The sequence below is a fragment of the Vulpes vulpes genome, chromosome 2 (genome assembly GCF_048418805.1).
Source record: "Vulpes vulpes isolate BD-2025 chromosome 2, VulVul3, whole genome shotgun sequence".
Lineage (NCBI taxonomy): Eukaryota > Metazoa > Chordata > Mammalia > Carnivora > Canidae > Vulpes > Vulpes vulpes.
The window spans coordinates 96449365-96521453 of record NC_132781.1 but is presented as its reverse complement, the minus strand read 5'-3'; the positions used below and the strand labels follow the sequence as shown (position 1 = coordinate 96521453).

At 34.9% G+C, this 72089-nt stretch overlaps 1 protein-coding gene across 1 annotated transcript; it reads right to left on the bottom strand.

The window, feature by feature from the left end:
- Positions 1-25015: 25015 nt before the first annotated feature.
- Positions 25016-59080, bottom strand: LOC140597908 (MAM and LDL-receptor class A domain-containing protein 1-like). The gene is made up of 4 exons (XM_072749334.1): positions 59001-59080; positions 58510-58693; positions 27111-27239; positions 25016-25156 (listed from the first exon to the last, which is right to left on the bottom strand). The coding sequence occupies exons 1-4, from the start codon at positions 59001-59003 to the stop codon at positions 25092-25094; spliced, it is 381 nt and encodes a 126-aa protein (XP_072605435.1). The 5' UTR covers positions 59004-59080; the 3' UTR covers positions 25016-25091.
- Positions 59081-72089: the final 13009 nt, after the last annotated feature.

Genomic DNA, 72089 nt, shown 5'->3' with positions numbered 1-72089 from the left:
CAGCTTCTTTTTCTTTCTTCTTTCTTTCTTTCTTTCTTTCTTTCTTTCTTTCTTTCTTTCTTTCTTTCTTTCTTTTTCTTTCCTTCTTTCTTCTTTCTTTTTTTTTTTCAGGTTAGGTTCTAGTAAAATAGTTTCTCTTGAGGGTGGGCTTTGTTATAAAAAACAGAAAGCTCTGGGAAATTTTCAGAATGGCTATTTTTCCCCTCTACCTCCTGAAAGCAGAAAGTTTTCTTTGGTCTTCACTGTCAGAAACTAATAGGGCTTCAAGTTAAAACTTACAAAAGTGCGTGGGCTTCCTATTGCTGATTCCCCCGGACTATCTCTCCAACTTGTTCACATTGAGCTTAGAGCAATTCATCAGTAATAGTATTGGATTTCCTCCCCTGTACTGACTTCTGCAGAAACTTCTGCTTGTGGGTATCTGCTCCAGTAAGTTGTGATTCTCAGTTTCCACCTGCTTGTCTCCAGTCTGGGAGCAGTGGTTTGCCTTGGAACCTCAATTCTCTTAATAAATCTAAAAAGAGTTGTTGATTTTTAGTTTGCTCAGCTTTTTATTTTTTCCTATTATGAGGAAAGAAATAATGACTTCCAAGTTCCTTACATGCTAGACCAGATACTGAAAGTGACTTGCATCTATTTTTTTTTTTTTAAGATTATTTGAGAGAGAGAGAGTGCATGTGCAAGTGTGCATGCAAGTGAGTGGAGGGAAGGGCAGAGGGAAAGAATCTTCAAGCAGGCTTCCCACCGAGCACAGAGTCCAATGTAGGGCTAGATCTCACAACTCTGAGATCACAACCTGAGCAGAAAACAAGAGTCCCACGCTTAACTAACTGAGCCACCCAAGCGCTCCTATATTTTTTAAAATTCCTTACTGAAAATATTTATCTTCATGTAGAACACTTTATAAAGTCTGGCAAATTAAAAAAGAAATCTTAATCAAGAAAAATAACCAGGGAACATGCCATATGAGTGACTGGTGCAAGATTTTCCTCAGTATAAAATAGTGGAAACTACTTGAAAAATTTCCTGGCTTTCTCGAGTGGACTGTCTTCTATCCTCACCGTTTTATAAATACATGACTAGCAAATATTGGATTAGGAAAATTATACCAAATATTTTAATTCAGCCACAGAAAAGTTTTCTTTCATATTTCTTTGCAAGGATGTCATATATTTGTTTTCTTATTTGGAAAATGAAGACATACATGTCGCATGTGCAGCCAAGATACACCTAGACTCCCTCAGTCAAATCTACTAAAAACTGTGGCTTATTCATTAAGAATACACATTCTTTAAATCTATGCTATCTTTGATTATAGAAGAACATCTAAGTGTATCCTCATTTTGTTGCCTTTCACACCCGTAAGGATTCCTAGTGCACTTAGAGTACAATATCAGACAAACTTTACAGTGTTACCCTGAATAAAAGAAATGTAGCATAATCCAAATGAACTACAATAATAACTTACATAGTTAAGATGAAAACATGGACTCTAGTCAGATTAGAGTGGATATGAAGAAATAGCCCTGACCTAGTTCCAAATAAGGTAAATTAATGCTAAGTATGTTTGTATAAAACTACTCTATATTTCATGGTTCAGCTCTTAAATAGTATGACATATATAATGGGAACTAATATACCTCTATCTCAAAAACAAATCATGTTTAACCCAGACTTTAAATATATATCTAACCATGTTTTCCTGCTTACCTGATATTGAAAGTCAAACATTTAGAGAAGAAGAAATAGAAGTAATTGTGTCTACTGGCACAAATTAATCCATTTTAAAAATTAGGAATTCTGATTTAAAACCTTGTATTTTGGTGAATTTATTCTTCTAACTACATAAATACATTAACCTTTTACTAATTCAGAAGTTTGTTTTGAATAATTTTAATCATGTGATACATATTTTTAAAAGTTAGGTTTTAAGTTTGCACAGCAATCTGAGTGCAGGCTAACCAAATTCTCCATCCTTAGTCATTGCCAAATTGGCTCTTCGTGGAACTCCACTCACAGCATTCTCAGTATCTTAATAATTTTTCTCAACGCACCCCAGGTGGGAAGCAACATTTTGGTTTTGTTAATTAAGTCCTTAACAACTTAATGCTTATTAATATTCTAACAACAACATAGGTATTCAAAAAAGTAATACACACAAATTGAAAAATATCATTCTAAATAACCACAATTACTTTCCACTGAAGAGTGTACTCATTAGGCACTTCTTGAACTCTCTAACATTGAAATTACATTGACTATCACCATCATCATTTCCTATTTCACTTTTTTTTCCCCCAGTATTTACTTTTATCATAGCAACTACCATAAACCAGCTTAGCAAAGAGATGACAATCTTTGAAAGGAATGTAGAACAATATAATATTTGCATTTTAGGGCTATATTATGAAACTTAATGTAAAAAAATATGTAATTCACTGGGGATGATAATAATCCAACATGTTTCACTGCAGCATATTTATTTCAGTATAAGACAATGTTATGTAAAATTCAGCATCAAAGACAACATTTCCAATCATTAGTTAGGGGACTCTGAGTGAGTTTTCAAAGTGTACCCCACCTAGCCTCTCCTAATTTGCATATTCAATTTGGTCTTACAACATCCTGCAGTGAAACACAAAAGTCAGAAAGTCAGTTTCTGGCTGATGTATTAATGCATGCAAATGTGAACTTTTATCCATTTTAAGATTTAAGAATACAAGACTATGCCTGGAAATTTAGAAGCAACATTGCAAATTTGGTCTCTGGGGATTTTAAATTCTAGAACACTAGTGTATCCAAGCCTGACTTTGTAAGGGGACTAGACTTGTTGCAATGCCAAATTTTTTCCCGAGACTCACAAAGGTGAAAAGTTGCTTAGCCTCTTGAAATTATTAATAGAAATATATGAATTATCTGGGAACTATGCACTGTATCACAAAGTTATAAAACCTTACATTGAATTATATTTTCAGAAATAGACTCATTCTTTATCTAGAAAGCTCAGACTAGACCTAGTTTCAAACGTTTGTAAACTTTCAGTTGCTTCATTGAGAACTACCTATTTATATCTAGCAAAACCTTGGGGAAGGTCAATCTAGCTTCCCACACAAAGTTCAGAATTTGTCAAAGCAGATAATAAAGCTTAAAAGTCTCAACTGCCACAACATATTTAGAATTTAATGGTAAATCATTGAACCAGTTGACTTTGTTTATATGTGGCTCTGGAATGATCAACCACCTTCATTTCCAATTCTACATTTATTTTCCTCGACACTTCCTTTTCCCAACGTTCATGGGACAGACTTTTACAGAAGCAGAATTTTTTGATTGTTGGTTTGATTTTAGACTGCTTTATAGCAGAAAACTGTTGGCCATTTTAAAAGTTACTTAATTCTCATATATTACGTCAGAATGTACACAGTTAGGTTTGTAAAACTTTAACATGGCCAGATGTAGTACTGTGGAATGTGAGCATTTACTAAATATGTCTGAATGTTACTTCTCCCTCCACCTGATATTTTCTGTACATTTCAATGTAATACTTCAATTTTACTTGTACAGGTTTTAGGATTACAAGTTCTTAAGCTTCCTAAAGTACAAATTTTATATGTCATATCTTAATTAGCTAAAATCAGGCACTGGATAGAAGTTTCTCATCAATATTCAATTTTTACCTTAAAAGCTCTTTAAGAATTACACACATTTTCAAAAACTGGGGCCACTTAGTGTCAAATAGTGTACATTCAGCATCCCTTTGTTCAGATCACCATTGTTATTTGACAGGAGAGAGCCAAAAGATATCAGCCACATTCAGAATCCATCAGTGTGCTTAGTGGACATTCTTTTTCACTTTGGCATTGGCATGCAGTAAAGACTCTAATTTGTCTTTTGGATGTTATTAGCTACAATCTTGAGTTTTTGAAAATGTTTGAGTCATTATGCCATAAGGTAATAAATTTGACATTTCTTTTATAAAAAGACTGTTAATACTTTCAAAAGAAAGCTGTATTTTTTTCAGCTCCAGTGCCCTCAGAAGAATCATACTCACTTATACGATGGTCAAATCATAAAAGACAATTTCCCACTTCAAATGATCTGAATTCACTTCCTTTTTAAATTGTAGGCAGTTTTAGTCTTTTTTTTTATTGTTCATAAAATAAAGCTGCCTAATGTTTTTTTAAAATGTGATACGGTATGCCTCTCTTCTAAAATAACAAATTCTCCCTGTTCAGCGTTAGACTTACTTAGCTTGGTTCCACATCCTCTGTAATTTCTGCCTGTCCCTCACCCTACAATAGAAGGGGGTACAATGATTATCAGCTGAAATGCCTCAATCTCTTTTTGTCTGCAAGTTTTAAAGGCCATGAAATGTAAACATGCTCAGAGGGAGAACGAAGGTTTTCCTTAAAGTTGTCAAAATGGCAACCACAGATACAGTGCCTCTGAAGTCATATGAAATGTTTTCATGGCATTTGATGAAAATGTCTGTCATTACATCACTTCTATTTGCTTGTTGAAAGGCTGTCCAATGAATTGATCTGGCATTTCTTTATTTCTATCTACCTTTTCCAAAAGTTTATTCTTCAGGCATTACTCTTCATTGATAATAATTATTACCTATTAAAAAAAAAAACAACTTCTCAACAGCATGTCTCAACTTAGCTCTATGTACTATTACCAAATTTTGGTGCTATAAACTGTTTCCCTCAGTAATCATTCATCTGGTATAAAAATGAAGCTTATAGTTGAGACATGCCAAAACAGGGTATGTTCATCTTATTTTGAAAGCTTTAAATTTGCTCATTAGAAAGTATACCTCAATCACATGAAGGTACCATATGAATGGAATTGGTTGGCACTTCCTATAAGTGTAGCTAGAGACAAGGATTCTGAATCTCTTAATCTTCATAATGGAAGAATCCTGAAGAACCTCTTTACGTGTTATTATTGATGCCTTGAGAAACATGCATTTGCTTAATAGCACTTGTGTAACTTGATTTTATTTGTCAAACTGAGATACAAAAAAAAAAAAAAACTAGTTGGGGATCCCTGGGTGGCTCAGTGGTTTAGTGCCTGCCTTTGGCCCAGGGTGTGATCTTGGAGTCTCAGGATCAAGTCCCACATCAGGCTCTCTACATGGAGTCTGCTTCTCCCTTTGCCTATGTCTCTGCCTCTTTCTCTCTCTGTGTCTCTCATGAATAAATAAATAAAATCTAAAAAAAAAATTAAATAAGTAAAAAGAAAAAGAAAACTAGTCATGTAGGAAGAGAGAACTAATAAAGTATATACCTTAGGTAATTGATAAATGGTATGAACTTTAACTTTGTTTAGATTTCCGAGCCATTTTACCTGAAAGAGTGCGGAAAGCATATAAGAACAGAGAATATATATTTTCATTGAAACAGAAACTAGTATTATTAGGTTATTTTAATGAATATGTAATGAGCAGAAACCTTCAGCATGGTGGACCAATGGTGAAGCCTGCAGGCACTTTAGCTGTAGGCTTCCATTCAAATCCTGACTTTACTACTTATTAGGTATGTGACCTTCAGCAACTTATGTAAATTCTTGAGGATTTAGAAGCAAGAAGAGATAATTATTGTAGGTACTTTACCTCATGGGGTTGTGGTAAAGATGAAAGGATACACTACCTATTAAGTGCTTAGAACAAAGTTGCAAATTAGTGCTACTCTCCTGGGAAATTTAGAAAATAGATATAAAGATAATTCTAGAAGTAGAAAAAGACAATCAATCACAAGTTACTGATTGGATAAGTACCACAGAAAAGGCACCATGTCTTGCATTTGGATATTAAGGCAATGGACAAGTTAGCTAGGAAAATATGAAACATGCCCCAAAGAAGCTAACAGTAAGTCTAGCTAATAAAAGCCAGCAGCATATACTATTTGGAAGACACATTCTGGGTCAGACTATCTGGGTTCAAATCCAAACCCAGGTACTTGCAAGCTTTGTGACTTTGGGAAGATCACTGAATCCCCACTGTGTCTCATATCCATCATCTATCAGATGGTGATAATAATAACAACATACAGCTCTTGAAGGTTATTGTGAGCCTGTAACACCAAATATTGACGTAGGTTGTAAATATCATATAGTTCAACTGATAAAAGACGGCTTAAATTGGGTGACTAAGAAAAGACCTTATAAAAGATATGTCATTATATTAAGATGTTAAAGAATATAATGGAGATGGTAATAGGCAAAGAAAGTCATGTAGAGTGGCAAAAATTCATTCTTAAAAAAATCAGTAAGAGAATCCTCTAGGTTTCCAGTTTAGCATGAAAGAAGCTTAGAGGCACAGTCTCATCTTTACAACAACAAAAAAGCCAGACAAACTAATAGTTAAAATTCTTCCTGTATCTATCAGAGAATTAGAGTAGGCATCACAGGGAAGGAAAACCAGGGGAGATAGGAAGGCAGGTAGAGAGAATCACAATTGATTGGAGCAAAACCACAGAAGCTGGAACCACTGAAGGAGCCAGCACTGGGTGAGGAAAACATTAATTGGAATTAACAAATTGCTGGAGGCGCAGCGTGGAAAAGCTTGAGAGAAATGAACTCTAGAGATACAAGTGTTAAGGGTATCACCAAAGTCTTCTCTCCAGAAGCCTTACCCAGTTCCCAAAGTGAAGACTGGAAGACAATCCCCTCTGTTTCTTTCCAGGACGTATGAAAAGTAGCCATTTTGAAGTACACTTATTTTTCTTAGGAAGGTCTAGACTTCCTATCTTATCTAAGGGGAGGGAGAACTGAGAAGCACTTGTCAAGGTCACAGTAAAAGACCACAAGCTCCCTGAAAGACTATGATACAACACAGAATAGTGGAAGGGCCCCATTCCTCTGACTTTACCACTCAATACCTTTACACCTTAACTCCACCTTGACACCACATCAGTAGGCTACTGTATACTAGCAGAGGGCTGCAACTGAAAGGACTCCATCTCTCAGACCTTATTTAAGAAGTCCTAAGGAAACCAAAATACAAGACAGAAGCCAGAGGAATTAGGATGCCAGAGGAAGTTACACCTTCAGACTCCTATAGCTACAGCCTATAGTAAATAGTAAACATGGCCTTACTTCCTGCCAGATCAACTTCACACACAAGGCCTGTTTACCTTGGTTCCTTTTACCTGGTACATCATATCCACTATCAACAAAAAAATTACAAGTCATCCTATAACAATGATACAACCAAAAGTTGATATTTATAATGCCCAGAGCATATTTGAGGAACAAGAACACAGAGTTTATAAGAGAATTAAAATCAGAAATGCAATTTGGGGAAGAACACAGAAAGTCCTTAATGCTACCCTAATAGTCAATGAAGAGCGTCTGATGATTTGCAGGATTAGGAGTCACCATTTAGGAATATTAATGCTGCATCAGTGAGAAGAGTAGCCTAGTTTAGGAGAATATTTGCATTGGAGATGAATTTCCTTGACATTTGCAATAGCCCAAGAGTGACTTAAGATGACAGAAGTGAAAATGCAAAGAAGTGAAAACACGTAAGTTGAGAATGAAAAGCTGAATGAATTGGAAATTGAGAAAGAATTGTGTTAAACAATAATAATGTCAATGACAGAAATATTAGGAGCAGCAGGAGATTCTTTCTGAAAGAAAGGTAAGTCCGAGTGTCAATATGTGACTTGAAGACATTGAAAATTATGCAGCTGACAACTGACAATGTGAAAGTACAACATGGAAATAAAGACTAAAACATTAAGAAATTAGTAAATTTTGAACATTGAAAGAATGAAAACTGAGCAAGCAAAAAATATAGGAAGAGATATAAAAAAGTGAAAGTCAGAATACTGGGTAAGACTTACATTGAGGTTTTAGAAGGAAGAAGAAAAAGATCAAAGATAAGTTATAACATTAGGAGATATATACCACTGTCTACTGCAGATGAAAACTCTAAGAAAGTGAGCATTGATCAGTAGCAGTGTCGAGTGAAACATAAGAAGAAACAGAATAACACAAGAATTATGAAATCATAAAGTCTTCAAAAGAGCTAGTACATAAACTCCATGAGAGCTGGGACTATGTTTGGTAAATGTGTTTAGATCAGTAACCAAGAGTTGGTGGCCAAAAATTATTTGCTGAGGAAATGATATTTTTGCAGAACACAAATTGTAGGGAACCAAAGAAGTGCTTGTTGTTTGGTAGAGAATACACATACTTTTTGTATTCTCTATATCTTTGAGATAAAAGAAAAAGACAACAGTACTTAGAGGTGAAGTTGGGGTTAGATATTTTTGGTGGGAGTGAGAAAACTGTAATGCTTGAAGGCAAAAAGTATGATACACTAATAGGCAGTTTAAGGACACTTAGAAAAAGAGTAAATACAAAAAGAAAAGTTTTTGAGAAGATACAGGAATAAGTTTAATGGTTCATTATTTTACTGAAAAATAAATATATAATAAATGTGAACTTGGTAAATTCTTTTTAGAGAAACTATAATACCTGAATACTTATAAAATGATGAAATAATTAACCTGAAAATTATGGAACAAAGTATTACCATATTTCAGCAACAATGCCAAAAGCATTATTTATGGACATGAAAATTGCTGAGATCATAAGAAGACTGTGTATTACTATTTAATGTATGTACTTTGTTAATATGCATAATGAAATATTCTGAAGATAATATATTGGATTAAATTATTATGATTGCAACACTTTGTAAGTACCTTCCACTTAAAATAGATTGGAAGCTGCACAGATTGTCTTTGGAGGTTCTAGCTGGAAGTGTGTAAATTCATAACTAAGAGACTGCCTATCGTCAAAGACACCCAGAGATGAACACTTTCCAGCATTTCTTTAGTTGATTCCAGTGTTTTATTTACTTTGTAGTCAAGAAAGCCTTCACTATGTGTGCAGTATAATATAGAACAGGGCTCTCCCATGGAAACATACTATGAGCCACATATATAGTCTTAGAATTTTTAGTAGCCACAATTAAAAGAGTGAAAAGAAATAAATGAATTTTTAGTAATACATTTTATTTAATCCAATATATCCAAAGTGTTATTTCAATATATAATCAATATACAGATAAATGTTAATATATTTTTTATATTGTGGTTGGCTTTTTTTTGTACTACATCTTTGAAGTCCAATGTGTTTTACTCTTATAGCACATCTCAGTTTGTACCAGCTACAGTTCAAGAGCTCATTAGTTTGTGTGGCTAGTGGCTGTTATGTTGGACAGTGGAGGCTATAGAACAAAGTCTTTTGAATCAGATTTTCATATTCAAATCCTACTCAGTCATGCCCATGACTTGATCGAATTTTTTAACCTAAGAATTTAGTATCTTCCATGTCACAATGTTTTAAAAGGTTAGATGAGACAACATGTATATTTCCTTGTACACTGCCTGACTCTTAGAAAACATTTGACTGATATTAATTCCCTTTCTCTAGATCCCTCTGAAATTTCTCTTTGTCTGGAAAAAAAATATTTTGTTTGGATTTGAGTGAATGGATAAGAAGAGCAACTATTCAACATCCATTCAACCCTTCATAAAACTGAAAACAAGTAATGCAAGACCCCTCCTTCCAGTGGCTAAACATGAAAATTTCCTTAACTTACCTCCTCTCTGTACCCCCCATAACTTCTAAACCACCCCTCATTGGCACTGGCTCCTGATTGTTCCTTCTTTTACTGCTCTACTTTTTCCTTTTTCCTCCATGGCACTTACCAATTTCCAACAAACTATACATTTTTTTAATTTATATTACTTGATACTGATTTTCTATCCTTCTCTGCTACAATGTTAGCCACGAGATGGCGGATATCCTTCTCTCATTTGATCTACATGTGTTCTAAGTATCTAAAGTAGTAGCTGGCAAAAATTAACTCTATAATTATTTGTTAAATGAATGAATGGAGAAAAAAACATTTTTTCACCATGCCAATTCAAATCATTTTACCTTCCATTTCATCACATAGATCTTTAAAGTGGTGGCTGAAGCATCACACAAATCATGTTTCCTCTTAATACTCTTCTCAGTCTTTATTGTGATTAGTATTATTATGGTACATTAGGAATTAACTCCCCTTAGTGTAACCAAAAATATCCAACTTTAAATAGAAATCTATTCAGAACTGGTATCATAATAAATTCTAGTGTATTATTAAATGATTAGATAAAATAAAAGACGGATTTACAAATTAAATCCTTTGATATATCTCAGTGTCATTTGAATATCTAGAGAAGATATTATTTTTATTATTATCATTTTTGAATCTTTACTTCTCCCTGTTGACAATTCTCTTGGTGTTTTCTGACTACCCAGTTCTTATTGAGGGAATAATTTTTAAAACATCTCTCTGGTAAGTTTCACATTTATACCAAAGTAGAAAGAATAGTATAATGAACTTCCACCTACCTAAGAGCCAGCTTCAACAATTTCAACCCACAGTCAATTTTGTTTCTCCTGTATTACCACCTACATCCTTAACAACACTAATTTGAAAGTAATCCAGATATCAAATTACATCTACTTTCACCACATCAGTATATGTTTCTATAAGATTAGGATTAAATTTTTCATAACTAGCATTTCATACTTAAATATTTCCATATTTTAATTAAATTTTTGGTCAACAGGACACATATTTTATATTAAGATATATCAATATAGATATACTTGTTGGAATATTACAGAGATATTATATAGATGTCCCTACATTTTTCTATCATTCTGCATATAAAAATGGTTATAGTCATATAAAGTGTGCTGGGGTAAAAGAGATGGATAATGAGCCTTGCAGGCATGCATCTGAAATGCCAACTTTCATCCTATTTATGAGAAGCTGGGTGAGATGGGGTTCCTACGGTTCAATATTAAATAAACACAGCAACAGTTTTTTAAACAGCAAGAAGAAAATAGAACAAATATCCATTACACGGAGTTATCCATTTCCTCCAGGGATAAATGTTCTCTTTTCACAGCCCCATCTCTCTCTTTCATGATGTTGGCTGTCTTTAATTGCCTGGTGGATTCTTGATAATTCACTGAAACTTCTGAATGAAGGCTTTTGTTGCTTAGTGTAGGCAACTTGAAAGAATTTCCACTGCTGTTATACAGAACTGTTTTCCTGAAAGGCTTCTCCCTTGGAAGAATGAAAAGCAGGTGCTGTATAGGTGGGCTGGGGATGTAAGCTTCCCCAACTTAAGCTACATGCTAAAATCGTATGAGGAATTCTTAAAAATCTTGATGCCCAGACCACAATATTAACCAATGAAATCAGGATCTTAGTGGGTGGATCCAGATAATTAAGGGTTTTTTTGTTTGTTTGTTTGGTTGGTTGGTTGGTTTTTTAACTCTTCAGAGGATTCAGATATGCAGCCAAGTTTGAGAACCACTTTCTTTGGTGGTGTGGCCAAGGGCTAAGTAAGCATGCAAGCAAACTGCAATGCTCCAATTTTTCTTTTAAATAATTTATTTATTTATTCTAGAGAAAGAGAGAGAATGTCTGAGTGCAAACAGGGGAGGGGCAAAAGGAGAAGAGATGGAGAATCTCAAGCAGACTCTATGTTAAGCATGCAGCCAGATATAGTCCTCAATCTCATGACCGTGATGTCATGACCCTAGCCAAAATCAAGAGTTACTGGCCCAACCAGCTGAGCCACTCAAACTCCCCTTAATGTTCCACTTTTTAACTCTTGGAGTTATCTTTATTTCCCCCTGAAAACCTACAGTATTGATCCCACATAACTCCACACATGACTGTGCCTCTTTTTTTAGGCTATAAGTATCTTATGATAATCTCTTCCCAGACAGATGTCTGACCGTCTTTACATGGCAGTTCTCTGATTTAACTGTGAGCATAAGAGGGAATGTAAGGGGTGGGGTCAAGTTCCCATCTCTGCCAGGTGATCTCAGTGCTGGTTTCTAGGGAGTTACTCCGAAGAATTCTTCACAACCTTTTGGTATTTGTAGAAGTCAGTTTGACCTGCCATCACAAAATACCACAGACTGGGCCGCTTAAACAACAGAAAGTGATTTTCTCACAGTTCTGGAGTCTAAAAGTTTAAGATCAAGGTGCAGACAGGGTTGGTTTTTCCTGAGATTTCTCTCCTTGGCTTAGAGGCTTCTCTTTATCTCCTCTGTGTGTACACGTCCCTGGTTCCCCTTCCTCTTTTTTTTAGGACATCAGTCCTATTGGATTCAGGACTAAACTGAAGACCTCATTAATTACCTTTCTGCCCTATCTCTAAATATAGTCACACTGGGCATTAGGGCTTCCACATATGAATTTTAGGGGTACACAATTCTGTCCAGGACAGTTCTTACTTTGATCTTAGAATATCTATGTAGCTTTCTTGGAAGACCTACAGTGAACCACGTTCCCGTGGGCTGGAATTTCTGCTGTTTTTATCCATCCATTCTGCTCCCATTGGCCTCCTCCCCAGCTTCCTGAAATATCTCAAAAATTGCTGGTACAGTGATTGGATTTTAAATGTAATGATTTAAAAAATGTGTTACAGTAATTATTTCTTTTGTGTGTGTGTGTGTATTGTGTATATGCATGTGTGTGTGTGAGTTGTGTGTGTGTGCATGAGTGTATGCAAGTATGATCAAAGTGAGCAGTCTGGTAAACTGTGAGTGAGGGCTGGATATCTCTAAATCCATATCCTCCGCCAACCCCAACAGTCCCAAGCAAAGGAATAGGAGGGTCTCCCTCTACTCTATCAGAGGCCAGAGTGAGACGGTAATATCACCTAGACTGAAAGAGAGGAAAATGGCCCTAAATATAGAGGAAGGAGATTGAGGCAGAGCTTGATGTATCATGATTTATAAAATGATCTAATAGTAAACTCCTAAATTTAAACTCCTAAATTATTTCCTAACACTTTCCTATAGTAAACAACACAATAGTGAGTGTATATTAAGGACAAAGCATGCTTCCGGGAAGTGTGCTTGGATGAGCCTCCATATGCCAAGTGTTCAGTTCTGGCTTTGTTGTTCATTACATAGGCTTAGGCAAGTCATCTAGCTTTTCTTGTTCTTCATCCCTAGTAATAATAATAATATTTGCACTATCTACTCAAAAGGAAGTATAGTTATCACCTGCCTTGCCTACAGGGCTCTTTCAACCCAAGTATCAAGTAAGTTATATTTGTTGAGCACTTAGTACTTTCAACTGTCATTATGCACACTATAGCATTAGTATCACTAAGGCTATTTTGGGATATTTTTTGACCTTGTGTTGTGAATATACAATTGCACAACAGTAACCTCCTGGAGGTTATATCAGGCAGCAGATTGCATCCCAGTTACTTTACAATCATCTCCTTGACTCATATCCTCAGCTACCAACACACTGTATATTTAGTAGGCACTCAGGAAATGCTTATTGCATTAATTAATGCAAGATACTTTGCTGTTAATAAACACAGAAGGACACAGACAGGTAACATGAGACCTACACAAGTATTATCAAGTGCTTTTCCGTCTTATATGCTGGGAGGAATTTAAAAATAGCAAAAAAATGTGATTCCTATCCTTCCAGATAATTAGAGTTTAATTGTGGATATGGTCAATTATACCATGAAAAAGAAAATAAAGTTGTGAAGAAAGAAAAAAAAGGAGACAGCAGCTTTTGTTTTATAACTTCGTTAGTTCATGTCCCCCAAATGTCACTCTTGCCATTAAAGCCTGTATATACGCTAAGCCTGAATGCTATTCATGCACACACGAGAGTGAATTAATGTCTGTAGTTTTCCTCTACAAGATCCCCAATGGCTCCAAAAAGACTCATAAATAGACCTGTGATGGGCATTGAAAATGTTCTCCTTATGGATCTAATTCTTCATCTTGGTAACAATAAGTGAAAAGATCCATAAATACAGTTTTAATTAACAGCAGCGTTGAGATGTTTGGAAATAGACCACAGGCTCTTTGAGTCTGTTGGCTGTCTCATAAAGAATTTTGTTTTTCCCAGAGGGTCAAAATTAATTAACGTCCTTACAATTTATTTAGCCGCCCATTGTTTCAGAGATGCCTACACAAGTTCACTGAGCCGTATTAGTATATCAAGGATGATATCATCAGGTTGCTTTGAAGAGAGTACTTTGGAAAAATATACTGTTTCAAGTAATGATTAACAGGGAGGATAATACAGTATTCTGTCCAAATGATTACTTTTCTTTATCTGTGGACGTTACTTGTGTACGATCTTGAATAACGACCAGATTCAATCTTCATGTGGCCTTTCATGAACTCACACAAGCTCTAAAAGTTCAAAAAAGAAAATAAATATGGCCCTTAATAGTCTCTAATTGTTCCATTAAAAGGTATCAATTGATCACTCATGTTTGTCTCTTTGAATAATGTACAGAATATTTCCCACATCCACTGATTATACTTTTATCTTTTCCTAAACTGAACCTATGATACTTTTGTACCATTAGTAGTATTATACTAACAGACGTGTTCTATGGTTTCCAAATACTGCCTTAAGATAAGGAAAGATTGCTGCAGATGTTATCAGAGGACCTCACAGACATCGTATCTAAATGTTACTGTCCAGATCTTAGCAGCAAAAATGAAAATTGCTTTATTTCTCATAAGTTCTCAAGAAAGAAAAATATGTATTTATCCTCAGGAACTATCATAGAAGTAAAAGAAAACATGTCTAAATGTATTTTCACTATTGTGATGTTTACTATAGTGAAAATGTTGGGAAATAATTTAAGAGTTTACCAGTAGATAATTTTTTTTATAAATTATGCTATGCCCAAAAAAGTAGAATATCATGTTAAAAATATTTCATAACATATAAACTTCTTCATACTATATCCAAACTGCTGAATCTAGTAGAAAACTATTTTTATTTGAAAAGTGTACATTAAGAAAGAATTGCAAGATACACAAATATAAAGCTTATAGATGATTATATCATTCTATTGGCATTGCTAGAGAAGGGTTTTTTTCTGTTTATACATTTAAAATTGTAGAAAAAAGATGTATTGCTTAGTAATATGAAATTGATGAAAAGAAATATTGAAGAAAAAATAAGTATTAAAAAACCAAAAAAGATAGCCATTCAGGGTCTTTTCATGGTAAAACTTAAAAATATCCACCACATTTTCCATAAACACATGTAGATGCTACCATCATGTATATTCCTTTTTCTTTTGAGTTGTAGTTGCTGTTTTTACCTGTTTTGTTTTTATTTTTAGATTTATTCTCCCTCTCATCTAATTCAACCCTATCACTCATCCAAGTAATCCACGTTAATAAACACATATATCCTTTTCTTATCTTTCTCTCCATGCTCATACAGTTATTCAAAGAGATATCTATATAGAGTTCTAAATGTGCACAAATAAGACAGCATCAGTCATTGGTGATCTTAGAAAACACTGGACCATACTACAGACTCATTTTGTGCATTGCTTTATGCCTTTAATAATACGTTTTAGAAATCCCTACAAATCAACTGTATAGTGCTAAACTCTCTCTTTTTACTGGCTGTATGGTATTGAATGCTGTGGATTTAACTAGTTACACTGACCTCCAGGCTGTGCCTCCAGGTTCCCAAAAGGAAATGATGTTATCCCCCAGGGGATAGCTAGCAGTTTTTTTTTTTTAAATAATAAATCTATTTTTTATTGGTGTTCAATTTGCCAACATACAGAATAACACCCAGTGCTCATCCCGTCAAGTGCCCCCCTCAGTGCCCGTCACCCAGTCACCCCCACCCCTCGCCCTCCTCCCCTTCCACCACCCCTAGTTCGTTTCCCAGAGTTAGGAGTCTTTATGTTCTGTCTCCCTTCCTGATATTTCCTACCCATTTCTTCTCCCTTCCCTTCTATTCCCTTTCACTATTGTTTATATTCCCCAAATGAATGAGAACATATAATGTTTGTCCTTCCCCTCCAATTGACTTATTTCACTCAGCATAATACCCTCCAGTTTTTAAAGACCTTTTGAATTGTCAATAGCAGGGAGAAGAATGCTCCTGGTATCTAGCGGCTGGAGGTCAGGAAAACTGCCAAACATCAGTGTGTACAGGACAACACTATAATCATTAATCAGATTACCTAAAATGTTACTTGTGGCCAGAAGCACACCCATCAGGCATACTCTGATTTTAGGGCACTTGGCACTGGTTGACCCTTTGGCTGCAATACTTCCTTTGATTGTTTTGTTTTTAAGTTTTATTTAAATTCAATTAATTAACATATAATCTGGTCTTGGTTTCAGAGGTAGAGGTCAATGATTCATCAGTCTTAGATTAACACCCAGTGCTCATTCCATCATGTGCCCTCCTTGACTTAGAAATCCAAACATCTCACAAGTCATCTCCTTCAAGTCTTTTTGGAATGGTATTTTTCCCACCACAACCTAAATAACCCTTCTAGAAACTACAATCCTTCCCCAACTGTAACACACACAACCATCCATTTGCCTTCTCAATCCTACTTACTCTATTCCTTTTTCCACTCACTCGACTTCTAATGATCCACATATTTTACTTACTATGTTTATTCGATTCCCTTTTCCTTCCTTCTAGAATGTGAACTCCACAGCAACAGTAGTGTTTTATTCACTAATGTATCCCCAGCACCTAGAACAGTGCCTAGCATTCAAAAGGCCAATTAATGAACGAACAAGGGAACAAATAACGATTGTATGAATGAGGAACATTCATTTTCTTTCCCATTACTTTCAACTACAAATGATGCTGAAGTAAATATCCTGATACGTCCGTGTTTATGTGTTGGTCTTATTCTTTCTATATGGCCAGAATGCTTTCCAAAATAGAAAACTTCCGTCACCATGGATGTATCCTACTCTGACTACCTGTTCTCCATTTCTCAGCCATCTATTGGTGGTTTTTGAAAACCTTTCCCCATATTTTTTAATTTGATTTGTATTTTTCTGATGACTTATGGACTTGAGTATCCTTTAATATTTTTGTTGATTATCCAAATTAGATCATCTGTGAATGAGTTATGCAGATCTTTTCTGATCATTCAAACTTTTATTTCTAGTAAGTCTGTATCTATTTGGATACTACTTGTAATTGACACACAAAAATTTGTTTTCTAACCTATTGTTTGCCGTTGATTTTGTTTATAGAATTTTTAAGCCATACCTATAATTTTTCACCATCAAATATATACATCTTTTCTTTTGTGGCTTCTAGGCTTTTGGAAGTGAGATCCTACCTTTATATTGCACATAGTTTACCCTCTATTTTCTTCCAAGAGTTTTCTTATTTTTATTTGTTGCATTTAAGTCTTGAATCCATCAAAATATATTTCTATATATGAAATCAATACAAAAATAAAACTGGGGTTTAATTTCAATTAATTTCAGCAACATAACCATACTAATAAAGACTATCTTTTTCCCCCATTGAATTGATGTCTGTTATATATTAAATCCTCCTAATTATTGACCTCAGTGTCTTGATTCCCTATCCTGTTCCAGTAACCTATGATCCAGTGTATACTAACTTCATGCTTTAAAAACAAAACAAAAACTCACAAACCAAACTTGGTGAGGAAGAGGACATACAACTTGGTAGGTCAAAAGGAATAAGAATATTCAATTTGGAGATGAATTAGGATCCAACTTTAAAACAAAAATGATCACCTAGGCTATACCTAAACATCATGATATTTTCAATCTGCCTGAATATATAAATAATAAAAGTATTCTTCTTTTTTACTAGTCATAAATTGGCTGAAACAACCTTGCATACTTTTTCTTTGAAAAGTCATTTTAATTAATCCCATTATAATCTTGTTCTTTTTCATTGTACCTATGCTTCAATTGTTTTGAGTGATGTTGTATTAGAGTTCTCCAGAGAAGCAGAACCAATAAAATGTGTATGAATCTAGAAAGACATTTACCATAAGGAATTGGCTCATGTGATCACAGAGGCTGGTAGGCCCCATATCTGCAGTGTGGGCTGGCAAGCTGGAGACCAGAAAAGTCAATGGGGCAGAAGTCTGAATGTAGCTTAGTGGAGAATTACCTCTTGCTCAGAGAGGCGAGTCTTTTTTGTTCTATTTAGGCCTTCAACTGAATGGATGAGCCCCTCCAGCCCCCTCCCCCCTATTATGGAGGGTAATTTACTCAAAGTTCACTGATTTAAATGTTAACCTCATCCAAAGACACCCTCCAAGCTGACACATAAAATAATCATCACAAATATCTAAAGTTATTTTTTATCCCTAAGAAAAGCAAGATTTTATCCCTAAGAAAAGTTACATCATAAAAAATTATTTTTTTAATCCTTAAGAAAAGTTAGAGTCCTATGGGGAGGAAGAAAAAAGTGCTGAATAGGCAACATTTCAGGGTAAAAGTAAATAAGAATACAAGCTTACTTTTACTCTCACCCTATTACCTATAAGACTATTAAGGATTCCATGAACCTCAAATCACAAGGAAGGAGGCAAACCTTGTCAAGAGTTTGTGATGTTCATTCCTTTTATCACCACTTACCTCTTATATCTCTGCTCCTACACTTCAGAGGAACTGGAACCAAAGAGTTGGCCAACTACTGGCCATTGTGGCAGCAGGAGAACTCTTATCATTGCTCAGCTTTGCCTACTGCATGCATTAATCTGAACGTCCTCTACTCATTTCTGCCCCCAACTGGACACTTTATGAACACCATTAGGGGAGACTAGATAAAATCTGTGAGTCTCTTAAAATATGAGTCATGGATTTCCTTGCTGTAGCAATGTCAGTTCTGTGTCTATTCAATAATTCAGAGGTTACAAAAAAGGACTAACTCTCTTTTCATGAAGCCTATAGAGCTCTACGCACACACAGACATAAGGAATGCTCTCTGATATTCATTCCAATAGTTAAGTAGATGTCCAGGAGTGAATCACCTGGCCTGTGTATCTCTGCTAGCTAGACTCACCTGGGATGTGATCAAAGTCTGGACTCAATGCTCCCATAGGAATTCTGTTGCCAATGGCCCAGTCCAAGTCATCTTGAGAGTCCTGAGTAAGACTGCAGTCTATGGCCCAGTTTCCTGAAGTTGTTTCAAAATTGCAACTTCCTGCTGTGCTTGTATAGTGGCGTAAGGAAACAAAAATTTTGATAAAGTGTTCTGGAAATGTATTTTACACTTGGTATTATACTACATTTGTGATTATTTAAAATTAGTGCATGCGTATTTTAATGATTTATTAATAAATTTAAAGAACCAGAACATTTGCACCCATTGGTAATATCAATTGCACATGTAGCTTTTTTTTTTTTTGTTGCTTTATCAGAAATTCTAGAGGCAGTGCATGGATATTGTCATTTATCCATGAAGGAGTTGTATGGATTGACTAATTATATCATAGATGATAAAACTGTGTCTACATATGAGCAATGAACATAATACTATGATAATATAGAGAAGTGAGGTCAAATAAGTCAATAGCTTAGTTGTCTAGAAGTTTAATTCAGTCCTCTATTCCCTCTGGTGTTTGAACGGCATAGACCATTAGAGGGACAAAGTCATTAACTAAAAAAATGGTGCCTCTGGAGAAGTAGAAATGGTAGAGGGCACAGACCCTCTTAGCATACCATACCAAGCATCTACATACAACATTTCAAAACTATCCACTAAATACTGGGTTCTTTTCTAAGAATTGATTGATAACTCATTAAAATTATGTTACTCATAATGAGAAAAATTACCAGATAATAGCTGAATGTCTACTACTTAGTCATCTGTGGAAATTATCATCACACAATTGATACCTACCTTCATTTTTCTTTTCTTTTTTTTCTTTTATTTTTTGCACAGAGGTTATTATTTTTGAGCATTCACTGTAAAACTGTGTTGTACAGACAGAATATTTGCATGATTTAACCAGTATGAATCAATTGAGATTGTTATTGACTTTTCCTTCCTTTTTAGAAAGATGACATTTATGTTGCTTTTAATATTTCTTCTCCAGATTGTTTCCCGTTCATAACTTCCTCTTAACATAAAACTAATACCAGCATATAGAAACTGCATCAGAAGAAAACCATGCTGCTAAAATCGATACCAAACATATCACAAACAAGGTTTTAAATATTTCTACAGAAAATTTTCTGGATCCCTGACAATAGTTTCATTAATCAGTATTTATCTTCTCAGGCATGATTGCATCTTTTTTTTTTTTTTTAAATTTTTTTTTATTTATTTATGATAGTCATACAGAGAGAGAGAGAGAGGCAGAGACACAGGCAGAGGGAGAAGCAGGCTCCATGCACCGGGAGCCTGACGTGGGATTCGATCCCGGGTCTCCAGGATCGCGCCCTGGGCCAAAGGCAGGCGCCAAACCGCTGCGCCACCCAGGGATCCCGCATGATTGCATCTTATCCTTAAAATCTAGAATTATTTTTAATTAACTGAATTTCTTTCATTCATTTGATATGACATAGATTGTATTTAATTTTATATGCTCATTTATGGGCTCTCTATATCCTCTTTTTATGTTTATTATTCCAGTATCATGATATAAGTAGGTTTATACTATGCTACACAATATGGCTAAAGCAAGAAATCCAGTTTTCCAGGTGTATAGCTAACACAACTGCAAACATGAAGAATCTTCCAATATAAATACGAAACAACCATTATGTATTCCTTAGAATGATGTCACAACAGGTTCTACACTATTGCATTTCTACATAACTGACTCCCTACCACATAGTACCTATAAAAATTATTCTATCCTTTATGATTCTTTGTAACCACCCTTAAACCTTCTGTTCCACCTTATCTAACATATGACTTTACATATGACTCTAAATATATTGATACCATCAGGATCAATTCTCTTATATTTCATTCTCTCTACTGTTAAATTATGTCATTTTCTCTTTTCTAGGGCTAATCTCAGTTTATGATCTTAATACTTTATCAAGCATTCTATAGCTATTAGCATTCTACAGCTCCATTTTTTTTTCTGTTAGAGATAAAGATAGAGTCCTTCAATCTCACATTTTCTACAATTCCTTTCTTATAACTTGTAGACATAGCCAGGGTATGGTGCCCTGCTTGATTTAATTTTATATGCTTAAATTTCTCAATCTGTATAACTTTCACTCATCCTTTTCCTTGGTACTTCACACTTTAATGCAGATGACCTACAAATCTACAGCCAGGATGGAATGCAGGTGTTTATCTTCAAATGCTTGTTGAATATTCCACTTAGAAAATGCAACTGCTATCTCAAAACCAAAAAGCCTAAAATGAACTCATCATTCACCTCTGCAAATGAGTTCTTCTCATTGAGATTATTGATTAAATTCAGGGCATGGATCTTCACTCTTCTTTTAAAGATCCTACCTTTGGAATTATCTTTGATTCTATATTCCTCGTTTCCATATTCAATCTACCACCAACACTTGTAGGTTATCCCTTTGAGAGCTTAAATCACTCCTTCCCTTGGTCTATAATCCCTATTCCACTTCCATTGGTCCAAGCCCCTAGTTTATTTCAAGAGTTCTTTTCCTTTTTCAGTAGAGCCTTCATTGTATCAATTCCACAAGCCCAAACAACATTAATCATCTTTAAGAATGCTCTTGAGTTACTTCCATTGCTCAAAATATCAGGTTTTTCGCATCATTTAATATACTCTCCTAAACCCCTTTTATTGCATACAAGAACTGTTCCTTTGATGCAGAATGTTTTTGAAATGGAATCTTAAAATTGCCTCTATGCCAACCAAATTTTTCAGAAAATTTTCTCTTAAATAAAAACTGATTTTTTTCCCCAACTTTTATGTTTCCTCTCCTTTTTGAATGTTTCTCTAGCAGTTGGGTGTTCATTTATCAGTCATTCCTTCTCTCTCTTGTGGAGGACAGAACTGTATTTTGTTTGACTCTTCAATTTCTTTCACTCAGATAGCCAGAGATGACTTACAATTTATCTAAGCAATCGTGATGTGCAGTGTTCTCTTTTTCCTCATCTTGATTAGTTTAGCCATAGTCCTTGGGATACAATTCTAGACGAGTCTTATTCTGGAAAAGGTAACTAGGAAAAGTTTGTCGTGCAGTTAAAAACAAATCAAAGGAAAGAAAAACCATTTATTCTTCCTCAGGATATCGCTGTAAAGACATAATCCTTGGGATTGAAGAGATTATATGAGTAGCTGACCTTATTACAAAGTTAGTTATATGAAGAAGGCACAGGATAAAGGAAGGAGCAGTCCACGTGGTTCTAATCTTTTGATAACAGAAATTGCTAAAATTAACCAGCTCTAGGGCTTTTGACCTCTCTAGGGCTTTTGACCTCTATGTGAGATAATACATTTTCCTTATTGTATTAGTTAAAAATGCAGTTGGTTCCAAGCAGCTGAAAACCCAAGTACGAGGAGCTGAAACAGACAGGAATTAATTCATCTCAATTAAAAAGAAGCCAGGAAGTTGTCCATTTAAGGTTGGTATTGTGGTTCAACTATGTGGTTGTGAAGCACATATTTTCCATCTGTTCTTTCTGTCATCTTGTCATCCTCAAGCTCATTCATGGTTGCCAGATGATTTTGGTACTTCCTACTATCACATGTTATTCAAGGAATTGAAAGAAGTGGGAAGAGGAAAGAAGAAAAGACTTTTTTCCCCTAGTCTGTGTTTTTCTTTCAAATTGCCACATTATCTCATTGGCCTCTGGTGGCTACAAGTAAGTCTGGAGAAGATGGTATTTGTAGTTGGTCACAATGCCACCCCAAATAAAATTGGGGGTTCTGTTTTTAAGAAACAAAAAGGGGGTACAGGCAACCAATAGGAACTACCATGATGTTAACTGGTTGAGTTTGAAGATTCTGCTACAAGTATATTAATCAATTTATCTCCTTCATGCCATCTAGTAAATCATACTTATATTTGAATGTTCAGCTTACATCCTATTTTTCCCTTTCCAGCCCATAACAGAGTATATGTGCATGTGTGTTTTATGGCACTTAACATTGATTATAATTTCTATTCATTTGGAAATTCATTACTTCTTTATTGTGGATTGTCATTGTAATGTTTATCATTGAATCACTATAAACATTTCCATGTGGGCAGTATCACTACTGAACTGTTACATCCATAAGTAATTCTATATATAACTATTAAATGGTAAATGATACAAGGAACTTTGTACTATTTCTTGATGATGATTATTGTGGTCAGTATTTTCAAAATGGTTATTGCTTTTGATAAAATATTTTCTAAATTGTGATATTTGCCATAATTTCTCAAATATATTCAAAGCAGTACCAACAATGTTTAAACAAATAGCATTTTCCCAGTGGTATGATTAATGTAAATACTGATCAACTTACTCATATATTTTTAAGAACTGGCCCTATAATTAGTTATTTTTAATTCATCATATCCACATATCTGCCTTAGTTTGCTATACCACAATGCATAAGACAGGGATATTTAATACTTTCTCCTCAGCATGAAATGGCCTCATAGAGTGCTGCATTGAGAACAATTTTGAAAAATCTGGGTTCAGTGGGAAAGAAGGCTATGGATAATGATGTTTGCAACTGTTGTAAAAGGCAGCAGAGAATAGAGAATACACCCACCCACACCCTGCACATCTCTAGCCTAGAATACAAGGCACACTTAATACAGACTTGAAGGAATAATTTTCTTCCATGTCAGAAAAGAACACTTTTTTTTTTTTTGACTTAACTGTTTCTTTGAAAAAGAATCAATTTCATTTATTCTAAACCACAAATTTTTGCAACAGGAGTTAGAGATGCAAAGAAAATATTTATCTTTGTTTATAACTTATAGTAAAAGTTTACTTATGTAGAATTCCTGAACTTATATAAATTACATGTAATACATCCACTATGACTAACAAATTTCAAGAGTATAAAAATAATGAAATAGAAGAGGCTAACATTATTAATCCTAGAAGACTGAACAAATATACTCTTTACATCATTTAATTCTAAAAGTGCTCTATAGAATGGATGTGATTTATAATATATCTAATATAAAGATAAGGAAATGAATCTCAGAATTTAAATAATTTCTCAACATGTAAGGGTCAACATCAAAATGAAGACTTCAGTTTAATAAACCAAAGGTCCATTTTTCCTTCATATTTATCCAAAGGTCATTTTGAAAATTTTGTAACTTACTTCATCATCCACAACAGATTATCTGATTGCAGGAACCTAACCCTGATGCCTCCAATGTATTCAAAAGACTAACAAAAAATACTGATGAAATCAATTTGTAGAATCAATGAGTCACCTGTATACCCCTGTGTGTTTTATAATGCTCCTTTTGGATTTGGACAAAGTCTATCAAAGGTTTTAAGGAAAGTGACTATTTCATTTGTCAACATATTGTTTTAATTTTAATACAATAAAATACTGCATACAGTTGGACACCAAAGCTGTAGGTAACATAAGCAAATATGAGTATGCAACTGACTCAGGTTCTGAAAATCAAAACTTTCTTTGTGTATTTTTATATCAATACAAAGAGCTGTGGGAAAAATAAAAATCATATATGGCAGTCTGAGAGAAAAAATGAGTGAAGCCAAGGGGGGAAAAAAGCAGCATTCACATTTGAAAAAGCAAAATACTTAGTAACTGTTTATGTTTTACAAGCCAATATTTATGTTGCATGGGCACATGGGTGCACATATGCACATGTGAGCTCACACACACACTATATTCTTCATTAGTACTCACCAAATAAACTGTGATAGCCTTTTTATTAATGGCGCAGGTTACATTTCAAAAGTAATCATAGTTCTTTTATGACCAACTTTTTCAAAAAGCAAAGAAACTGTATTTTAATATATCCCCCAGTTCCCTCCCAAAGTAAAAAGTTAGTTTCTGAAGTCTAAGAAAATGTCTTATCTTTATATATTCAATATTTAGAAAGTTGTTCCTAGACCATGCTAAGGATAGGAATAAATGGAAGAATGTATTTTTTATATAAACATTCCAATACATGTGCATCTTAAAATGAGAGGAAGAAAACTTACTTTCTGTAACTCTTTTTTCTATGTGCATGTGACAGCTGTCCTTTCCACTCACTGGATTATGCATGTCGATGTCATTATGTTCAAATTATTTTTCCTTTAGAATCTTCATTTTATTTTGATGGTGGTTTTTAAATATTCTACTTGTTATGCCTAGTGGGAAAAAGAGTGATTCCGCAAATGTTTTGGAGCGTTTTTTCAGAGCTCCATTGGAATCCGTTCTCTACAGTCAGTATCAAAACTGTATTTTTTGATGTACTTTAAAAAAGCTAGAATGAACAGTTGGAAAAAAAACTAAACTATATTAAATATAGGCTTTTTAAAAAAGAACAGCAGAAAGTATTTTTCAATGTATTATAAATTTCATTTGAGAATACATATATTATAAAGGGAATACACAATAATTTATAAAATTAAGTTTATAATACTGTGGCATTGGTAGTAGTTTTAGGAAGTGTCAGTGATTTTCACTCCCTTTTACACTTTGACTTAAATTTAAAATATAGCATTAATGTGTTAAGAAATTTAAGCCCATCTCAGAAAGACAAATACGGTATGATTCCAAATACTGTCTTTGATACCTAGATTGTCAACTGCATAGAAACAGAAAATCAAACGGTGGCTTTCAGGGGTGAGGACAGAAGATGGAGGATTATTGTTTAATGGGTATAAAGTTTCAATTTTTCCAGATGAAAAATGTTCTGGAGATGAAGGGTGGTGATGTCTGTACAACAATGCAAATATATTTAATGCCACTGAACTATACAGTTAGGAATGGCTAAAATGGTAAATTGTATAATATGTGTATTTTACCACAATTTTATAAATGTAATATATGCAAAAAAGATAAACTTCTGAGGCATCATTACTATAAGATCCTAAGGAATAAAAATGACATTCAGTTAAAAATAAAATTTAAACATGACTAATGTGGTACTCCCTTCCTGTACATACATGACATTTTCTCAAAGGTGGAGTCTATCCCTTTAATCTCTTTGAATCTAAGCTAGACATTTTAATTTGCCTGACCATTAGAAAGAGCCAAGAGTGACAGTTTAGAATTTCCAAGGCTGTATCATAGGAATTCTTCTTGTCTTTTCTGTGACTTTTGGAATGTTTGCTCTTGAGAGGGCATTTACTCTGTTAAAAGCCAATCCCATGCAAGATATCTGACTGTCCTATGACAGCTCCTTTATGGAAAGCCCAAGCCACATTAGATTACCCAGAGGAGGAGATGTTATGTCAAGCCAGACAGAAAGACCAAAGAGTACCGATGCACCAAACATGGAAGGGATGAAGCCATTTTGAAAGTGACCCTCCAGTTTCAGCTCTTCCAGCTGGAGCCATGTGGATGAGAAATGACTTGTCTCGCTAATTCCTTTCTGAATTATTGATCCACAAAATTGAGAGCAAAATGAAACTTTGAGCCTACTAACTTTTAGGGTAGTTTGCTATTTGCTATACAGCAAACACTAACTGCAACAGGTAGCCTGAATGGTAGCGAGGTTCCCTATGAATGCTCATCACTAAGAAATAGGAAATAAAAATGTTTTCCGATTTAAATATATGTTCATGTTTTAAAACTACATACTTGGTTTTTTACATGACTTGGAGATATCACTTGAATTAAAGTTTGAATAAAGAAATGAAAGTGCCCAATCTAGTTCTCTTTTCCCAGGGCAATATAGTTGATAAAATTAATCATTAAGCTAGTATTCATTTGACGTGTTCATTTTTAGCCTCATCTATAAAATTAACCATCTTCTGGAAAAGGAAATGAAAATCAATAAAGAAATGTAAACGGATAGGTCAGTTTCTGGCAATTAAAATTCTGACACCCCCTCCCATGCAGTTCTGCACTATGACACATTGCAACTTTTTTGTGACAAGATTGGCTGCAGCTTTTAGTATAGGGGTAAAACTGTTGACAGGGCTGCAATTTGGCTATGTGTATAGTGAAGTGGGAAAAAACTGTTTTGCCTATTTTAAATATACTCTAGTGCATGAAAAGAACATTTCCTCCCTGTCATCGATGCCAATGTGTTCCTTTCCTTAAAAAGTGAAATCTGTGCTGAACGCTGGCATCAGAGCAGCCAAATCCACTTACCACAGTGAGCCTCATGAGATCCATCAGAGCAGTCTGGTTTATAGTCGCAGATAAGGTGGGATGCAATACACTTCTTGTCGTGGCACAAGAAATCAGTGGCTTCTGGACAGATCTCTGAAGTCTCTCCCACTGGGGAAAAAAACAAAAACAAGGTCATTTTTATAATATTTCATTCAATTTTAATATTCCTTTTAGTGGTTTTATAGATTCTATACTTAAATAGGTTACTGATTTTAATAGCTGTCCAAGGCAGACTTCTAGATACCTCCCCACTCAGTCCCACGTCCAATTTTTCAGCTACTTCTATAGGCTGTGCTTTCAAAATCATCCATTCCCTAAATCCAGTGTCTTAATCCAGACACTAAAAATGTCTTGCTTTTGGTTCCTGCTTAGTTTTCTAGTCTCATTTTCTGCAACTGACCTCATAAGAGCCTGCACCAAAACTACAGTAATTCCTACTACTGAAGGTTTCATAAATAAACCACTTGCTCTCATCTTTCTATGTGTGCACCTATGCTACTTCCTTTACCTACACTGACCATTTCCTCTTGTGCTCCTGCTGGTCTGCTCAACCTCAAGACTCAGGGAAACAGCTTCTTTCTTCCCTCGTTTTGCCTTTTCCTTGTCAGCCAAGCCCCAGGTAGGGTACTCTGTTTCATGCCAGCCAAGAACCTTTCCATTCCTATGTTAACTGTTTGCCATCTCTTATAAGAGCCATATTATATGTCTGTCTGACCAGACTCCAAGCCCCTTAGAAACAGGAGTGTGGGATGTGTTTTTAGGCTAAACATAGTACCTAATCCATAGTTTGTGCTTAATAAATTATGGGTATAATTACTGAAGGCATAATGCCTTCATTTACAGGAAGCTTAGGAATATAAGTAGAATTTGCAAAGCAAGTCACCAAGTCACACTTTTTAATTGAAGTATAATTAACATACTGTATTATATTAGTTTTAGGTATACAATACAGAGATTCACCAATTCTTATTTTTTTAAGGATTTTATTTATTCATTCCTGAGAGACACACACACACACACAGAGATACAGACAGAGGGAGAAGCAGGCTTCTCATAGGGAACTCGATGTGGGGCTAGATCCCCAGACAAGGATTACGACCTGAGCCAAAGGCAGTTGCTCAACCACTGAGCCACCCAGGCTTCCCAGATTCACCAATACTATGTATTACTCAACGGCCGTGTAAGTGTATTCTTAATTCCACTTATCTCTTTCATCCTCCGTCAACCCCACTGATACACTTCCTCCCTGGTAACATTATTTTGCTCTGTGTGTTTAAGAGTCTGTTTTTTGTTTGTCTCTTTTTTTCCTTGTTTATTGGGTTTCTTAAATTCCACATATGAATGAAATCATATGATTGTTTTTCTCTGACTTATTTCACTTAGCATTATACCCTCTAGTTCCACCCATGTTGTTGCAAATGGCTGAATAATATTCCATTGTGTCGGTCTATATTTATATAGATTATGTATATATATATATATATAATGAATGGATGTACATCTTTATGTATAGGGTATGGGGTGTGTGTGTGTGTATCACATCCATTCATCTACAAATGGATGCTTGAATTGCTTCAATACCTTGGCTATTGTAAATAATGCTGTAACAAACATAAGAGTGAATATATCTTTTTGAATAATTGTTTTCATTTGCTTTGGATAAATATCTAGTAGTAGGATTACTGGATCATGTGATAATTTACTTTTAAGTTTTTAAGGCGCCTCTACACTGTTTTCTACTGTGGCTGTGCCAATCTTCATTCCCAACAGTGCACAGGGGTTGTTTTTCTCCATATTCTTGGCAACATTTGATATTCCTTTATGTCTGCGTTTTGTTTTAGTTTTTTGCCATTCTAACAGGTATAAAGTGGTATCTCATTGTTTTGATTTGCATTTCCCTGATGATTAATAATGTTGACCTCTGTCCATTTTTTAATGTGATTATTTGTTTTTTTGGTGTTGAGTTTTTTTCGGGGGGGGGGGGGGTTAATGCAAAATAATTTATTTTATGTTTGATACCAGATGAGACTATAAGGGTGATGGTGCTCATGCCCATGTGCCGTCCCCAGGTGAAGTGCTCTAGGCTTCTGGCTCACTCTGCTACCCAAGAAGGTCCTAAAGGGGAAAAGGAGAAAAAATGAGTGGGAAATATCAGAAAGGGAGACAGAACATGAAAGACTCTTAACTCTGGGAAATGAACTAGGGGTGGTGGAAGGGGAGGTGGGCGGGCAGTGGGGGTGACTGGGTGAAGGGCACTGAGGGAAGCACTTGACAGGATGAGTACTGGGTGTAATTCTATATGTTGGCAAATTGAAAACCAATAAAAAATAAATTTACATATATAAAAAAACAAAGATACAGATGCAGTGAAATGCCAGGACACCTGCACCCCGATGTTTATAGCAGCAATGTCCACAGTAGGCAAACAGTAGAAGGAGCCTGGGTGTGCATCGAAAGATGAATGGATAAAGAAGATGTGGTTTATGTATACAATGAAATATTACTCAGCCATTAGAAATGACAAATACCCACCATTTGCTTCAATGTGGATGGAACTGGAGGGTATTATGCTGAGTGAAGTAAGTCAATCAGAGAAGGACAAACATTATATGGTCTCATTCATTTGGGGAATATAAAAAATAGTGAAAGGGAATAAAGGAAAAAGGAGAAAAAATGAGTGGGAAATATCAGAAAGGGAGACAGACCATGAGAGACTCCTAACTCTGGGAAACGAACTAGGGGTGGTGGAAGGGGAGGTGGGCAGGGGTCGGGGTGACTGGGTGAAGGGCACTGAGGGGGGCAGTTGATGGGATGAGCACTGGGTGTTATTCTATATGTTGGCAAATTGAACACCAAGAAAAAATAAATTTACAAAAAAAAAAAAAAACCTCTGAAAAAAGTCCACGTCCTGTAAGTTCTTCCTATATTTTGAATATTAACCCCTTATCAGATATGTCGTCTTAAAATATCTTTTCCCATTGAGTAGATTGCTTTTTGGCCTTGTTGATGGTTTTCTTTGCTGTTCATAAGCTTTTTATTTTGGTTTAGTTTGCTTTTGTTTCTCTTGACTGAGGCGACATAACTAGAAAAATATTTCTATGGCTGATGTCAAAGAAATTACTGCTCATGTTTTCTTCTAGGAATTTTATGGTTTCAAGTTTCATATTTAGGTCTTTAATCCATTTGGGTTTATTTTTGTGTTGGTTTAAGAAAGTGGTCCAGTTTCTTTCTTTTCCATGTAGTTGTCCAGTGTTCTCAATACCATTTGTTGAAAAGACTCTTTTCCCCATTATATATTTTTATCTCTTCTGTTTATGATTGATAACATAAGTGTGGGTTTATTTCTAGACTTTCAATTCTATTTTATTGATCAATATGCCTATTTTTTGTACCATTACCATACCATTGTGGTTACTATGGCTTTATAGTGCACCTTGAAATCTGGGATTGTTATGCCTCCAGATTTGTTTTCTTTATCAAGACTACTTCAGATATTTGGGTATTTTGTGATTCCATATAAATTTTAGGAATACTTGTTCTAGTTCTGTGAAAAATGTCATTGGTATTTTGATAGGGGCTGTACTAAATCTGTAGATCCTTTGAGTAGTATGGTCACTTTACCAATACTCACAGGTAAATTCTACTAAACATTTAAAGAGTTAAGGTCAATTCTTCTCAAACTATTCCAAAAAATAAAACAGGAAGGAAAGCTTCCATATTCATTCTACAAGGCCAGCTTTACTCTGACACTGAAACCAGATAAAGACAACACCAAAAAAGAGAACTACAGGCCCATATCTCTGAACATAGATGGAAAAATCTTCAACAAAATGTTAGCAAACTGAATCCAGAAATACATGAAAAAAAAAAAAAAAAGATTCACCACAATCCAGTGGGATGTATGTATTCCTGGGATGCAAGTGTGGTTTAATAGTCATAAATCAATCAACATGATACATCAGATAAATAAGAGACAGACAAAAACCATGTTATCATTTCAAGAGATGCAGAAGAAGTATTTGACAAAGTACAGCATACATTCAGGATTTTATCAACAAAGTAGATTCCGAGGGAACATAGCTCAACATAATAAAAGCTATATAGGAAAAATCCACAGCTAATATCATCTTCAGGGGAGAAAAACTGAGAGCTTTTCATCTAAGATCAGGAAAAGGATGTACACTCTTACCATTTTTATTCAAGGTAGTACTGAAAGCACTAGTAACAGCAATCAGACAAGGAAATAAAAGATTCATATTGGTAAGGAAGTAAAACTACTATTTGCAGATGAAATGATACCAATAGAAAATGCTAGAGACTCCACTCAGAAACTTCTAGAACTAATAAATGAATTCAGAAAAGTCACAGGATGCAAAATTAATATACAGAAATTGTTGCGTTTCTATACCCTAATAATAAAGTAGCATAAAAAAAGTTAAGAAAGTAATCTCAAAAAAAAAGAGAAAGGAATCTCATTTATAATTGCACCCAAAATAATAAAATGCCTAGGAAGAAATTTAACCAAGGAGTTGAAAGACCTGTACTCTGAAAACTATAAAACACTGATAAAAGAAATTGAAGATGATATCCAAAAAATGGAAAGATATTCCATTCCCATGTATTTGAAGAGCCAATATTGTTAAAAGTCCATATTACCCAAAACAATCTATAGAAATTTGCATATTTGAATATAATTTTAAATCACAGGAAGTCCAATGATGATACTTCATACCTTTAAAGATCTACATGAAAGGTCCCAAATTATTTTATCTCATTCAACAAATTAAATAAAGCTCACAATTCCTTTGTTACCTAGATTATTATAGGTCCAGAGCTGATGTGCCTGTGGTGAGTGTAATTTACTCAAAGTTAGGTAGTATTTCCATGAAGAAAAATAGCAAATCTCACAGATTTGATAAAAATGCAAGTTTTAACTTGTGTAATTTCCAGAGATAATTTACCAGTAAAATGTAGTATAAATACAGAGAATGAAGAGAAGCCATCTAAGAAAATGGCAAATATTTTAACTATGGGCATCATCAAGAGAAAGAAAGAAAGAAAGAAAGGTCATGTACATTGAGTAGAATCTTTGCCAGATAATTTTTAATTAACACTAGTGAGAATTTATAGTTAACCCAGAGCAGTATGTGGACATTATTTAGTATGCAACTCTATGCATTGGGAATTATTTTATTTCTCCATGCCATAGGCTATGAAGCCATATATAATTACTCCATAGAGGAAAGGTGTTTTGACTTTAAATAATTCATTCTTTAGTTTTTAAAGGTGACTAAAATAGACTACATCTCTAAATGAAGCTTATTTCTTAATATAGAATAGCAATGACATGAAAAGAAATCAAGTCAGTGCTTTGAACTGCAGTAAAGAAAGCAATAATGAGAATTTTTATAGCATAGGCATTGCACCAAGAAAAAAGAAAAGTGCCTATGATTCTAACAAAAGTAGATCTTTAAGACAAGAATGTAGTCAGACAGTTGTTAACAAAAACATTGTAGTAAACAGAAAAGGCAGATTATGTTAGTGGGAATGTCTTACATGTATGTAGCCATTTTCAATTTCCTAATTCAGTCAAAATGATTAAGTAGCACCTACTCACCTGGTTGACAAATATGTAGAATGAGAGATAATCTCACTTATTTATAGTTAATGATATAAGAATGGGAAGAACATCGGTGCTCATAATAGTTAAAGATAATCTGGTGGCAGTGGGTTATGTAAAAAAAATACTAAACTGAATATTTATTTTAGAAAAAACAAAAGTTGAGGTGCCTGAGTTAAGCATCTGACCCTTGATTTCAGCTCAGGTCATGATCTCAGGTGTGTGATCTCAACATGGAGCCCATGTATTAAGATTCTCTCCCTCTCCCTTTGCCCCTACCCACTTTACCTTTTGAAGGGGGGAAAAAAGAAAATAAAAAAGAAAGAAAGAAGAAAAGATGACAGGAATCCTAAAGACCTAAAACTAAAGCATGACAAACTGAAAACTCCTACCAACAAGAAAGGGTCTATAAAATAAGGTAGTTGAAATATTTACTCTAATAAAAGCATGATGTATACGTAAGACTAATTCATTATGGATTTGAACAAACTGTCACCAATCTGAAAGTGACTGCAGTTTAAAACTGGCTTTATTCTGCTTTGAAACAGAACTGACAGTCAAGAAGCTTTCGCCCCTTTAAATTTCTATTCGGATTAATATAGTTTTATATGCAGGGTTCGTTATACAGAACTAGATATAATCATTCTATAGATTGTATTTGTGGGCAAACATGGGTTTTACCATCTTCTTCAAGTGATATTCAATATGCTCTGCAATTTCAGACAGTGAATTTCACATGGGCATTCATTTTTAAGCCCCTTCATTTCTTATATAGAACATACTAATTATATGCAAGATATAAAAGACATAAAGGGCATATTTCCTGCCTTTCAAGACCATGCTATTTAGTTGGTAATGCCATGTCTTTGTAGATGACTCTGCTCTGACAGTTTCTCAGGTTTACCCTGTTTCTGATGACTTTTCCTAGAGTACTGGTCAAGTATTTTGTAGGATGCCTTTCTATGGGAGTTTGGGTTTTTTTTGTTGTTATTGTTTTGTTTGTTTTCCTCTCAAGATAAAATAGAATTAATGGCTTTAGAAGTGCTATTTTTATCATGTAATGACAAATATATAACTATTAACACAGCTTGGGAGAGTTCACAATGAACTTGTTCACCTGCCCGGTGTAATGCTTGTGATGATTCTCCACTATAAGGCTCCCTTTCTATCCCTTTCCGTAAACATTCTTTGGAGGAAATCACTAGGTGTAGACCACATCTATGGGATCTATACTCCCCTCCTCCAGGGCAAGGAATCTACATAAATTATCTAAAATTTTTACACATGGGAAATTTGTCTCTTCTCTTTCATTTTCTTATATGTTCAGTAAATATTTATATCAGTTTATTTTTTTTATTTATTTTTTATTTTTTTTATATCAGTTTATACTCAGAATGGAGTATTTTATAATTTGAGTCATATTACGATGCAATTTTATTTTATTGCTCAAATTGTCCCAACTTTGGCAAAGAAGAGCTCTTTCAGTTGGCTTTTGTGTCCCTTTGACATACCCCATCAATATAGGTTTTTCTTTTTACATACTACCTTATTTTCTAGGACTATAAGTTGCTTTCGGCTCATCTTATATGTTTCCTGACCAAGTCCTACAATCAGTCATCAGCTGTTTCTCCAAGAATCCCTGGTTCCTTTTATTGGAAAATGCTTTCAGATGTCAAACTCTGGGAACTAGTTTGATCCTTGCCACTAAGGTGTCTAAGTGTTTCTAAACTATAATGACTTGAAAAGTCATGCCATTTTTCAGTTATAAAAAAATGATCAGTATTATCTCTTCAACTAGTGTCTTTCCCTAAGTCTCTACCTCTGTAGCTCCAATTAGCAAGTGTTGAATTTACTTATCTGATCCTCAGGGCCTCTTAATCACTATTTCATTCCCCCCCTCCCTCTTTATTGTGCTGCATTCTGGTGAGTAAATTCATATTTTTTAGGATTGATTGATTTAGAGCATATGCAAGTAGAGGAGGGGCAGAGGGAGAGATTCTTGAAGCAGACTTCCCACTGCGCACTGAGCTGGGGCTGATTTCATGACACATGACCTGAGAAGAAACCAAGAATCAGAGGCTTAACTTACGGAGCCACCCATTAATATGCCCAAACTCATATTAATTTGATTATTTACTCTTCAGTTGTGTCTCTAAACTCTTTGTTTCATTCTTCCATTGATGCCTATGTTCAGTTATAATTTATTCATTTCTAGAAGTTTAATTTTATTATTTTTATTTAACATCCTGCCTATTCTTTTTTCCATGCTTTCCCTTTTTCTGTATCATAATCTCACTAACAGATGGCCCCAACAGGATAAATTTACACTGGATTCTGCACTGCCCTTGAAGTCTCCATGGTCCTAAAATTTTTAATATTAATTTATTGTGTTGGAGTTCTCATTCTTACATCATCTACTATCCTATATGTGGTGTGGTACAATTTTACAGTTTTGGTTTTATGATGGTAACTCCTATTTTGTTTGTTTTTTCCAAGTCCCTAGACAAACAATAAATATCTGAGGCTTCCCTAGAAAGGACCAGGCTTTATGCAAAGGGTTCATATTTAGCTCTCCTGTTCTCCAACAGAATTAAAAAATCCAGTCCCCAGGTACCATATTCCATGTACAGGTCCCCATATCCTTTAGGCCACTAGGAAATTTGCTTTTCTACCTATGATCTCGGTTTTGAATCCCTTCTCATCATCCTGGGACTGGTATATTCTTCTCTTTTTTAAAATTTTAGAGTATTAGTTTGGGGTTTTAAAAAATATTTTTATGTTTTAGTGAGTGGGAAACATATCCCATGATATAATTTTGTAGATTCTTCTTTAGTCTAAATTTCAATATAAATTTAATATCTAAAAACTGTTAATGTCTTAGGTCACATATTCTAAAAATAATCTCAAGAAAGCCCCATAAAACATTTTATCCAAGGGATGTTCTTTATTTAATATAAACATTATGCTACTCACATTTTGTCCAATGGTAGATCTACACTTTTAAAAATCCCTGAAATTGACATATACAACTCTTTGTATCTTGTGTTCACATAAAGGTAAACATATATCAGCATCTGAGGGCATTTACTGAAAGAGAAACAGGAAGATGCATTTGTCACGGCTGCAAGGAGGAACTTTTCCATAAACATGATTTCTTTTTACTTGTTGATACGTGATTTGCTTGTCATTTGTCTGTTTTAACTTGTTGATAAATTATCATTTGGATAGTATTTATGGAAGGTATGTTTCAAAAGTTTTATCATTCTAAGTAAAAGTTTATGTCTAGTTAGAATTAGTACTAAACAGTAAATGTTGATTGCTAATGGGAAGTCCAAATATGAGGATCAAGATAATGATTTGAACCCCCATTCTTATAAACGGTCTGTGATCTTAGGTAAGCCATTTAATATTAATCTCTAAAATACTGAAAATCACTCTCTCATACAAAGTACTAAATGTTTACATCAAGTTATATCATCAACTTAGAAACTTTTATTCATTCCAAAAAGATGTATTGAGCAACTATCAGACAGCATGGTAGATACTACAATAGTTCTTGCCTTTAAAGAATTTATAACCTAGTGATAAAAATTTATTAGTAAAACAGTATGTGTAGCACTATAATTGAAGATATTTATGTGTTGCTGTCAGAGAGCAATAAAAATTAGCCCTAGCTTCCAGTGTTGCATTAATAAATATTTAATAGTTATTTAGTTGATGGCCTTTCAAAGTGTCTATCATCTCAGCTACATTTAACCAAATAGAAAGACACACCAGACCACTTGATTGAGACAAAGCAATTCCTTTATGAATTTCCTTTATAAAACTCCATTCTTCTCCAGTTCCTTAACAAGTAAGTTTGGCAACATATTGAAAATATGGAAGGTTCAGATCTATTGGAAGCAAGAGCAACATCTTGTGTAGAAAAGAAAAAGGGCAAAATGCATTTTGGAAAAAAAAATCATGCACCCCAAATCTTCCTTCACAGATGAACTACTTATTTCACTTGAGTGCTCTCTTGCTCTAGAAATGCTCTCAGGGGCAAGTTTGCAAATGAAAGGAGATCTCAACTCTGCTGACAGCTTAATATCGCATGACCAGTATTTTCAAACATCCGGAAATTAACAATACATCTCATAGTTTCTATTCAGCAGGACCATTTAAATCTATCTTATGTTAGAAAAATATGGTAGGTTTTAAGAAGGTCAATGCACATATCAAACAATTCTTAGCAAGACATCTGAAAATGCAACCCCAGTGATCTCTGTCATAGCAAAGTTCAGCTTGTGTTGAGATTATCAGAAGTGTTATCAGAGTTACTGGACCATGTCTTGGTGTACAGTAAGAGATTATGAACATATAAAAAAATGAGATTCAACCCATGATGCACAGGGTCAAAGTGCCCGTTAAATGGAAAATCTCCTAATGACTTATTTTTTTCATGTTTTTACACAAAAAGGTGACTTTATGAACTGTTTCTGTTTGTCTGAAAGAAAATGATATATCTCAACCTCTCTTTTCAGACATGAGACTCAAATTTTCACTTTTATTTTTATTTTAGATCTAGATATTTGTTAAATATCCAGTTTTCTTTAAATTTTTCATATTGTTTAAGAACAATAGATTGCGGAGCCCTAGGCAGTATCTAAAATCAGTGACTTAAAGGTTTAGACAGAAAAACATTATTAGATGACCTGAGAAGGAAGAAAAAATAATAAGGAAATAAAACACCACCAAGAACAAAACTCAGAATGTGATACTTTTATGCATGAATGCTTTTAGTGGTTTATGGATTCAGAAGTCCTCACCCATTCCCACCTCTTTTCTATTCTTCATATGCCAGGAACAGAACCTTTGTTCATCAATCTGATGAGTTCTGACTACCATTTTAAAAGAAGTATCAACCCTTTCTATTTGGGACTTCAGTGTTACCTCTGGTATGGCCAAAAGGCCATCTATTCTGAAATCCTCTGTTTCTTGAGCTCTTTGGCTAAAGGAATAACATTCCTAGTACTTTGCCATTTCTTCACCTTCCTTCTGATCTTGGAGTCTCTTTTAGGCCAACTCTTTTATTTTTTTTTAATTTTTATTTATTTACTTATTTTTGAGAGAGAGTGAACATGTGCAGGTGCACACATGTGTGCATGTGGTGGGGGGCAGAAGGAGAAGGAAAGATAATCTTAAGGAAGCCACAACCCCTGCAAGATGCCTAATGCAGGGCTCTATCTCAGGACCCTGAAATCATGACTTGAGTTGAAATCAGGAGTTCAATGCTTAGATGACTGACCTACCTAAGTGCCCCTGACCAATCCTTAAATGCTAGCCGAACAAATTGTGATCCTGCTTTATTTCTCTTTGCTCTTCCTTGGGCATCATGGTTTTATCTGCCCCCTGGGGGCTGATGATCTGATATCCACATCCCAATCTATACCTTTTCCTGAATTTAGAAACTTACAATACATTTTCTATTGGATTTCTCTACAACATATCAGACACAATAAACCTAACAAAAAATGCATACACTTTCTTCTTTTGCCTACTACTTTATCTTTCCCACCTTCTTGCTTTATAAATAAGCCTCGTAATTCCTACCTATGTCTGGTCTACAGATGCATATCTTTTTCATCTATTTCTTGCCCTTATTCAGGTTTCTATACTTTTACCCTAGAATTGTTAGCAAAAAAAAAAAATGACCTTGATTTTCTTTAGGTTAGTAAAATCGATTTCCGGGACAGGAACTAAAAAACAATGTAAGCAGTTAATTACAACTATTACTGATCTATCTTGATTCTATGGTAGATTAAGTGGGCTAAAGCGATGACTAATATATGTAATGAAAAACAATCCCATGGAGGAAAATACATGGCCTTCTTAAAAATATAAGGTTCTAGAACCTCTCTGATTTTGGTACCATTCATGGGCTTTACTGAAGTATAAGAGATTCAGAAATGCTGAGCAATCTAATTCAGACCTTTTAATTAGCCAATCTTGTCTATTATTTATGTAGTAAGGTTACTGTGGAACACTGTTATATAATTTTCAATTTATGTGCAAATTTCAGGGTTACACAATGATCAAGTTATGTTTTGTGCATAAAATGAATACAAACAAGCCTAATCATAGTAAATATTATCTTTGACCCTTTCCATTGAACTCCCTCATATTTGTAAGATGTGTAAAATTTTATTCTGCACTGTATTGTCAATACACTATTTCAATCAGCTTTTCAGAATTTAATAGGAGTACTGTAGATTGAAGATGATTCTTAAAACTGAGACTCAAAAAAGATATTTAGGGGTTCTTTATGATTGTAAACAAATAATTCCCCCAAAAAAGAAAATTTTAAATATTTTTTAACAAAACCTTAAAATCTCCCTGAGTAAAATCTGTAACAACTGTGTGGTTTGGTTAAATTAGGTAATCTTTCTGAGGCTCAGATTCCTTTTCCGATAAATGGAAATCCTGAAGTTCCTATATGAACTTGTGTATGAACACTAAATGAGATGTTTAAAGCAAAGTTTTCAGTATATGCTTGCCATTTTGGTAAATATCCTATTAATGTTAGTTTTTCCATTTTTTTTCTTAATTCTTGACTACTTGCCCTCTCAAAACCTTACTTTCTTTATGTATAGAATAGGTTCCTCTAAATTTTAACTAAGATAGAATATATAAAGTGGATAAAACTGTTCTTAACTTCTGGAAGCTGGATGTCTTAATTCATTCAACCTAGGTCAGCCTTCTTTCTACAACTAATCACTGTTTTGTGAAAACATTAATAATATTTTACATTATCATTCACTTTCTAAACAGAGTTAAAAATGAAACCAATACTAATAGATGATATTAATTGTTGATTTACAATGGGGTAAGTACTGTTTTAATCACTTTGCAAGGATTAAATCAATACATTTTCACAATAATTCAAATGTATAGAAGAAGCACAGAGTGGTTAGCTAACTTGTCTCAGGTCACATAGTTGAGAAATAGTAGAGTTAAAATTCAAACTCAGGTAATGATCTGAAAGCCTATTATCTTTTATAATATCTAAGATAATTCCTTTTCAATCAAAAGAATACAATTCTTTTTTGAGAGAGAATTGAGAGAATATAATTAAAGTGCATTTTCTACACTTTAAAGGAAATTTGAAAGATGGTAAAATAGTTAATGTTTTCTTGGAATATAACATAATATTTCCAGACTAGAAAATCCTAGAAGCTCGCTGGATTCACTATCAAATTTAATATTTAAATTTCTTAAAATGTTTTGCAAGTTATTTTTAAAGAGAAGCTCATTAAATAATATAGTAAAGAACAAAGCAGTATTGACATCTTGGGAACAGATGTACATTTTGAATGGCTACACTTTCAAAAAATGATATTAAAATTTTTCATAACATATGTTATAAAACTTCCAAAACACCTTTATGTTAATAGTATATTTTACATTTTAAAATATTATGGACATAAAATCATTTTGATTAGCATTTTTGGCAGTATGAGATTTTAGTCATGTAATTATTATGACTAACTGAGAAGAAATATCTACATTCTGTAATAAAATATTGAAATATGTATTTAAATGCAAGAGTCTCAAAGCCAGAAATGGAATGGATTCAGCCAACTGGAAATTTTTTTCTTCCTTTATTTTTTTTAAGATTTTATTTATTTATTCATGAGAGACACAGAGAGGGAGGCAGAGACAGGGGCAGAAGGAGAAGCAGGCTCCCTGTGGGGAGCCCAATGTGGGACTTGGTCCCAGAACCCCAGGATCATGACCTGAGCCAGATGCAGACCCTCAACCACTAAGCAACCCAGGTGTCCCTGTCAAATGGAAATTTCTGTTGAAATCTGGAGACAACTTCATTGGCTTAGAGCCAATTCAGAGCAGGGGAAGTAATGGAGGTTCTTGCCTAAAACTGAGACCAGCATGGCTTATACCTGCTGCATTACAGTAAATGAGATACCTACCTTAGTGGTAGATGGGTATATACTTGTATATATGGATGCAAATATGGATATTTGTGTGTGTATTCATATTCACATGAATCTAAAATTTATATAAAATAACAAAAGGCTAACAAAGAGCCAAGACACTCTTGTGAAAGATCAAAATCAAGAGACTATATACTTCAGACAACAAAACTTATGCATTTTAATAAGCAAGATGGTGTGGAATAACAAAGGGATAGACTAATAGACCTCTGAAGCATAAAAGAAGACCTAGTCTGAGCCTCATGTGTTTAGAAATTTGATTTTTGACAGACCTGACATGCAGACTGGAAGGAAAAGAATGGACTAACCATACATTATCAATCTTCAGGCTGAGCTACGGGGATGTCAGAGTACATAAAGATTTTACAATGAGGACAAAAGAATATAGTTTTAAGGAAATCAATTTTTAGATCTCCATTTCCAAAGATGAAGCTTTTCAAAGCGATCTTCTCAAGAATGCACCAGTGATCATTCTGATTCTCCTCTGTGCACTTGGTTTTGCAACCATACCCCACATTTTATAGAAGACAGACCTTTGCATCTTTCCTCTATTTGACATTCAGAAATATATATGGCCAGGTTGTGACAGCGGAAATGTGGTATTTCTAGTGCATTTAAAGTCTCATACTTTTAATTCCATGATTTAAAAAAATGATTCATCTAGATGAGACTAAAATAAAATTAGCATGAAACAATTTCATACAATATTATTTACTACCAATGTATACATAACTAAAAATAAAGCTATATTTTTTAAATTAGGAAAACTGAAGTACAAATGTAAATATATTTGATATTTATAAGCTCTCATCAAAGTTGCCTTTGGAAGTCGGATACAAATTAACACTGCTCAGAGTGAAAGCTAGAGAAGTATATATATCTATAGAAATATAGAAGTCTTCAGTGTACTGTTAGTAGCTACAAGTTAGATGTTCAGCCCTTCACCTCACAAAACCGATTCTCTGTAATAACATCACTGCCCCTGACAAATAAATATGGTGGTAGAAGACACTTCAACAGATTGCATCACAAATTATGGTAGATTAAAAAGAAATTTATGCCTTAGAGCAAAGAAAGAAGAGAGACAAATGGCTAACATGCACATGAAAAGTTGCTCATCATCATAAATGCAAATTAGGGAGATGCAATCAAAACCAAAATGAGATACTACCTCATATTCATTAGGATGACTAATATTAAAAAAATAAGATAAAATACTCAGAAAATAATAAGTTTTGGTGAGAATATGGAGAAACTGGAACACTTATGTACTGTTGGTGAGAGTGTAAAATGGCAGAGTGACCATGAGTAACAGAATGGTGGTCCTCAAAAAAACAAAATATAATTGCCATATGATCCAGCAAGCCTGCTTTTGGACATATACCTACAGAAACTGAAACCAAGGACTCAAACAGGTATATACACCATATTCTTATTATTCACCATAGCCAAAAGGTGGAAGTAACCCAAGTATAAACTGACAGAGAACCCATAAGCAAAATGTGGTATACACCTATAACAATATAATTCAGCCTTAAAAAGGAAGGAAATTCTGATATGTGCTACAAGATGGATGAACTTTCTATGCTAAGTGATGTAAGCAAATCATAAGTAAGTCTGGTTCCACTTTTATGAGGCACTTAGTGTAGTCAGATTCATAGAAACAGGAAGTATGGTGGTTGGTTGCCAGGGGCTGGGGATGAGGGAAATAGGGAACTACTGTTTACCTGGGATAGAGTTCCTGTTTTACAAGATGAGGAGTACTTGGATGGATGCCAATGATGGCAGCACAACAATGTAAATATCTTACTGTCATTAAACTGTACATTTAAACATGACTAATATGGTAAATTTTATGTCCTTTATGTTTATGAACATAGAAGGGTAGGCACTGTGCTAGGTGCTGGTGTAATGGCAAAGCCTAACTTTATCTTCAACTTAAATTTGGAAACACTATTACTAATCAACAAGTGTTGGATGCCAAACTGTCTTGCCTTGATTTGCATGAACTGTAGGATATTAGCACTAAAAAGGCAAAGAGTATTGTCTAGGATATTAAACTTGCATATATTTTAAAGAAATACGTGAGGAATGTGGAAGAAATTCATATTCTGCAAGTATTGCATTTACAAGTGGGATAGGGGATGTGTTTTTATACATTTATATGAATCTTAAAAAAGACAGGCCTATTATAACAAAAAGTAAGTCTGACTTAACCTGTTTGACAATGAGAACCGTCTTTGCAAACAGTACACATGGCAGACATTTTCAAATCAGTAAGTGAGCTAAGTCTACATCTCCAGAGTTTGATATAAATATGTCTGAATCATGTCTGAATGAGTTAAAATCACATTAACTTATTTTATCAAAAAATAATTGACAAAGCTACATTAAAATCATTCATGTTTCAAATTTTCCACATCTTGGGATGCCTGGGTGGCTCAGTGGTTGACGTCTGCCTTTGGCTCAGGTTGTGATCCTGGAGTCCTGCATCGAGTCCCACATCGGGCTCCCTGGAGGGAGCCTGCTTCTCTCTCTGCTTGTGTCTGTCTCTCTTTGTGTGTCTCTCATGAATAAATAAATAAAATCTTTAAAAAATTTCCACATCTTTATGAGTATATTGAATTAAACAAGGAGCTTCTAAATGGAACCACAAAAAGGTTTTTTAGTAGTGATTCTGTAAGTCTTAGTGGGTAAATCATTTTTGGATATTGTTCCCAGAAAGTGAGAGAATGAATGACTCTATCACCTGTATTATAATAAGTACTTTTATAAATCAGGTGGTTTCTAATTTGTTGCTTTCAAAAATCTGAGGAGTGACTTAATATTCTGAATCTGGGTCAAAAAATAAGTTTTAATTAGACAGCAGTTTTTAATTTACAATCTATTTTGACATGTAATCCAGTTCAAACACTTGAGAGACAATGCTGTGACAAAACTTCAGTCTTAACAAATATCACAATCTTATGTGGATGAGGTTGCTTAGCACTTAAGTCTCTAAAGCAAAAATTAGAAATAGAATCAAATTTCTTTTAGCCGAGGAGTAATCATCTGCAACAACATAAAACACCTGATGAAATTAATGAGCCACAGTTCCGTGCATAGTGAAGAATCTCAAAAATATATAGCTAAAAGAGGAGCAAGTCACCAAAAATGCACATGATTTTACAGTGTAACTATTTATATAAAGTGCAAAATCTGACCAAGTTAAATTATATTATTTAGTACAATCAACTGTGCTACAACTAAAAATGAATTCCAGAGGATGATTATCATAAAAGGCAGGGTAGTGATTTCCTCCTGTCAAAAAAGCACACATAAGAAATTTCCAAAGTATAGCTAATGCACTTAATTTGTGTATAGTAACTTGGGGGATCATTTTATTCTGACATTAAGCTGAACATATAATTTAAGATACTGTTTTATATGTATAACAAGGGCTTATAGTACTAGCTACACGTTAGAATTACCTAAAGCTTGAAAAATTATGGATGCCTGAACCCCACACCCAGAGATAACAGTTGAAATGGTCTAGAAGAAGGCCTGGGTAGAAACAGTATTTTAAGCTTCCCAGGAGATTTTAGTGTGCAGCCAGGGCTGACTGCCACATTCACTGATGCATTTCACAAAAAATAAGTAAAATTGTTTTAGGAAAGAAGAAAGAAGGAAAGAAGAAAGAAAGAAAAAGAAAGAAAAGAAAAGAAAAGAAAAGAGGAAGGAGAGACAGAAAGAGAGACAAAAAAATAAGGAAAACAAATGCTTGCCTTCTCAGAATAACACATTTGTCATCATAGACTATACTAACATTAGTATCAGAACCAGTAAGGAGAAAGTTTGAAATGAGGGAGGGAGTTGGCTAATTTCTGGAAATGGACTTTCTGGGATCCTGGAAAACTGTAGATTCTGAATTTTTCAGATCAACTAATCACTGAGGTTATTGACCCTTTGGAGAAAGACCCCACCTGCCTCACTATGCTCACTATGCTCACTATGTTCTCGTGGTTTCTTGAAGATATCCCATAGCTTCTTGGGAAAGAGTATCCAATGCCCCCTTAACTTTATTTCAATGTGCTTACAATTTTTAACATATCCTGAGATAACATTCAATCAATGACTCAACTCATAAAAATATATCTAGGCATAAAATAGTTCTTGCTAAAGATGATCTCAAGATATATTAACAGTAATAGATCAATTAGTGAATAATAAAATGATGAACTTCTAAATATTCTCATTTCTTTTTGGTTTTCTTTTTTTAATAGTTCAACACATTTAGCTTTAGTATATATTAAAAGAACCTTTAATATGTTGGACTAGACTTATATTTAAAGCAATTAAGAAAATGAAAGCATCACTCTGCCAAATGAATTCCTATGAGTCCTTGATAATCACCTAATTCCACATTTTAGTTTCAACCAGAGTAAGACAATTAAGAGAATTCTAATTAACTACTAAGAAATAAACAACTAAAATGAAACCAGGGTGTTCCCTCAGTGCAAAGCACAACAAATTAAAAAATAAAATAGTAGATCACAATACTAGGAAAGTAAAATGGACCAGCATGTTGTAAGGAAAACAACAACAATGTTATGGTGAATTGTTTTTGGTAGGGTACTTGGGAAAAAAGAACAAAAAATATAGAGTGTAATTAAAGTTAGACAAAATCTCTGTGGTGATGGAGAAGTGTGGTGCAAGGACCTTTAAACGTAAGCACTAAAATTAAAAATGAAAAACAGAAAAACATGAACATTTTTAATCTGAGAGTTTCTTAAACTTAATGACAAAAGCAAACCTATATAGTAAAGCCTTCATTAAATAAAATTGAACAGAATTAGGTGAATGAAATGTTCTCAGTGAAAGTACTACAAATATGAAAAGACAATGAAAAGCAAGAAAAATATATTTAGAATATGTCTTTAAAAATATGGTTTCTATAGTTAGTGAAGAAAGAGCATGTCCAAAGCAACAGCCCAATAGAAATCTCTGGCAAGGAAATGAATGGGCAATTCTCAAAAGAAATGTAATTGACCTATAACGCACACACCGGTTAATAAAAGATTTAACTTCAGTATTAATCATATATATATAAAAACACTATCAATTCACCTACTAAATTATAAACATGCATTGCTCAAAAAATATGAAAAGGGAAGTGATCTTGATGAAAGAGATGGAGATTAAAGAAAGAGTTAAGAAGTATTATGGAGATGGGGGTGGGGGGAGAGGAAGGAAGACATGCCCAAGGATTGAGAACTAAGCAGTTGGCAATCTTAGCAGAGAGCATATGGAGAAATAGAAGAAAGAACAGGGTACTCTAAAGAAAGGTTTGACAATATATATTTATTTATTTATTTATTTTTTAGATTTATTTATTTGAGAGAGAGAGAGTTGGAGTGAGCATGAGCACGTGGAGAGGCAGAAGGAGAGAGAGAGAAAACCTCAAGCAGACTCCCTGTGAGCTTGGAGCCCATGATGGTGCTCAATCCCAGGACCCTGAGATCATGACCAGTGGTGAAATCAAGAGTCATAGATACTTAAACAGATGAGCCACCCAGGATAATATACCTTTAAAGTCCTAATTCTGTATGCTCTTAGGCTTAAAAATTGCCCAGCAAGAAACTCTGATAAGCTACTAGTTCTCTAAACAAATATCCACCCCCTTCCTCTTCCTTAGTGTTGAATGAACCATGTCTTAGTTTTTTTTATGATTTGAACATGAACAAAATGTTGGCTAATTAGTTGTAAGTGAAATTGATGTGCAATGGTTTTAAGGAAATCTTTTAAAGGACAGTTAGTACATGCTCTTTGCCTCTTTCTCCATCTTCTTTTTTCCTGCCAGCTTGAAGGTAGACATACTGACTAGAGCTAAAGCAGCCATCCTGAACTATCAGCTCTCCCACAATTTTTCACACATCCTTCACCTCTTTCTCCATTCCTACTGCCTATTCTAGGGTAGTTCTTTGATTTTTACCCACACCATTAGACTAGTCATCTACAGAAACAGTCAATTACTTTGTGTACTATATTTCAACACTTGATTATAGGAAGTAGTGTATTAATATTTGTTGAATGAGTAACATCCTAAGAATACATTGTCAATGGACCCACAATGCAGTTGTTTACCTTATTCCCTTCATCTGATGATTCCCTCTCATCCATATGGTCACAAAGCTTGGGTCCCAGTAGACTTATGTGTATAAGGACAATGTCCCTGCCATTGAACTACAGTTCTGATGAGCATCATTTGGCCCAAGATCAGTTGATCAGAATCCCCTACTAGGGAATTTAGAAATATAACTAATGAGTTACTGCAGCAATGTATTAGGGCCCTTAAACCATGAGGTGTAGTCATGTTTTCTATCTATGAATAGTGAAGCAGAAAAAGCTGGTTCTACAGGATGAGAGAGTAAAACACGTGCAGAGATGCAGTTAAGAGACAAAAGGAACAGAAAAAAGCATGGCTCAAGTTCCCTCTTCAATCTTGGTTTTAGAATCTTCCTGAAGCTGGACTGTGTTGCTGATCTTGGGTTTCCTGAGATTCCTCCTATCCTTACATAAACTCTCTTTGTGTTTAATGCTATTGGCAATTAAACTAGACCTAATTAACCTAGAGAATTCCCAGAAATTATCATGAGAATGCATAAAGACCAAAAGACCAAAAAGTAAACTAGTGGGAAGAAATCCAAACCACACTTGGTTTCTTTTGCTGAGCTCCTTCCTGACCTTTGAGTCAACAATTTAAAACTCTGTATTTCCCAGATCTGCTGAGGCAACTTTCCAGACAATTTGTGTGACTTATTTTGGTCAAATCCTTCAAGAAGCCATTCTGTATTAAATATCTTTCTTCCCTCCTTAAAAGAAATCATGCATGTGCTGCATCTAGTTTGACCTTGGCACCCACAAATGTCCAGTATATACCAGTTTTCTTCTACTGTCTTCATGCACAGGCAATGCATGTTTCTGGAGAACAATGAAGACTGTATACAACTAACCAGTGGGGGGATTAGGCCTAATACAACACAGAGGTAGTGCTGATTCCCATATGATTTTCTCCACCTCAATAACGTCTTATGTCACCAAGGAAGACAACAAACACAGCTGAGCCAGAGAGCCAAGAAAGAATGCAGGGCTGTTTGGGATGTGCTTTACCTGTTTCTCCACATGCTTTTTTGCAAGTGCTTATTTATTGTATAGCTTTTTCAGCCTTTGGGCACTTTCCCCTTGTCTCCATACTTAAGTTACTTAAGTTACTTAAATTACTTAAGTACTTAAGTAAGGCTGTTACTTAAACAGCTTACTTAAACAGCCTTAAACATTTTTTTTAAAGATTTATTTATTTATTTATTCATGAGGGACACAGAGAGAGAGAGAGAGGCAGAGACACAGGCAGGGGGAGAGGCAGGCTCCCTGTGGGGAGCCTGATGCAAGACTCGATTCCAGGACCCCGGGAGCATGCCTTGAGCCAAAGGCAAACAACTGCTGAGCCACCCAGGCATCCCTAGCCTTAAACATTTTTATTTTTTATTTTTTTTTAATTTTTATTTATTTATGATAGTCACACAGAGAGAGAGAGAGAGAGAGGCAGAGACATAGGCAGAGGGAGAAGCAGGCTCCATGCGCCAGGAGCCCGGAGCCCGATGTGGGATTCGATCCAGGGTCTCCAGGATCACGCCCTGGGCCAAAGGCAGGCGCCAAACCGCTGCACCACCCAGGGATCCCGCCTTAAACATTTTTAAACCAAACTTCCACCAAGGTTTCTTGCTTCCCAACTCACCTTTTTCTTTTCTTTTTTTTTTTTTTTAGGTAAAGTAATACATTTACTGAAAAGTTTCTCTATTTGGACTTTAAAATATTTTGTACTGTGCTAGTATCTATTATGGTTGTTACTGTTTATATTAGTATTTAACTTAGTTACTTATGCTTCCAATAGCTTTCCCTAATCCTATTTTCCCACAAGCCCTTTCTTTGTGTTACTATTCAAAATATGAGATTTTTCAGAAACTCACATATGCCTCTGTGTATATGTGTGTTGTATCAAATATAAGACAAAATTTGTTCCTATTCTTGGCTTAATATTTGTACATGTATATATACATGCAAATTTTACTAAAACCAAGTTCTTTATGTTTGCTTCAACTGATATAAATTTCTTGAGCTCCACATCTATTTATTTAAAACTCACCTATAGCTTGTATATATTACATATATTTGTATTAATGTTTCAGGACTGAAGAATATATCTTTCAAATGTGTAATGGAAATTAAAAAAAAATCATTAATGTAAAATGGAAGTCCTGTTGATATGAATATTAATCTTGAACAGAAAATAATTATTAAAACATAATTCAGTAAAAACTGAGTACCATATTGTCACAAATACTCTATGAAATGATCTTACTGACTAAGGTATTAAGTGTGGAAATGTTAACTGTAATTTAAAAAAAATTCTAATTAGAAACTATATGAACCAAGGATAATGCTAGTTTTCAGATCTACAGTACCCTTCATTTGAACTTAGGGGTATTTCAAAGGCTATTTAAACCTTACTGAAGTGTATGCTTAATTATTTTTCCTTAATATTATGAATGAATTATATCATTGTTCTTAGATTACAATAAAGTATAATCACATCAATTATAATATTTACTTTGTCATTGTAATAAGATTATAATTACAGCTTCAAATGTGGACCTTTTTGACACTGGAACACTAATCTTATCAACTATTTTGATAGATAAAGTAGTATCTAATATTTTCTAGGTATGAAACAAATGATTTCAATATACTGCTAAGAAATTAGATGTATCCATGGCTTTGATTTTTTAATTTAAAATAGCTGATTAAAGATATAATAAACTTAAATGCATAGCCCTGATTTTAAAAATGTGGGCATGGTGCCAAGAACAAGAATCGATGCCCTGATTTTACAAGAAGCAAGTAACTTGGCTCTAAGGCTTATTGAAGAACGATGTTGTTGGTTGACTGTGACAATGAGGCTTCTCTCCTGAGGCCTGTCTCAGATCAATTCAAGCAATAAAGCAAAGCAAAGACTATAGCCGGAGCTCTGATTTCACTTATTGCCAGGGTTGATGGCACAAGGACTCTCCACCTCTTGGTTCTGAATTTTGTGTAGTGTCAACTTTTTCCTCCTGACTTACTTTCCCCACAAGGCTAGAGGCAAGTTTGCTGAAAGCTCTTTCTTAACATATTTAGAATATTAGAATCTGAAAAGTAGATAGGTATCTTTCTCTTTTACATCTTCAGTTTGAAAAAACCTGCAAATGATAGCTTGATAGCTTGGTTGTAATTTCTTTTTTGTTCACTAACTAAGCAACCACAATCCTCATGCAGTAACCTCAAAGAAAGCAAATTTATCTGATGTGAGGGTCACAATGCTGGACAACCCAATGTCGAATACAACCCTACTGATGTATAGTACAATTCTATAATAGCTCTGTCAAAATACTCCCTGTAATATAGGAAATTGCATGGAGTTGTTAGATATGACCAAGTAGATTATATGACACATAGTAAATAAACCAAAATCTCAAAAACACCATTTCTCAAGGGTCACTTACTATACATATTTAGAACAAATTGGTAGAGGGACTTTTCTCTACCAATTCAGAAGACCAGGAAAATGTAGACAAGACATCTGGAAAATAAGGCCTCTTCTATGACAGTATCAGAAGGGAGACATGGAGGGTCTCCAGCGTGTAAATGCCTCAACCTGGAAGTGACATGTTACTTGCTCAGAGCACACTGGTCACATTGATTCACCTAACCCAAAAGGGTCTGGGACACATGGAAAGAAAATGGATACTTTGCAAATAGTTAATAATCTCTACCACAAACAATTATAGGTTTAAAAATGTGTAGTATTTGTTTATAAGTCAGTGGATTGATATAACTACTTCTGCATTGACGAAGAATCAACATTTTTGAATCAATAAAAATTAGCTACTTTTCTTTCACTGAAAAGTCAAAATATTAATATTTGCATCACTATATGGTATATATTTAATAAAACATGCATTTATATATGGACATGTTAGTAATACAGATATTTAAGTTAGAAAGGAGATCTAATCAGGGCATCATAACAAAAATCTTAAAACATGACCTTCACACTTTTTGTTTTTTAATAAAAGATATTTCCAGGTATGTAAAGTAGTTACTTCAAATAAGGCTATTTTTTTCCACTTGAGAACCACTGAGTATTTTACCTAGCCAATATATATATATATATATTTTTTTTTTTACCTAGTCAATATATATTTATATATTAATCAGTCATCAAAAATAAATGCTACTATTTATAATGATGTGTATGGAGCTAGAGTATAGCATGCTAAGTGAAATAATTCAGTTAGAGAAAGACAAATACCAAATGATTTCACTCGTGTGAAATATAATGAAACATGAATATAGGGGAAGGGGAAAAGAAAAAAGAAGGACGGAAACTATATGAGACTCTAACTATAGAGAATAAGTTGAGGGTTGGTGAAGGGGAGGTGGGTGGGCAATGGGCTAGATGGGTGATGGGCGTTAAGGAAGGGCACGTTGTGAAGAACACAGCATGTGTAAGTGATGAATTAGTGAATTCTACCCGAGACCAATATTATAATATATGGTAACTAACTAGAATTTAAATAAAAACTTAAAAAAAAGAACAGTTGAAATTACTGACAGACTATATATGGCAGGTGCTGTGTGTCAGCTTTTACCCCCGAGGTATTTATCAGAATTTTAGTACTATTCCACATTTTTATGACTAACTATGGCTAAGGTTCTTTGCTGTTAAGCATCAGTAAGGGAACTGACCTGGCTGGTATTAGTTATTGCAATGTCTGGGTACCACAATTTTCTGGAGATTTACTGAGGATTAAATTAAATTAAATTATATATGATGGTGATGATTGTGATGATAATCACAATCACAAGTTTAGCATTTATTGAATAGTTAACATAAAGCGTTTTTGTTCAAATCTCTCGGCATATGTTAATTTGTTAAATCCTTACAATTACCTATGAAGTAGGTCTGATTTGGAGGCAAATTGAGGCAACAGAGTTGATGAGCATTTATTCAAGGTCACATGGTAAATAAGTGGCAGCGACAGAATTTAATCCTATGCAGACCGGCGTCAGTCAGCTTGTTTAAACCCGTGCTGTGATGAAATCTTCAGTACAGAGCAGGCATTTCTGATGACAAAGTTCTGAATAATGAAACCCATCACTATCCTCCTACCCTTCTTTCTTTGGCTTCATCAACATGCTTTCCTCCTGATAAATCTTCCTGGCTGGTCCCGAGGTCTGAGGAACTCTTCATTGAGATGTTTGCATGGTCATCTCTTATTTCATTTAAGATTCTACTCAACTGTAATCTTCTAAGAGTTTCTTACCACTCTAATCAAGGTAATAATTCTCCACTGCTTTCTCCCTCTATCATTCACAGCATCTATTACCCATGACACAATATTACATGTTACTTTATCAAATGTAAGTCAGGTGAAGGCAGAAACTTGCTCTGAATTTGCACACATATACCAAGATATGAGTAAATGGTTTCTATTAATCTGTCCATCCATCCATCCATCCATCCACCATCCATATATCCATTCAGTCTTTATTTATACATCCTTATGTTATACAGAGCTACAAATCATTTAGTCATTAGTTATTAAAAACAAGTGACTTAATTATTTCACTAGGATACAATGTTCAGTTATTATATATATATATATATATATATATTTCACACACTTCCATCCTCCTTTTCTTTTTTCTTCTCTTTTCTCATAACATATGCTTTGAAAGAAAACTGTGTGAGATCTAAAAGCAACACTTGGGGCACTCATATGTTGAGTGGAAACACAGCTCTTCATCTAAACTAAGTGAAGAATGTTAAGTTTTGAAGGCAAACTCTACAGGCTTCTGTTTATAGATTTATGTATTCGTGAACTTTATATAGAGCAATCACTGTTTTGTGATCTCCCAAGTTCCATTTGAATCCAGAGTAATGCTGCACTGAAATCATTATCATCAAGCCACTATTTTTCACTCCAGATCAATTACTGTTTAAAGGACACTTAGGAGTCGTACATACAGTTTTTGAGGGAAAAAATGAAAGATGTGGAAGTGCTTATAATAAAAGAGAAAGCTATTCAGGTTATGTGTGAAGACAATGCACAAGACATCTAAAATTATAATGACACTGGCTTCTCTTAGTTTATCCCCAAACTATTTCCTTACTTTCACATTTAGGATTATTTGGGGAGCATGATGTGTTTTGTTCAGTATGTATTTAGAGAAAGGCAGAGTCACTACTGTGCTACTGTCTACTTAGATTTTATTGACTTCTAGAAGCATTTTCTATTCCCTAAGATATTCCTTCATTTTCCCTGAATGAAAATCTGGTCATCATTCAATTGAATCTTTTAGATGTTTTAGTGGTAAAGGCAACATCTTATACTGTGATTGGCCCCGCCCTAAGGTACCAGGCTAAGGGACCCAACTTATGAGTTTCTTGGAAACAGTTCACAGAGCAGTCGAAGAAATATAAGGCACAGGGGCATGTGGGGAAAGGGAGGAGGTGCCGGGAGTCCAGGAAGGAGCACTGAAAAGGGGAAATGGAAAATCAATAAAGCCAAACACTATAACACGTGCATCTCAGCCCTGTTCTGAGCAGATGTGTACAGTACATTGCACAGAGCTTTCTGCAGCTCAGGCAATCGATAAATGTTTGCTGAACACGTGAACAGAACAGAACCAGATCTTAAATGATGATGACATAAAAAGTGTTGTGCCTAAAACACTATCAAGTCTTTTGAACTGGTTGTTCCTTTATACATTTAGCTAACATATATTCAGTGTTTATCTCATGCATTCTTCAAAGCACTTTGCATAAAAGGAAATGATTTAGTCCTTCTAAGATCTCTCTCAGATGGAAGCAGTGTTATTGTTTTGTAGCTAGAAAATGAGACAAGGGAAAATCATGTGACCTGCCTAAAACCACAGAGCAGAAAGCAAGAGGGTAACTGGGATTTGCACCTAACCTAATGGCTTTGTAGAACTCGGCTCCCAACAACTAACATAAATGCTACTTAGTATTCATAGTAAACTCAACAAGTATCAGCTGAAGGATTGTACTTAATAAATAATACTCTCTTTGAAAAATGAGTAACCACTTATATTTAGAAATGACACTTTGATAATTACAATGATGGAATATTACTTTCCTGTCTACATAAATTTCAGTCCCACTTCTCTCTTCTATAGGTTGGTAGTTGCACTTTACAAGATTTTTATTTTAAAAAAATCATTTTAAATCAACTTGAATTTTAAAAAGAGGAGATATCAAGTTCTTCATAATCTGTCACTTACTTTTTCATGAATAAGCTACTTGCCTCTTTGTTAACTTTATCCAGAAAGGAGATAAGCTTCTTAGTGTGTCCCTGGACAGACCATATGCCTAAGCTTTTTTTTTTTTTCATATGCCTAAGCTTTTGCTTTATTTTTCTTTTTTAGAAAAATATGATAGATTTGATAGTAAATTGAAGATACTACTATGATGTATTCAGAATGCAAATAAATAAAAAAATAATACATATAGCTTTATGTTGGTCATGTACTAAATATTACCTACTAAATTGAGTTGTAAGTCTTTGAAAGGAAAGTTAAAAGTAATCACAAAGCTCAAATAGCTTTCTTACTTGCAGGTAATGTAGATAACCACTAAATACAAATATAAACACATATAATTTATATATATCCACTACCTTCTTCCGATTTCATCAATTTTAAACTTTGTTCTCAGTTATTCTGAACTTTTAAAAAATATGCCTAGATTCCAGAGTTGTCAGATAGTTCTAGGAATATCTCAGAATCCATTATGATGCTGCCATTGTGCAAATGTGAAAACTGAAGCTCTATAATGACATAGCCAAAGTTAGAGGATTAGTGTTAAACCTCTGAAAAAGGTTATAAATCTATAGAATCTACATGTCTATAAAAACATATAATACCTTGCTTTTTGAGATTTTCTGGCTCTGCCCCACCCCCTACTTTGATGTAGGTCATCTCTTCCCTTCATCTGTTCCTAGCCTACTCAATTTTGATACCACTCCCAGTGCTGTGTCTGTTAATGCTTTGTTTTGTGGGGTGTTTGAAAATGAATTGCTGAAATGGAATGGGATTATGTTGTACCCAGTTTGAGAGTTCAGTGTCAACTGCCTCAACCCCACAGAACTTACCACAGAGCCCTGCACCCACTCATTCCATAAGTGAGTGAAACCCCTCCAGTTTTAGCTGCCATTATCAAATCACCTGACTGCATATTCCAGGGAATATCTATTGGCTCTTTCATGATTCTCATGTCTTCTCCTTTATAGACATAACACAAAGGTCTTGTGGTTCTTGGTGGTGTGTCCCTAATTGCTTGTATACTGGCTTTTGTAGTGATGTGTTTTCACTTCATTTTGCTGTCTATGTTTTCTGTGACTTACTGACTTTGCAAACTAGGTGTTCTGACTGTCTTGATGTGAGACCTTGGGAAAATCCAGCAACTACTACTCCGCCATCACCACCATCACCACTATCATGTTTCCATAATTCTCTTGCTTTTATATACTTTGTTTAAAAATATATTGATTTAGCATTTAGAATTTATATACCATTAAGGTCACCTATATTAAGTTTATAATTTTATGGCTTTAGTATATTTACAAAGTTGTGCAACAACTGCCATAAAAAATGTAGACTATTTTCATCATCCAATGCAGAAATGCCAATAGTCATTAGTAGTCACTCCTCACCCCTTTTCCCTTCAGTCCTAAGCAACCACTAATATACTTTCTCTCTCTCTCTCTCTCTATGTGTATATATATATATATATATATATATCTATATATATATATATCTGCTGTTGTGTATATTTCATATAAATTGTATCATATAATATATGGTCTTCTGTTATCAGCAGTATGTGACAGAGAAATAAATAGGAAGTAATGTTTTAAGTTCTTCACCTCAAATAGAAAACAGCAATAATTCCATGATAGACTTTATGGCAATGTTGGTTACCTAGTACAGAGAGTGGGCAAGTGAAGGAGGGAGGGGGGCAGGGGCAGAAGGACAGGGAAGAGAGAGAATCCCAAGCAGACTCTTGCTGAGCATGGAGCCCAATCTCATAACCCTGAGATCATAGTCTGAGCTGAGACCATCAACTGAGCTAAAATCAAGAGTTGGATGCCTAACCAATGGAGCCATCCAGGTGCCCCCCCAAGACTCCTTGTTTGTTTGTTGCTCTTTTTTTTAAGATTTATTTTATTTATTTTAGAGAGAGCATAAGTAGGGGGAGGGGAAAAAGGAGGGAAGCAGATTCCCTGCTGGATGGGGAGCTTGATCTCACCACCCTGAAATCATGAACTGAGCTGAAATTAAGAGTCAGACACTTAACCTACTGAGCCACCCAGATGCCCCAAGACTCCTTGTTCTTGACCACTGTTCTGTAGTGCCTCTCTGATTTTTAGGTGTTTATTTAAATGCCATTTACTTCTAAATTGGTGATAGTGCCAAGGAACTTAAGGTAACATATTCTGAGTAATACTAATATTTTACTAGCATATAGTACAAAACTAAGGAGACAAAATAATCATTTTCTTTTAGTTCCATAGATATTCTTTCACACTTTCTCATAATGTTTTTTTTCCTCTTTCTATCCTAACAAAAACATAATTTGAAAACCCTTATTATTTATAGAAGATTGGGCATTAACTGCTTTTTAATAAAGCAATGGTTGGGCAGCCTGGGTGGCTCAGCAGTTTAGCGTCGTCTTCAGCCCAGGATGTGATCCTGGAGGCTCAGGATCGAGTCCCACATTGGGCTCCCTGCATGGAGCCTGCTTCTCCCTCTGCCTGTGTCTCTGCCTCTCTCTCTCTCTCTGTCTCTCATGAATAAATAAATAAAATATTTAAATAATAATAATAATAATAATAATAATAATAAAGCAATAGTTACTTTGTCCTAAAACATATTTGTTACACAATTGTCCGTATTTAAGTACAATTGGCCACAACTGGCCTCTTTATTTTGAGGACACAGAAAGAACTATAGCCCCCAAATGTAGTTTATCACTAAACATAAGACATTAAAGTATTTCTCAGGGATCCCTAGGTGGCGCAGCGGTTTGGCGCCTGCCTTTGGCCCAGGGCGCGATCCTGGAGACCCGGGATCGAATCCCACATCAGGTTCCCGGCGCATGGAGCCTGCTTCTCCCTCTGCCTGTGTCTCTGCCTCTCTCTTTCTCTCTGTATGACTATCATAAATAAATAAAATTTAAAAAAAAATTTCCTGAGTTTAAAAAAAAAAATAAAGTATTTCTCAGTAAGCAGAGCATTGTATTGAGCTGAGAAAAATTAACTAGAATCATGTAAATTCTCACAGGACTTTACAGGAATAGAGGGAAAAAAACAGTGCAAACTTCTCTATGAAACTGGCAAAGTTGGAATAATAACTCTCAGATTTCTTCTGTCCTGAATCAACCCGTCTAATAATCATTCTGCCTCCCTTAGGAGGAAAGGAATCTCTCTTGTTTAATAAAAGCTTCTTTCTTTCTAAAATCTTAGAAAAAAGTTTTGAAGATATTTTTAAAGTTGTCAGAATCATTTATAGATTGAACTAACTATAACAGAAATTTAGCTTATTGCTAGGAAGATGACTAGCAAAGAACCAAAGAAGCACATTCTTCTAGAATAAGCACATATCTTCTAAGATAAATTTTCATGATTATATGTTTATAACCTCATTTTCTGTTATCCAGTACTCTCTCCCAAACATCTCCAAGCCCAAATCCCATCCCTCTCCTGACATGGATACTTAGAGCTCTGTGCTCGCTAGATCACCTGGGATCTTTGAAGCAGCCTTACTCATAAAAGAGCCGATGCTGTAACATCACCAAATACCAAACTTATGGCATTTTGAAATACCTCAGTGAAATGATACTTTAGTGTAAGAGCAGTAATAAAATTAAACAGCACTTAACTTTAGCTTCCTATTTCAGGATCTTGCCTCTGAGTGAATCTGTGTAGAACTCATTGGCAGTGTATGTCACATGGCACTATTTTGGAAAATCAAATGGAATAGTGCCTCCAAAAGAACTTTGCCAGTTGTGAAACTGTACAAGGATATTTATAATTATTTTTGACATTTTCTGGGTAGTTTTGTAAAGAAAATCTAAGTAGAGTTAAACTTCACACTTTTGGAAGTGAGATAAATGATAGCAAAACTTTTCAAGTTGCTGTTCACTTGCTGTAGTAGCATAAATACCCAAAGTCTGATCTCAACTCAAGTTCTGCTTGAATTACACCTGGTTGAATTTATTTCTCATATATCCACTAAGTGACAGCTTTCAAACATTTTTTTTACTGGTTCACTTTAAATTACTTTAGATAAACGTATGTAAATATTAGGCATACACTTAATTCATGTTGAAAAATAGTGCAAAGGAAAAAAGTGCAAAGAAGAACACTTCTACATGTTAGAAAAGGGATGGTCTGGAACAAAGGAAGGAATTAAATGTTTGTGCACTTGTGGGAGGGAGAAGCTATCCTCTCTTAACATGTAAGTTCAATTATGGAATGATGCTTCCAACTTATTTTTATGGAGGTACCAAATATGTAACAGCAGAATATTTTGTAAATGAGAAGTAAAGATAAAATGGCTAGAGTATGAAAACTGTTCCAAGTAGAAGAGATTTCCAGAAACTTACCAGTCATGCAGTTTTTAAATTCAATGTGATCAATTGCAGCTCCTCCTCCTAGATCTCTTGTTCTGATACCTTGGAATATGACTTCAAGATTCCTTAGCTTTCCTAGCAGGATGACAGCCTTTTGCCAATGACCACTGGAGTTCTGCTCACTCTCTTGCCATACTCTTGAAAGTGTTTTTTCTGTCTGAAGGTAACAAATGTGCATTAGAGTAAACACAAAAGAAAAAAAAATCAATCATTTAGAACAGAGGCATTTTATTAGTGAAAACTGATTAAAAAACAAACAGTGGAAGTCCAACAATATCAATGCTATACTTGATCTCATCAAAGCAAAGAAGGCATGTTAATTTACTACAGTGCTTCCTACAAGAAGTACTGATAAATCTGTTTTGCTGTTTTCAGAGACACCACTATTTAAAAGGGCTCTATCCAGGTCATTCTATCTCTCCTTCGCATGAATGCAAAATTCTTGATATCTTAAGGGATCTTACCATTTTACAGAAGCCCTGGTTTATGGCTCTGGATGCTCCCTCAACCTTCTATTCACATTCTGTAATTATTTAGATTGTATCTTCCATCAAAGAGTCGATATAATTTCCATAGGGAAAGAGAAAAAAGGATTAAAGGAGAAATACATGGGAGAGTTCTCTATTCCTGATGGATACAACAAAGAGATTGTGAAGTGAGCCATGGTGGCAAAGTGATGCTCTCTAAGATTAGTAAGATTTCAAAAATTGTTATTCTGTTAATTTGGGTATTTAAAAATTATATTATAATATGATTGCTATATGGTTAGCCCCAAATACTTAATATCTCAGGGTCCACTATTTTGTTTTTAGCATCAACAACAACGAATAAAACCTTTGTGTCTGAAGCTTGTAATAAAACTTGTGGAATTGAGGGGAATACTGAGGGGAATGGCAGCCAGAAAATCAAGCAAGCTGTTCCAATAGATTTATGGCATGCAACTGTGAAATACATAATTTATAGGTACTTTTAAATATAAGCTGAAGAAAAAGGAGAAATAATTTTAAAAGGGATCCAAAGGAGTGACATTTCCATAGATCTGTGCTTTTTGGGCACTAATGTTGATAAATAAGGCTGACACATTGTTCTTCTGAGGAAGACCCAATCCAGGAGTTCTTCCTTAGCTGAATTACAGAGAAAGTGGGGCCACCTATCAGTTAATCCAAAATTAACTTTGCAAAACAACTAATGGTGTCTAGACAGATTTCTGAACATCCTTTCAAAAAAAAAAAAAAAGATTAATCTTATACCCAGAGACTCATGTAACTTTTGCCTTGAAGGGAATGGGAAATTCACACCTACTTAATGGAATATCATATTTTTCTTGATGACTGAAGAAGAGAAGCCTTTTTCAAGGTTAATCTTTGACTGTCATGATGTTGTAGTGATGTGGAATCAAAGGAATGATTAGTTAAAGATTAAAGTAGAGAGGCCTGTCTGACACATAGCAACATAATAAGGCATGGATATTGATAAAGTCTGTCTCAATTTACAAACTTAATTCACTTTGCTAATATTTTCTATTAATCTACTTCTGAAGTTTCTAGAGCCACTCATTAACTATGACAAATCCCCGTAGGGTTTTCACAAATACCATCACAGAAGGTCGTGTGATCACTTTAATCAATAACATAAAAACCTTACAATCTTACAACTGACCTTCTAGTGAAAAAGATATTCGAATAATATATCCATTATCATTTTATGTAGTAAGAAAAGAAAGCAAGGGTGAATTCTTTTGAAAACCAATCATGGATCAACCAAATGGCACTTTACTATAGAATATCATTCTAATATATTTGCTATCATTCCTCATAATTATCAAAATTATATGTATCCAAATGTAAAATGGAAGTTTATTTACTTACTGGCTTATCATTCATCCATTCATTTATTCTGCAAATATTTGATGTTCACATGCACTATGTTAGATACCAGGAATAAAAAGGTGGAAAAAAGGAGACTAACTTGTGGAGAAAGTCATAAAAACAAATTACTAGAAAAGTTATATACAGATTTTATTTTATTTATTTTCTGGTATGTATTAATATATATCAGAACAATTTTTTAGAACAGTAATAATATATCAATCTAATTTGTGCTCCACATACATTGTGTTTCATTCACTTAATATTCTGATTCTTTCCAAATTGGAAAAAAACAAAACAAAACAAAACAAAAACCCTCTTACTTTCAACTCATGATTCTGCCACTGGCCAAGGATATATCTCTTGCATTCATTCATATGGATGTTAAATTCAACACCCCAAAATAATAAACATATGAAAAGTGATTGGCCACACTAGTAAAAATAGACATAATATAATAATTAAATTATAGAAATTGAAGGAATACTCTCTTCTCATAATTCAGTCATTTACCCAACTTTGAACTGATTTCCCATGTATTATGTTATATATATTGACCGTTTTTTTTTCATACTGCATATTTGTTTTGGCAATGTATTTGCTTCATACTGTATGTTAAAGTTTCTCTTTAGTGTCATGAAAAGAAAAGCAGTAAGACATACTAAAACTCTGTCGCCATTCCCCAAAACAAGGCTGAGCAGAGCCTAGACTTCAACCCAAATCAGGTCCAGTGGCTCCAAGACCCCTCCTTCCAAGACTTTTTCAAGTAAAGGAAAACTACATACCTTAAATGAATGTCTAAAGGAGTTTCTTTAAGCATAAAGGAGATGATAAAAGAATGAATCTTAGAATATCAAGAATGAACAAAAAAACACAGCTAAAATATTAGTAAATATAATAAACATTTCTTATCCTCTTGAATTTTGTTATTTTGATGGTTGAGGAAAAATTAAAATACCATCTAATTTGGTTTTCAATTTATATAAAGGAAGTAATTAAGGCATAAATATAAGTGCAAAAGACCGAAGACATGGGGATCCCTGGGTGGCGCAGCGGTTTGGCGCCTGCCTTTGGCTCAGGGCGCGATCCTGGAGACCTGGGATCAACGTCGGGCTCCCGGTGCATGGAGCCTGCTTCTCCCTCTTCCTGTGTCTCTGCCTCTCTCTCTCTCTCTCTCTCTCTCTCTCTCTCTCTCTCTGTGACTATCGTAAATAAATAATAAAAAAAAATTTAAAAAAAAGACCGAAGACATGAAGGGAGGTAAAATTGCTATGCCTGAGTTGACTGTCTTAATGTTGCCTTTTAATACATCACATTTTCTGTTTCTTTTAATACATCACATTTTCATCCTCATTTTTTTTTTTTTTGTTCTTTGGGTTTTCTCATACATTCAGTCTCCCAAATGAATCTTAAAATAATTTAATGAATAACTAAAATTTTAAATATTGACTTATTTTACCTTGAGTTATCATTTGTTTTTTGGCTTGGTCAGGACTCTTCATGCCACTTAACTAGAATTTTAGTCTTTTTAATAAATAAGTTACATACTTATTATAACATTTATTTATAGATATATGGCAACGTGTGTTACAGTGGTGAGTGGGTTGCTGGCAAAGGGTTGGCTTTCACCAAATGTATGAGTTCACAGGTCAAAGTTACTAGGCTATCATAGGCCAAAAGACCATTACAAGATGACAATAATTGAATAACGTATAACATCTAAAGCAAAAATTTAAAAACAAATTAGATCAGAGTTTTAGCACTGGGTGTTGAATGGAAGTGTTGAATCCCTATACTGTACACCTGAAACTAATATTACATTGTATATTAACTGGAAATTAAATACTTAAAAAGTATATAGAAAAAATAAAAATAAAAGGCTTCATGTATACACCTAAGAAGATAAGCAAAGATATAATAATATAAAATAAAACAGGAAATGATGAAAGCAACTAAATTGAAATATTGGGTAAGAAAAATATAATATGTACACAAAGAATAAAACAGGTTTGAAAACAGCAGGACAGTCACAATTGGAAAATTAATTAATGAGTAGAAAGATCTGATTCCAAAACTTTTAGAGAAGTCAGCAGGAAAATGAAGAGTATGAAATATTAAAAATAAAAATGATATTTTAAGGATAAAAATAGAAAACATATATGGATAAAGGAAGTTCTACAAAGATTAAGAAATAAGAGAAATAGAAGCAAAAATATTAAAGATAATATTTCAGAAGTGAGAGAACACTGAAAGAGATCATGAAGTGTCAAATGAGATAAAAAAAGAAAGACACATGCACTTATGCGCTATAGTAAAATTTAAGAATATCAAAGGAAAAAAATGCTAAATGTTTCCAGAAAATGGAAAGGTCAATAATTAGATAGAAATCAGACTTCTTCATAGCAACCTTGGATACAAGAAGACAGTAAACTAATAACTGCATGTATTCAAGGAAATGACCTTGAATCTTGAGTTTTATATTAGAGCCATGCTGGCAGTCAAATATGAAAGCATAAAAAAGTGATCATCAGATATACAGGACTTCAAATTTGACATAAAAGAGAGCCCTTCACAAATACTGGAGTATATGCTAACAAGAAAAAAAGATCTAAGGGAATCTCACAGAAGATATAGAAAGTAAGATCAGTTTTAAAATATAAAAGTTAGGGCGTGCCTGGGTGGCTCAGTCAGTTAAGCATCCAGCTCAGGTCATGATCTCAGGGTCATGAGATCAAGCCTGGTGTCAGGTTCATGCTCAGTGTGGAAAATGTCTGAGATTCTAAAATAAATACATAAAATCTGGGGATCCCTGGGTGGCTTAGCAGTTTAGTGCCTGCCTTCAGCCCAGGGCATGATGCTGGAGTCCCAGGATCAGGTCCCACATCAGGCTCCCTCCATGGAGCCTGCTTCTCCCTCTGCCTGTGCCTCTGCCTCTCTCTCTCTCTCTCTCTCCCTCTCTCTCTCCCTCTCTCTCTGTGTGTCTCTCATGAATAAATAAATAAAATCTTAAAAAATAAATGTAAAATCTTAAAATATAAAAGTCGGGACCAAAGAACAGAGAAAGTTATTACAAATAATCCAGAGTCAAAAATATAGAAAATATTAACATAATCAGTTCTTAGGGCAGAAAAGAAAGAAGGACAGAAGGAAAGAATAGAAGTAACTTTGCCACAAGAGCATGGTAAATGGCTTACCTAGTTAAGGGGAAGAAATTAATAGGGATAGATGAGCATAAGTATATACTTTAAGTTAAAGACCAAAACCAGCCTAAAAAAATAATAATAAAATGTAGACTTAAAAAAATGAGAAAAAATAGCAATAATGTCTTACCATGGCAGCAATAGAAATATTAAAAGGTTAAATACCAAAAACTTAACTATAAAAATACTTCCAAAAAGTTCAATACGAAAATGACAAGGCAGAAAAAATATGTAAGAGATATTTACAAATAATTTATGTAAGAAGAAACTTTAAAGATCAAATGGCTTATAAGGAGATGCTCAGGCTCTGTGGAAGTTAGATAAATGGAGGATGAAGTGGCAAAACACGATGAGTACACCTTGTAGAATGTTTTGCAGCAATGGGATATAATCAACTGGATGCATATATTAAAACAAAGATGTATCTTTAATATACAGATTGAAGAGAAAAAAATAGTAAAATGAAAGTTAAAACATTCAAAAAGAGCAGCACATATATTATAGAATGCATACAACTAAGCATATATATTAAAATGGTTGTGGAGGGATAGAGTTATTAGAAATGAAGATAAAAAGTTAATATAGATACAAAATGAAAGACAAGACACACTTGAAACAATAGCACACATAAAATAAATTAAAAAATTGGTAAAACCTATGGTTTTTTTTTAATATAATTATATCGTCCCTGGCTAATGTGCTGGACTCTAGATAGTTTTATTAAATTTTCAATACATAGGATTTATAATTAGAGAATTATATTGTCTTTTTTTTTAGACTTTAAGTTATCTCTACATCCAATGTGGGGATAAAATTCACAACTCCAAGACCAAGAGTTGCATGCTTTCTAACTCAGCCAGCCAAGCGCCCCACCCCCATTTTGTCTTTTTATTACATGGGTTTTATTTAATCCTTGGCAATATTTATTCTTTTTTTCTTTTTATGTTATTCTTACACTGTCTTGAACTTTCAGAACACTGTCAAACAATGGGCACTGTTTGGCAAACAGTGGTCGTTTCTTTTCTTTCCTTCTTTCTTTTTAAAGATTTTATATATTCATTCACAGAAGACACAGAGAGAGAGGCAGAGACATAGGCAGAGGAAGAAGCAGGCTCCCTGCAGGAAACCCGATACAGGACTGGATCCCAGAACCTGAGCCAAAGGCAGATGCTCAACCACTGAACCACGCAGGTGTCCCACAGTGGTTGTTTTGGGCAACTTTTAAGGGAAATAAAACCTAACACAAAAAATTCAACCTATAAGCATTTTAGAAGTATAATGTGAAAATTTCAATGCAATTAACATCTTAAATACACATTCATAGCTTAATCATTCTCCTGGTTTCCTGCTGGAGGATAAACAACCAGTGGTGTCAAGGAAAGGAGTGGTCTGCCTGTGGAAGTTAGATGTATCTTCCCCATGCCCCAGGAGGTCACTGAGTAGACCTTGTAGAAGGGGTTTTTATGGGCCATTATTCACACTGCAATTATAATAAATGGCTGTCTATCTATATGAGCTGGTATGGGCCTGGTAAGTACCAGGAAAAATCAATCACTCACTATTAAAGAGGACTCATTACCTTAGATGGATATTAAAGTCAGCAATAACAAAACAACTTCAATGTGACACCCCACAGCTGTTAGAATAGCTATTAAAAAAAAGAAGGAAGGAAAAAAGAAAGAGAAAGAGAGAAAGAAAGAAAGGAAAGAAGGAAGGAAGAAAAAGGAAGAAAGGAAAGAAAGAGGAAAGGAAAGGGAAAGAAAAGAGGAAGGAAAGGAAGGGAAAGGAAAGGAAAGAAGAAAGGAAAGGAAAGGAAAGGAAAGGAAAGGAAAGGAAAGGAAAGGAAAGGAAAGGAAGAAAGAAAGAAAGAAAGAAAGAAAGAAAGAAAGAAAGAAGAAGGAAAGAAAGAAAGAAAGAAAGAAAGAAAGAAAGAAAGAAAGAAAAAAGAAAGAAAGAAAAAGAGAAAGAAAGAAGAAAGAAAGAAAGAAAAGAAAGAAAGAAAGAAAGAAAGAAAGAAAGAAAGAAAGAAAGAAAGAAAAAAGGAAGGAAAGAAGGAAGGAAGGAAGGAAGGAAGGAAAGAAAGAAAGAAAGAAAGAAAGAAAGAAAGAAAGAAAGAAAGAAAGAAAATAAATAAGTGTTGGTGAGGATGTAGAAAAACTGAAATCCTTGCAGACTCTTGTTGATAAGTAACATGGTGCAGTCACTATAGATATTAGGCAATTCCTCAAAGACTAAAGATATAACTACAGTATTATCCAACAATTCCTCTTCCAGGTACCCAAAGAACTGGAAATGGACTTGAAGAGAAATATTTTTACACCCATGTGCATAGCACCGTTACTCATTATAGTCAAAATGTAGAAGCAATCCAAATTCCCAATAACAGATGAATGATAAATAAAATATGTTAACTCGTACAATGAAATGTTTATTTACCCTACAAAGGAAGGGTATCCAACCTAACCCACAACATAGATAAACCCTGAAGACATTATGCTAAGTGAAATGTACCAGTCACAAAAAGACAAATACTATATGATCTAAAGTAGTCAAAGCCATAGAGACAGAAAGTAACATGGTGCCTACCAGGACCATCAGCCCTCAGCCCTCAAGTGAGCCTGAGTCAGAGTCCAGGGGGCTTGCCCCCTGCCCACTGAGTCTTCTTGTGAGGGCTGGATGGGTCATAGATCCTATCTCTGACTCTTCTAGCACTACAAGCCACCTTCCCCACACAGTTTACACCACAAGCTCAATGAGCATCTTCAACAGAGGGATTGGGGAAACTGAGGCTCTTCCCTGCAGCCTGAGAGACCATTGTCCCCCTCCTCCTGTTCCTTTAATAAAAACTAAAAAAAAAAAAAAGGACCAAAACAAGAAAACATAAAATTTGAATAGAAACCTGAAAAAAAGGGGGGGAGGATGAAAAGGTGGCTTTTTTAAATAGGTACAGAGTTTCAGTTTTTTGCCATAAATTCTTGGATATGATAATGATCGCATGATAATATGAATGTACTAAGTGCCACTGAACTGTACACTTGAAAACTGTTAAGTTTTGTGTGCTATGTATTTTACCATAATTTAAAAAATAGATTTAAAAAATCACATTGTAGTCTCCTGTTGAGGTATATTTAAAAGCAAAGAGAGAAGTGTTCCAAAAAAAAAAAAAAAAAAACTACCAGTGATAAAGGGATCAATTTTACAAGAAGACGTAACAATTTTTAACATGTAAGGACCTAACAATAGAGCATCCAAATTACATGAGATAAAAATTGATAAAACTGCAGGGTGAAAGAGATGAATCTACTATCATAGCTGGAGACCTCAACATCTCTCTTAGAAATGGACAGACCCAACAGGCAGAAAGTCAATATAGACATAGCTGAACTCAACAGCAGAATCAATCAGCTGGACATAAATGACAACTATAGACTACTTCATCCAACAACAGCAGAATACAGATTTCTCTTAAGCTAACATGGAGCAGTTGCCAGGACAGATCATACTATGGACCATAAAACAAACCTATCAAATTGAAAAAAAATAATACAAATCATACAGAATGTCTTCTCATACAACAATTGAATTAAACTAGAAATCAGTGAGAGAGATAGTTAAAGTCCTAAGATACATGGAGGTTAAACAACACATTTCTAAGTAACAGATGAATCAAATAAGAAATGTCAAGAAAAATTAAAAAATATTTTGAACTAAACTGAGATGAAAACAAAACATCAAAATTTGTGCAATTCAGAGAAAATGATATTTAGAGGGAAATTTGTAGTATTAAATGGATATATTAGAAAGAAGAAAGATCTAAAACTATCTAACTTCTTCTTTACCAATACATATGTCTTTTATTTCTTTTTCTTGTCTGATTATTGTGGCTAGGACTATAAATCTGTACCTGGAAAACTAGAACAAGAAGAGCAAATTAAGTCCAAAAAAAGGAAAAGGGAAAAAAAAAAAAAACTAAAAAGCGATAGCAGAATTCAATGAAATTGAAAACGGAAAATCAATAGAGAAAATCAATGATACCAAAAGCTATTTATTTAAAGATAAAAACTGATAAATCTTTAGCCATGCTAAGACAAAACAGAGTGAATACTAACAAACAGAAATGAAAGTGGGGACATCACTCTAGATCCTATGGAAATTAAAAAGATAATAAAGGAAAACTAGAAATAACTCTTTTCCCACTAATTTGATCACACAGATAAAATGTACTAACACTATGAAAGGCACAATTTGCCAAAACTCACACAAGAACAAATGATCTGACTATGCTTGTAGCTATAAGAGAAACTGAATCACTAATTAATAATCCACCAAAACTAAAAGACTCAGACCCATATGAGTGCATTTGTGATATCTACCAACTATTTAAGAGATACATTATATGAATAATCTACATTTTATTTCAAAAGTAGGAAGTAGAAGGAATAGTTCCTAATTCATTCCATGAGGACATGGTTATTCTTGTCCCAAAACAAAGACATTATAAGAAAGGAAACTATACACAAATATCTCTTTCCAACTTGACCTATAAATTCAATGCAACTCCAATCAAAATTCCAGCAAGCATTTTGTGGATATTGAAAAACTAATTCTGAAGTTTGTAAAGAGAGGCAAAAGACCTAGAATAGTTAATATAATATTAAAGGAGAAGAACAAAACTGGGGGACTGATGCTATCTGACTTGAAGACTTCCTATAAAGCTATATTAATCAAGACAAAGTGGTATTGATGAAAGAATAGATAAATAGATAAATGGAATAGAACAGAGCCCTAAGTAGTCTTCCACAAACACAGCAAGCTGATGTTTAACCAAAGAACAAAGGCAACACAATGAAACAAAAACAGTTTCTTCAACACATGGTGCTGGAACAACTGGACATCCACATGAAAATAAATGAAGACACAAACCAACACAAAAAGTAATTCCAAATGGATCACAGACCTAAATGTGAAATGTAAAACTAAAATCTCCTAGAAGATAACATAGGAAAAAACGTACATGTATTTGGGGTATGGTGGTATCTTTTTAGGTTCAACATCAAAGACAAGATCCATGAAAGTAATAATTGAAAAGCGGGACTTTATTAAAATTCAAAACATCAACTTTGTGATAGAAAGTGAGAAGAGAAGCCTACACTGGGAGGATATATTTGCAGAAGACACAGCTGATAAAGGATTGTTTTTTTTTTTTTTTTTTAATTAATTTTTATTGGTGTTCAATTTACCAACATACAGAAAAACACCCAGTGCTCATCAAGATAGGAAGCTTTTGCACAGCAAATGATAAAGGATTGTTATCTAAATTATACAACTTAACAATCTTAAAGTTCAACAATAAATCCAATGAAATATGGGCAAAGAGGAGGAGGGGAAGGTTGGCGGAAGAGTAGGGTCCCCAAGTCACCTGTCCCCACCAAATTACCTAGATAACCTTCAAATCATCCTGAAAAATCTACGAATTCGGCCTGAGATTTAAAGAGAGAACAGCTGAAACGCTACAGTGAGAAGAGTTCGCGCTTCTATCAAGGTAGGAAGACGGGAAAAAAGAAATAAAGACACAAAAGGCCTCCAAGGGAGAGGGGCCCCGCGAGGAGCCGGGCTGAGGCCGGGGCGAGTGTCCCCAGGACAGGAGAGCCCCGTCCCGGAGGAGCAGGAGCTGCACCGACCTTCCCCTCGGAAAGGCGCCCTCAGGGAGTTAGAGCAGGACCCAGGAGGGCGGGGATGCCCTCGGGCTCCCGGGGACACTAACAGGCACCTGCGCCCCGGGAGAGTGCGCCGAGCTCCCTAAGGGCTGCAGCGCGCACGGCGGGACCCGGAGCAGCTCGGAGGGGCTCGGGCGGCGGCTCCGCGGAGGGGGCTGCGCTACCAGGAGCGCGAATCCAACAGCACAGGCCCCGGAGCACTGGGCGCCAGGACACAGCTCAGGATCCGGCCTCCCCCCGGGACAGGCAGAGGCCGGGAGGGCCCAGGACAGCAAGGACGCTCCTGCCCGGAGCTGAGCAGATCAGCAGTCCTGCCCCGGAGCCTCCAGGCCCTGCAGACGGAGAGCCCCCGAGCTACTGCGGGGGCGGGGGGGGGGGGACTCCAGGGCTGCAGAGCTGGCCCCGCCACTGCGATTGTTCCTCCTGGGGCCTCACGGGGTAAACACCCCCACTGAGCCCCGCACCAGGCAGGGGGCAGAGCAGCTCCCCCAAGTGCTAACACCTGAAAATCAGCACAACAGGCCTCCTACCCCAGAACTTCTCTCTTTTTTATTTTTTTCTTCCTTTTTTCTTCTACTCTTTTCTTCTTTCTCTCCTCTCTTTTTATCCTTTTCCCAATACAACTTGTTTCTGGCCACTGAGCAAAATGACTAGAAGGAAAACCTCATCTCAAAAGAAAGAATCAGAAACAGTCCTCTTTCCCACAGAGTTACAAAATCTGGATTACAATTCAATGTCAGAAAGCCAATTCAGAAGCAGTATTATACAGCTACTGGTGGCCCTAGAAGAAAGCATCAAGGACTCAAGAGACTTCATGACTACAGAATTTAGATCTAATCAGGCAGAAATTAAAAATCAATTGAATGAGATGCAATCCAAACTAGAAGTCCTAACAACGAGGATTTACGAGGTGGAAGAACGAGTGAGTGACATAGAAGACAAGTTGATGGCAAAGAGGGAAACTGAGGAAAAAAGAGACAAACAATTAAAAGACCATGAGGATAGATTAAGGGAAATAAATGACAGCCTGAGGAAGAAAACCTACGTTTAATTGGGGTTCCTGAGGGCGCCGAAAGGGACAGAGGGCCAGAATATGTATTTGAACAAATCATAGCTGGAAACTTTCCTAATCTGGGAAATGAAACAGGCATTCAGATGCAGGAAAGAGAGAGATCCTCCCCTAAAATCAATAAAAACTGTTCAACACCTCCACATTTAATAGTGAAGCTTGCAAATTCCAAAGATAAAGAGAAGATCCTTAAAGCAGCAAGAGACAAGAAATCCCTGACTTTTATGGGGAGGAGTATTAGGGTAAGAGCAGACCTCTCCACAGAGACCTGGCAGGCCAGAAAGGGCTGGCAGGATATATTCAGGGTCCTAAATGAGAAGAACATGCAACCAATACTTTATCCAGCGAGGCTCTCATTCAGAATGGAAGGAGAGATAAAGAGCTTCCAAGACAGGCAGGAACTGAAAGAATACGTGACCTCCAAACCAGCTCTGCAAGAAATTTTAAGGGGGACTCTCAAAATTCCCCTTTAAGAAGGAGTTCAGTGGAATAATCCACAAAAACAGGGACTGAATAGATATCATGATGACACTAAACTCCTATCTTTCAATAGTAACTCTGAACGTGAACGGGCTTAATGACCCCATTAAAAGGCACAGGGTTTCAGACTGGATAAAAAAGCAGGACCCATCTATTTGCTGTCTACAAGAGACTCATTTTAGACAGAGGACACTTACAGCCTGAAAATAAAAGGTTGGAGAACCATTTACCATTCGAGTGGTCCTCAAAAGAAAGCAGGGGTAGGCATCCTTATATCAGATAAACTAAAATTTACCCCGAAGACTGTAGTGAGAGATGAAGAGGGACACTATCTCATACTCAAAGGATCTATCCAACAAGAGGACTTAACAATCCTCAATATATATGACCCGAATATGGGATCGGCCAAATATATCAATCAATCAAAAACCAAAGTGAAGAAATACTTAAATAATAATACACTTATACTTGGTGACTTCAATCTAGCTCTTTCTATACTCAATAGGTCTTCTAAGCACAACATCTCCAAAGAAATGAGAGCTTTAAATGATACAATGGAGAAGATGGATTTCACAGATATCTACATAACTTTACATCCAAACTCAACTGAATATACATTCTTCTCAAGTGCACATGGAACTTTCTCCAGAATAGACCACATACTGGTCCACAAATCGGGTCTGAACCAATACCAAAAGATTGGGATCATCCACTGCATATTCTCAGACCATAATGCCTTGAAATTAGAACTAAATCACAACAAGAAGTTTGGAAGGACCTCAAACACAAAGTTTTAAGGACCATCTGCTAAAAGATGAAAGGGTCAACCAGGAAATTAAGGAAGAATTTATAAGATTCATGGAAACTAATGAGAATGAAGATACAACCATTCAAAATCTTTGGGATGCAACAACAGCAGTCCTGAGGGGGAAATACATCGCAATACAAGCAGCCATTCAAAAACTGGAAAGAACTCAAATACAAAAGCTAACCTTACACATAAAGGAGCTAGAGAAAAAACAGCAAATAGATCCTACTCCCAGCAGAAGAAGAGAGTTAATAAAGATTCGAGCAGAACTCAACGAAATCGAGACCAGAAGAACTTTTGAACAGATCCACAAACCAGGAGTTGGTTCTTTGAAAGAATTAATAAGATAGATAAACCATTAGCTAGCCTTATTAAAAAGAAGAGAGAGAAGACTCAAATACAAAAATCATG

What these genes read in the sequence shown, in the direction of transcription:
- LOC140597908 (XM_072749334.1), bottom strand. An exon ending in ATTTAAAAACTGCATGACTG is followed by an intron (nt 27,240 to 58,509) that starts GTAAGTTTCTGG and finishes TTTTTTCCCCAG; the next exon opens with TGGGAGAGACTTCAGAGATC. An exon ending in ATCTCATGAGGCTCACTGTG is followed by an intron (nt 25,157 to 27,110) that starts GTAAGTGGATTT and finishes TTTTCCCACTAG; the next exon opens with GCATAACAAGTAGAATATTT.